Genomic DNA, 72089 nt, shown 5'->3' on the forward strand with positions numbered 1-72089 from the left:
ACACCCTGACACACACAACCCCACACACACACCCACAACCATATACCCACACACACACTCGCAAATACCCTACACTCCCACACAACCATCCTCACCCACACATCAACACACACACCCACACGCTCATACGCACACACCCTACACTCCCATCCACCCACACCCACACAACCAAACACACACACTCAAAGCACACCCAAACGTACCTATATTCATCCACACATACCCACACACAATCCCACACACACACCCACACACCCATACAAATACCCAAACCCACCCACGTCCACACACTCACACATAATCAAACACACCCACATACAAACACCCTACAAACCCACACAACCACACACCCTCACACCGACCCACACCCATACACCCACACGCACACCTATATACACACACATACATCCACACATATACCCACACTCCCATACACACACCCACACACACACCCACACACCCATACACACACACCCACACAAACACTCCAACTCACCCACACACACACACACATACATCTACACAGATACACACACTCCCACACACCCACACACACACACACACACACACACACCCCACACATACACCCACATACCCTCGCACAGGTACCCACACACACCAACACACCCATTCAAACCCACACACCCACCCACGCCCACACACCCTGACACACACAACCCAACACACACCCACACACCCTCCTACAAATACCCACACACATCCACACACACACACCCACACCCACATCCACACACCCACACACACATATCCACACACACCCACAAATACCCACACAAAACCACACACACACACTCACACCCTCACACGCACACCCACACACAACCACCCAGACACACACACACCTACCCACAAATACCCACACAAATCCACACACACACACACCCACACACCCACACACAACCACCCACACACACCCACACCCATACACCCACACCCATACACCCACACACACAAACCCACACACACACAAACACCCTACACTCCCACACACCCACTCACGCCCACACACACACCACACACCCACACGTACCCATATTCATCCACACATACCCACACAGAACCACACAGAGCTACACACACCCCCACACCCACACCCCCACCCACCCACACACACGCCCACACCCAACCCACACACCCACACACACCCCCACACACCTACATCCACACACCCATACACAGACCCACACACTCACACCAACACACACATAAACCCTCACACCCACACACACACCCCACACACAGACTACGCTCCCTCACACATACATACACCCACACAAATAACCACACCCTACACTCCCACACACCCATCCACACCCACACACCCACAAATACACCACACACCCACACGTACCCATATTCACCCACACACACCCACACACATACACCCACACACAAACGCACCCACCCATACCCACACACCCTGACACACACACCCCTACACACACTCCCACAAATACCCACACACCCACACACAACCACCCACACACACACCCACACACACACCCACACCCATACACCCACACACAAACCCACATGCACACACACACCCACACGTACACACACACAGACCCTACACACCCACACAACCATCCACACCCACACACTCACCACACACCCTCACGTACCCATGTTCACTCACACATACCCACACAGAACCACATACACCTATACACACCCCCACAAACCCACCCACCCACACACATGCCCACATCCACACCCACACACCTACACGCACACCCACACACACATCTACACCAATACACCCATACACTCACATCAACACCCACACAACCACACCCACACCTACACAAACACAACCTACTCTACCACACACCCAACCACACCTGCACACCCACACACCCACCCACCCACCCACACACCCACCCACCCACACACACACACACAAACCCACAGACCCAAACACACCCACACACCCACCCAGACACGCACACTCCCCAAACACACTCCAACACACCCTCCCACTCACAACCACACACACGCCCACACAACCACCCACACCCACACACCCACCCACACCCACACACCCACACACACCCACACACCTACACCCACACACCCATACACACACCCACATAATCACACCCACACATGCACCCACACTGACAAGCACACTCCCAAAACACACTCCAACACACCTTCCCACAAATACCCACTCACAACCACACCCACACACACATCCACCCAGACTCACACAGCCCCCACACACACACCCACATATACCCACACACAACTAAACACCCACCCACATGCCGAAACACGTACACACACACCCACACCCACACACCCATACCCACACACCCACACATACACATACACCCACACAAATACTCACACACCCACTTACCCACAAACCCATAGACACTGCACACACACCCACCCACACCTAAACACCCACACACACATCCACAAATACCCACATAAAACCACACACAAAAACACACAGGCACACATGCTCGCCCAAACCCCCACACACAATGCATAGGCACAAACCCACACCCACACACCCACACACACCCACACGTATACCCAAGCAACCACACACACTCACACCCACACATACACACACCAACACACAGACCCACCCTACACTTCCACACACCCACCTACACCCACACATGCCCACACAACCACACACACCCACACACCAAAACACCCAGACCCACACACCAAAACACCCAGACACACACACCCCACACACACACCGACACCCCCCCACAAATACCCACACACAGCCATACACACACCCACACCCTCACACCCACACCCACATACCCACCCACCCACACCCACACACCCACACACACCCACACACACCTACACACAAATACCCACAAACAACCACACACACCCACCCATTCACACCCACACACAACACCCACACCCATACACCCACACACACAAACCCACACACACACCGCACAGACACACACCCACACCCACACACACACCACACAGACACATACACCCACACACACACCCATACCAACATACCAACATACCCACACATAACAATCTTCATCCACACATACCCACAAAAAACTACACACACATACACACACAACCATATACCCACCCACACCAACAAACCCACACACACACTGCAGAGACACACACACCCACACCCACAGACTCAAACAGACACCCACACTCACCGCCACACAGATGAACACACACCCACACACACACAGCCTACACACCCACACACCCACCCACACACACATCCACCCACACCAACACACCCAAACACCCATATACACAAACCCACACACACTCACACCCCCAAACCCACCCCCATCAACACACACCCATACACCACACACAACTACCAACACCCACACACATCCCCACACATCCACCCACCTACACCCACACATACCCACACACCCATCCACTCATACCCACACACCCACACCCACTCACCCACACACACACCCACTCACCCACACACACCCTACACTCCCATACACCCACCCACACCCACACACCTTACACTCCCACATACCCACACACTACATACACACCCACACACAACCATGCACACCCACACACCCATCCACACACACTACACTCCCACACACTCACCCCAAGCCCACACACCCTACACTCCCACATACCCACACACAACTACACACTGACCCACACACAACCACACACACCCACACACATACCCACACATCCACCCATCCTCACCCACACATACCCACACACCCATACCCACTCACCCACACACACCCACTCACCCACATACACACCCTACACTCCCACACACCCACCCACGCCAACACACCCTACACTCCCACATACCCACACACTACATACACACCCACACACACCCATACACATTCCCACACATCCACCCACTCACACCCACACACTCGTCCAAAATACCCACCCACACATAACCACACACCCGCACACTCACACACAATCATACACCAACACCCATCCACACCCATGCACCCACACACCCATACCCACACACGTACACATACAACCACACAACCACATAACCTCACCCACATCCACACACCACCACACATGCACACCCACACACAACCACACACACCCACACACACACCCTACACTCCCACACACCAACCTACACCCACACACACACCCTCAAAAACCCACACATAACCACATAGTCATCCATAAATACGCACACCCCCACACACACCCTACATCCCCACATACCCATCCACACCCACACACAACCATACACCCACCTACACACACCCACCCATATACACACACACACACACACAGACACACACACACACAGACCCACACACACAGACACACACACACAGACACACACACACCCTACACTCACACACAACCACACGCATACATACGCACACACCCCACACACACCCTACCCTCCCACACAGCCACCCACACCCAAACACCCACACACAACCACCCACACACACACCCACACCCACACACACTCATATCCACATATATACACACACTCCCACACACACACCCACACCAATACACCCAAACACACACCCAAACACACACACAACCACACACCCACACAACTATCCACACACATACCACACACAAGCACCCCCACACACCCACACACACAAGCCCACACACACACACACTCACCAACAAATACCCACACACCCACTCACAAATACCCACACCCACACACACTCTACACTGCCACATAACCACCCACTCACACACAACCATACACCCACACCCATCCACATCCACACACACAGCCACTCCCACACCCACAGACCCATACCCACACACGCACACACAGAATCACACAACAACACACCCACACAACCACACACACACCCACACACGCACCCACACACCAAACACACACACTCACATACACACCGACACACATACCCTACACTCCCACACACCAACCTACACCCACACACAACCCACCCACACACGCACACACCCAAACACACACACACCCAAACACACACACACCCACACACAAACCCAAACCCATCACCACCACACACACCACCACACACCCATACACCCATCCACAAATACCCACACACAACCACACACCCACCCACAAATACCCACACCCACACAAACACCCTACACTCCCACATACCCACACACACCCACACACTCACACACAATCATACATCCACACCCATCAACATCCACACACAGACCCATCCATACACCCACACACCCATGCACACACATGCATACATACAACCACACAACCACATACCCTCACCCACATCCACACACCACCACACATGCACACCCACACACAACCACACACACCCAACACTCCCACACACCAACCAACACCCACACACCCTCAAAAACCCACACACAACCACACACGCACACACAAATACGCACACCCACACACACAGCCTCCATCCCCACATACCCATCCACACCCACACACAACTACACACCGACCCACCCACACCCACACACCCACATCCACACACACACACACACACACACACACACACACACACACACTCACACACACACACCAGGACATTCTAACCCACACACCCACACACACACTCCTACACACTCACACACACACCACACACATATGCACACACCCACCCACAAATACACACACACCCCCACACACCCACACACACACCCACACACACACACACACACACTCCCACACACACACACACCCAAAAATACCCATGCACAACTGCACACACACACCCTACGTTCCCACACACCCACCCACGCCCACACACCCTACTCTCCCACATACCCACAGACAACTACACACACACACCTACCCACACTCACACACACATCCTACACTCTCATACACGCTCACCCGACACTCCCACACACCGACCCACACCCACACACCCACACACACACCCAACAAACCCACATGTACCCATATTCACCCACACATACCACACACAACCACTCACCCACACACACACCCACACCCACAAAACCACATGCACCATACCCACACCCACACACACATCCTACACTCTCACTTAACCACCCACTCCCACACATACACTCACAACCATACACCCACACCCATCCACACACACACGCACACGCACTCGCACCCACACACACCCACACACCCTACACTCCCACATACCCACACACAACTACACACTCACCCACACACCCACACCACACACCCACCCACATCCACACACACCCACACACAGGCACACAAACCCACACACCAACACCCACACTCCCACACACCCACCCATACCCGCACACCCACATACCCACACACACACCCTACACTCCCACCCACCCACCCCACGCACACACGCCCTACACTCCCACACACCCACCCCACGCCCACACACCCTACACTCCCACATACCCACACACAACTACACACTCACCCACACACACCCACACACATCCCCACACCCACACTCACACACCCACCCACACATACCCACGTACCCACACCCACTCACCCACACACACACCCTACACTCCCACACACCCACCCATACCCGCACACCAACACACCCACTCACACACACATACTCACACACCCTCCTCTCCCACACACCCACCCACGCCTACACACCCTACACTCCCACATACCCACACACAACTACACACACACTCACCCGCACACACCCACCCACACCCACACACCACCCCACACCTACACACACCCACACACACCCCCACACACCCACCCACACACACCTACAACCACACACCCACCCACAAACTACCACACACCCACACAAACAGACCCATACCCTACACTCCCACGCACCCATCCACACCCACACAGCCACACACCCACACACACACAGCCTACACTCCCACACACACACCCACAAACTACCACACACCCACACAAACAGACCCATACCCTACACTCCCACGCACCCATCCACACCCACACAGCCACACACCCACACACACACAGTCTACACTCCCACACACACACCCACATATACCCACACACAACCACTCTCACACACACCCACCCACCCACCCACACACACACACCCACATACCCACCTACACACACACTCTCACGCACCCACACACCCACACCAACCCACACACACCCTACACTCCCACACACCCACCCACACATACCCACATACAACCACACACCCTCACCCACCCACACACCCACCCACATCCACACACAAAGAGAACAGGAGAAAGTTCAGAGTAAGATAAGCTAACCCATTATCTGACCAGAATTACATTCAGGTAGATTTTTTTTTGAATGATTTGTGGCTGGTGATAAGGAAACTGTGATGCAAAGGCAGGGAAGTTAACCCTATCTGCCTGAACGGTGGAGCCATTAAGAATTCCCCACCTCTCTCCCCGAACCACTTACATATCCACTTAGTGCTGGGACTTGCCAACATTTCAGCTGCTGCATTGAGCAGCTGACAAGGTCTTTTATTTGAAGTAATCCCTGTGCCATCGGGGCTCTGTGATCAGTAAGGGATTACTTAAGGTGGGATGTGAATGGGAAGAAAAAGTTTGAAAACCACTATTTTAATCGTCCCTAGTTGACTCATTATGTGCACGGTTTCAGAACTCCAAAGGAAATGGGACAATGACAATTTTTCTCAAGTAAAATATTTCAGTAACAATTGGATCTAGAGCAGTGATTTTCAACCTTCCCTTCTCACTCACACACCACTTTAAGTAATCCCTATGCCATAGGTGCTCTGTGGATCACTTTATGTGGTCTGAGAATGGGGGAAAAAAGATTTGAAAACCACTGCTTTAAAGGTTAACACACAGACACAGTACATGAAGAAAGGCCGGAGTCCAAAGGGTGAACAGAGCCATCTCAAAGGGCCAAATGCCCGACACATGCATGATTCTATGCCGGATGACCACTCATACGCACTTAGCAAGTTGGCTAATGTGAATCACCTGGTGCCAGCTAAATGTGGTGTAGGGCTTTAAAAGATTCCCATCCTCATTTTCTTATTCTTGCCATCAGCCAAAGGTAATCCACCCAAACCTGGCCTGCAGCTAAAACTGGGAGCCAAGTGCCTCCAGTTACTACATTCCAACACAAGAGGAAGCGTTTACTCCAATGCACTGAAAATTATGTTGCGAAAAAAGCCAGCAAGCAAAAGCCATTATTATTTTAAGATGTACTGATGGAGTTAAAGGGTTGTTCCTTTATGTTAAGCTGATTTTTGTCTATTGAGTTGTGGAATGCATGGCCTGTACAAAAACAAACAACACATTCCTACCCTAGAAGCAGTTACGAAAAAGAATTGGCTATCAGTTTAACATAGGTATAATTTTACTTATCAAAGCATCTTGGAACCTTTTAAAGTAATGATTGTTTGGACAGGAAATACAACAAGAGTTCAGTTTTATTGTCAGACGACATACACATCACATACAACACTGAGATTCCTTTTTCCCGTGGTCCAGGGAGAATTACCACTAATCGGTAGTGCAAATTAAACTGTACACAACGTACACATGTAAACAAGTAAAGAAATGTAAACAAACTGTGCAATGCAGAGAGAGAAAATTCAATAACGTGAGTCCTTAAACGAGCCCCTGATTGAATTTGTCGGTGAGGAGTCTGATGGCGGAGGGGGGAGCAGCTGTTCCTGAACCTGGTGTGGGCGAGTCTTGTGGCCCCTAGACCTCTTTCTTCATGGGAGTAGTGAGAACAGAGCGTGTGCTGGGTGGTGTGGGTCCTTGATGATTGCCGGTGCTCTCCGACGGCAGCATTCCCTGTTGATGCTCTCGATGGTGGGGAGAACAGGGCCTAGAAACAGGAGAAAGAGTGATGGCTATCCAGAAATTCTAGTGCACATCAAAGGGAGATATTGGCGAGCACAGCATAGGGCACAATAGGTGTTGTTAATGATAGGGAACTGACACCAGACCTGGGGAAGGTGAGGTGAAAGATAGTGAACTTACCTGGGCAGGTGACCTTGTGCCAGCCATGCATTTGTAAAACCTCATTGTGCCACGAGTGTCCACTGGTGGCCCCTCCCAGAGGAACAGGGACTGCGTTCCCTTCGATGGCAATTTTGCATGAGGAGCAATGCCAACCTGGTCATCCCCGACTTGGAAATCATATGGGCAGCACGGTTGGCGTAGTGATTAGAGCAATGCCATTACAGTGCCAGGGAACGAAACCGGGGTTCCAATCCCACGCCCTCTGTAAGGAGTTTGTATGTTCTCCCCGTGTCTGCGTGGGGTTTCCCTCCCACCCTTCAAAAACATACCAGGGGTTGTAGGTCAATTAGGTAGCACGGACTCATGGACCGAAAAGGCCTGCTACCATGCTGTGTGTCTAGATTAAAAAAATTAAATTTAAATTGAATTTAAATGAAAGAATGCAAGAAGAGCTGGTCAAATTCTGTAAATTAAGCAACTCTGTAACAGGGACTACGAGACTCCTAGATATCTGTTTTAAAAAAAAAATCTCTCTGATCACATAAAGACTTTTTAAGACATGCTCCTCTTAGCCAGGCTTACGTCCAACTCCAGAACCTAACTGTCAATTGAAAAAGCCTCAAAGACTACCTAGCCCAAAAAGTATTTGGAGATGAGTAACAAATCTTGGCCTTGTCAAGAGTATGCTGATCTTGCGAATAAATTAAAGAGAACCCGATCAAACCAGTTTTTCATTGACGTGCCCTGACGCTCGGTAATTGATGGGATACCTTCGAGCTGAATGCAAGATCAGGAGAAGCTCAACACTGGCCAAAATACAGCAGGCTCCCCCTCAATGTACACTCCCTCCAGCAGGTTGCTCATGGGTTCAGAAGCAGAATTTATAATCATGAGCATGTCATAAAATTAATTGTTTTGCAGCAGTATCATACTTCTATAAACCATATTTCAAAATAAATAAATAGTGCAAGAAAAAGACAAAGTGAGGCCATGTCTGTGGTTCATTGATCATTCAGGAATCTGATAGCGGAGGGGAAGGAGCTGTCCTTGTGCCGCCGAGTGCTCGTCTTCAGGCTCTTGGATCTTTTCCACGATGGCAGCAGAGTGAAAAGGGCCTGGCCTGGGTGGTGGGGGGGGTCCTTGAGGGTAAAGGCTGCTTTTTTAAGTCACCGCCTCATGTCGATGTCCTTGATGGAGTGAAGTCTGCTGTCCGTGATGTTGCAGGGTGAGTTCACAACTCTCTGGGGTTTATTCTTGTCCTGAGTGTTTCCACCTCTGTACCAGGCAGCAGCAGCCTGGGTTTTACCACCGAGAAGGTCGAGGGCACCTGCATGATCCCCTTCAAGTTGCAGCCGGTGCTGGCTCAGAAATAAATCACTGGTCCTTCATTGGCATCACCTCCCCGTCCTGATGCATTGTGGGAACACTTTCATCAACAAGCCTGCAGCAGTTCAAGGTGGCCACCGCCTTCAAAGACAATGGGAGATGGGCAATAAACACTGGCATGGAAGTAATGCTCAGATCTCAAAATAATAACACTGCCTAATGACGATTTTGCTTCCTGAACACTTTTGGGTGTATTTTAAGGATTTGCAGCTGATGGTCACAAAAATCACTTTCACATTTCCCTATCACATACTGTTTTTTAGATATTACCTATTTTTGTGATTTTCTGTCATATTTTGTTTACTTCAAGTGCACAAAACCATAAAGTGCAACATATCGTTGAAAATTCATTTTCTGCATTCACACTTGGACACCTTCCCGGCTGATCTTGGTACCGTCAGTGACGAACACGGTGATGGGTTTCACCAGGACATTGCGTCCATGGAAAAGTGATATCAGGGCAACTGGAATCCATCAATGTCAGCTGACTATTGTTGGACACTGACATGAGAGGCATCAGATGCCGAGTACAAACGAAAGTCAGCAGCAAAACATTTTTCGGTCAGTTGAACGAACTCAGTGTGTCAGCGTCATTATGCGATTAAACAGGGTAAATTCAATCAAAGATAATTTAACACTTCTCCAACTTCCTACGTGATGCAGCAAATCTGAAATGATCTTTGTGTTCAGCTTGACGTTGTCTATCAGAATCCTCTTTTTTTTCAGGAAGCAAACCTTTTCAAAAGTATATGTTGGCCAATGTTATTTGCGTACAACGATTCTTTTTGCGATTGCTGTCACGGTGGAAGTGTGGCCAGATGCAAATATTGGAGAGCAGTATCAGGTGGTTTTCCAACATCTTACCCACCATGGTGTGTAGGACAGAAAAAGGAGAAGTGAAAGAAACATGGAGCCGGATTCATTGTCAAAGAAAGAAAAGTCTACTGATTTGGAAAAGGAACGAAAACACTTTGGAAATGAACCGGAAAGTGGCTCCCAAATCCCAATGGAATGTTTAGATTGCAACAGCCACGAAGTCCTCGGAGCAAATCACCCATGATCTATGACAGTTATGTTTATCCACATGCAACATTTTAAAGACGGTTTATATTTAAGACTTAGTCCATGAGAATCGAGATCCCTGAAGACTGTGGCAAAAAAAAACCCAGCACAAAACAATAATAATTCTCAAGTTTGTGATGAGAATGACTTCAAACGATATTCTCGGGCTCTGCAAAGCTAAATCTGTGCTACACAACTCAGCCTTAGTGGTGGGGGGGGGGGGGGGGGCGGGGGGGTGGAGGTGGAGGGTGATGTATTCAAAATATACAGTGGAATACTGGCAATCAGCCCTGCATATTAACCATCTCATTCATATCATATTTAAGATGGAAGCGCACACAATAAGGGTTTCAACCAGTGGTTCTCAACCTTTTTCTTTCCACTCACATCCCACTTTAAGTAATCCCTTGGCCATCAGTGCTCTGTGATTAGTAAGGGATTGCTTAAGGTGGGATGTGAGTGAGAAGGGAAGGTTGAGAATCACTGCTGCTTAAGGTAGGATGTGAGTGGGAAGGGAACGTTGAGAATCACTGCTCCAGACCCAACTGTTACTGAAATATTTTGCTTGAGAAAAATAGTCATTGGCCCGTTTCCTTTGGAGTTCTGAAACCGTGCACATAATGAGTCAATGAGGGACGATTAAAACAGTGGTTTTCAACCTTTTTCTTTCCACCCACCTTAAGCAATCCTTTACTAATCACAGAGCACTGATGGCAGAGGGATTACTTAAGGTGCATGGGAAGAAGAAAGTTGAGAACCACTGGTTGAAACAAACTGTATAATCATACTCGATTGGAGAGAGTGAAGGGGATGAAGTGTGGGAGAGGTCCATGGCAGGTCGTGGTGAGTGAGATCTGGAACTGCGGTAGTGAGAGAGCAAGGGTCTGCTGGTAATGATTGCAGAGAAGTGCAAATGGGGGAAAATCAGAAATGTTGGTGATTCAGAATCTTGCAGTGAAATGCCAAAATCTGCAAATTCTATATATGATTGTATTTATTTCAGAAAATTGCTGGAAAAACTCATCAGCGTCCTCAAGAGGCAAAGATATATAACCAACGGTTTGGGCCCGAGCCCATTGTCAAGGTCGCTGCAGGACCTGCTGAATTTCTTCAGCAATTTTGAGAATCTTGCAGCACGGGCCTTCCAACACATCAAATCCACACGGGATATAAAGTGCGTGAATGTCGATTTACACAAATTCCATTTTATGCTCCTTACACTTCTGTCAACTTTCAACAGAAAGTAGAAGATTGTTTTGAAGCTGGTAAATTTATTACTTTTCAATGAATGAAGGAAAAATTTAATGTCGAAATAGTACCTTTTTTTGCTATTATCAGGTTAGGGCTTTCTTGGTTGATGTTAGGTCATAATTTGATATTACCTAGACCAATGGTTCTCAACCATTTTCTTTCCACTCACATCCCACTTTAAGTAATCCCTTGGCCATCGGTGCTCTGTCATTAGTAAGGGATTGCTTAAGGTGATGTGAGTGGGAAGAAAAAGTTTGAAAACCACTGTTTAAATCGTCCCTCATTGACTTGTTATGTGCACAGTCTAAACCATCAGCAACTGGGGTTCAAGTCTGAACCTCCAACGTGGTCAGGAACCCTTCAGCGCCCTCGGCACCCTCTCGCATCCCAGTTCCGATACCTGGTACCTCTGCAGCCAGTCTCGAGCCAGTCTCCAGCAGTCCGCAGCCCGGTGTGGATCCCTCGACCTCGGTCACCAGCAGCCCACAGCCTGCACGGGTTCCTCACCTCGAGTTGCTTACAGCCCGTTGCCTGCACGGATTCTTCAGCCTCAGAGCCCCGTCACCGGTCTGCCGCTGTGGTCACCTTCCCGTGGGTCGTCTCCTCTGCTTCTGCTTCTCAAATGGGGGGGGGGGGTCTCCCCCATTCTGGTGCCCTGCGCCAGTCCTCTGCTTCCCCGGAGTCTGCAACCCCTCGTGGCTGCTAACGATCATAATACCCGCCATCTTGGGTTCAGACCCCACAGTCACGGGACTTTTAAACTTGGCGGGTGGACCCTATGGGAGTTCAGAGACAAAATGAAAAAAACAGTGTGGGAACTAGGCTGCACCTTCCCTGATATAATTCCAACCTTTGAGCAAACTAACATGCTGATGGCACTTCCAAAGTCAGAAGCATGTCACATGATAAGAGATGATGAATTGTCCCACAATTGTCCCACAAATCAATGGGCCACCTGGAGACTAGCAATTTGACCCTCCAATATCAGAGGCTGGGCTTTGCAAGGGCAGGTGAGGAGCTGCAATGTACTAAATGGACAGAAATCTGCATTTCCCGAAACAGAACAATAGTGAACCATCGCTGATTTAAAATGGCCTTTATCCTTCCTAAATGACACCTTGTTTTCTGCAGAGGCCATTGTGTAGAAACTTTGAGAGCAAGTCAAATGTTTGTCAAAACCCCAACTTCAAAACAATATGATCTGGAGTCATTTTATACAACATTGTTCCAATCAAGAAGCAAGAAGGAACTCTCATAAATCTGTTCTTTCCAGAAGACCATCGACTCAGTGAAAGACTCCTTTCTGTCGGCAAGGAACCTGTTGGTCGTCCAGCCCGCGGGGGCGTCGGGGAGGGAGCGCTGTTGACTGGCACATTCCAGGCTGCGGAGTACGTGCTGAGGGTCACACAGAGGCTCAGTGCGGCCAATGCCAGGGCACCGTGGGGAAGGACCGCCGTCCAGAGCAGCCATTCTCGACCTTTTTTGGGGGGGCTATGCCCCCTCCCCACCTAGGAGTCTGCTCAAAGTTTATGGTGAAGGCGGCAAGTTTAGTTGGTGTCTTCCGTAATTATCTCCTCCCGACAACATAAAAACAAAATTCACATTACGCAAGGTGAAAAGAAAACAAGGCTTGTACTTAAATATTCTGTGGCCGCCGTCGAGAATGGCTAGTCTAGAGTTCTTCGGTTGCCAGGCATTGAGGGGCTGAGACAAAGGGGAAGCCCCTCAGACAACAGAGGGGGGAGTAACAATGAGGTGCCACAGGGTAAATGAAGAGACTATTGTAACAATGAACAGTGATGGGAATGTATGGATATGACACTAAAGACGTAAAAAGACTTTGAATGGTTCTCCATTTTATAGATAGTTTATTGTGAATAAAGTTTTTTTGTGGGGAAAAAAAACTGGATTAAAAAAAAATTCAATTTCAAAACAATTACATCAAAATATGGACATGGTTAATGTACCAGTTAGTTAACGCAGTTGTTACAGCGCCAGTGACCCAGGTTCGAATCCGGTGCTGTCTGTCAGGTGTTTGAATGTTCTCCCTGTGTCTTTGTGGCTTCCCTTACGTGCACTGGTTTCCTCCCAACCTTCTAAAAAAGTACAGTGATTGTGGGTTAATTGGTGTACTTGGGAGGCACGGGCTCATGGGACTGAAGGTCCCGTTACCTCGCTGTACACTGATAAAAAAGCACTAGTTGGTTTTCTTTCCCAGTTATTCTTTTTGCAAAGAAAAAATCAAAAAGGAAATTCTGTCTCTGACACTTCCAAACAATCTGGATTAAGATCTGAAGAACACTCTGTTCTGCTTATTTTACTGGTTTTGATTCCACCTCCAAAATTCATTCCTGAGAGAGTTGTTTATTCAACTGTTCACTTCGAGCTTTCCAGATCTGTTCAGGCTTCAATAGCTCTTGGATGAACTGCTTGCGTAACAGAGAGGGCTGCAGCATGAAAGTGCCATCGCTGCGCCTGCAACTAGCTGAGGGAGACAGGAACACAGAGAGGACGTTTCTTGGAGACAGGACGCTCCTTTTGCCTTGATGAGTTTATGCATTTTACTTCCATCGGCATTCACAAGCAAATCAAAGGGAAATTGGAAACAATGTTAAAGGATAAAGGGGGAAACGTGTGCCTGGAGGCGGAGGAGGTTAGGAAGGTCCTAAATGAATACTTTGGTTCAGTATTCACAAGCGAAAAGGACCTTGATCAGGGTGAGGTTGGAATAGAACAGGCATGTGGGCTGGACAATGTGGAGATTAAGGAAGAGGAAGTGTTGGATCTTCTTAAAAACATCAAGATTGACAAGTCCCCGGGGCCGGATGCGATAGACCCCAGGTTCCTGTGGGAAGTGAGAGAAGAGATAGCTGGGGCAATAGCTATGATCTTTGAATCCTCTTTGGCTGCAGGGGAGGTGCCGGAGGACTTGAAAATGGCAAATGTAGTCCGTTTGTTTAAAAAATGTAATAGGGAGATTCCTGGGAATCATAGACCAGTGAGTCTTACATCAGTGTGTAAACTAATGGAGAGGATTCTTAGCATTTGGAGAAGTACAGTCTACTCAGGGATAGTCAGCATGGCCTTGTGAAGGGAAGGCCGTGTCTCACGAGTCTAATTGAGTTTTTTGAGGCGGTACCAAAAGAAATTGATGAGTGTTGGGTAGTAGATGTGGTCGACATGGATGTTAGTAAGGCATTTGACAAGGTCCCCCATGAAAGACTCATCTAGAAAGTCATGAGTCATGGGATCAGTGGAAAAGTAGCTGTAAGGATAAAAAATTGGCTTGCAGGAAGAAAACACAGAGTAGTAGTGGAAGGGAAGTATTCTGCCCAGAGGTCGTTAACTAGTGGAGTGTCACAGGGATCTGTTTTGGGACCCCTGCTCTTTGTGATCTAAATGACCTGGATAAAGAGGCGGAAGGACGGATCAGTATGTTAGCAGATGATGCGAAAGTTGAATGTGTTGTGGATGGAGCTGAAGGTTGATGAAGGTTACAAGATGCTATAGACAGGATGCAGAGTTGGGCAGAAAAGTGGCAGATGGAGTTCAATCCAGATAATTGTGAGGTGATGCATTTTGGAAGTACAAACCAGAAGGCTGAGTACAGGGTTAATGGTCAGTTACTTAACAGTGTGGAAGAACAGAGGGACCTTGGACTCCAAATCCATACATCCCTCAAGGTCACCACACAGGTTGATAGGATAGTTAAGAAAGCCTATGAGACTCTGGGCTTCATTAATAGGGGGATTGAATTCTGGAGTCGAGAAGTCATGTTGCAACTCTATAAATCTCAGGTAAGATCATACTTAGAATATTGTGTTCATTTCTGGTCACCTCATTGTAGGAAGCATGTGGAAGCTATGGAGAGGGTGCAGAGGAGATTCACCAGGATGTTACCTAGATTGGAAAACAAGTCTTATGAGGCAAGGTTAGCAGAGCTGGGGTTTTCTCTTTGGAGTGTAGAAGGATGAGAGGAGACTTGATAGAGGTCTAAAAGATTGTGAGAGGCATAGATAGGGTGGACAGCCGGTGTCTTACCAGGCAGGATCAGCAAACACCAGATGACATCTGTAAAAAGTGAAGGGAGGGATGTTTAGGGGAAACGTAAAGTGTATGTTTTTTTACACAGAGTGGTGGGTGCCTAGAATGCCTTGTCGGGGATGGTGGTGGAGGCTGGAACAGTGGGGGCATTTAAGAGACTCTTAGACAGGGACATGGATTGAAGGAATATATGGGTTGGCACAACATCGAGAGATGAAGGGCCTGGACTGTGCTGTAGTGTTCTATATTTTATGTTATTTTGCACAGGACATCTAAAATTAACCCAACCCTTTAACTCACAACTCTCAATTTGAAAATATATCCATAGAACCATGGAACAATTACAGCACAGAAACAAGACATCTCACCCCTTCTAGTCTGTGCCGAACTATTTTTTGCCTAGTCCCACTGACCTGCACCCAGTTCATAGCCCTCCCTACCCCTCCCATCCACGTACCTCTCCAAATTCTTCTTAAAAGTTAAAATTGAGCCCGCATTCTCCACTTTAGCTGGCAGCTCATTCCACACCCCCACCACTCTCTGTGTGAAGAAGATCCCCCTCATGTCCCCCCTAAACTTTTCCCCTTTCACCCTTAACCTATGTCCTCTGGTTTGTATCTCACCTCCCCTCAGTGGAAAAAGCTGATCTACATTTACTCTGTCTATCCCCCTCATAATTTTAAATACCTCTATCTAATCTCCCCTCATTCTTCTACCCTCCGGGGATAAAGTCCCGAACCTGCTAAACCTTTCCCCATAACTTCATTCCTGAAGTCCGGGTAACATCCTAATAAATCTTCTCTACACTCTTTCAATTTTTCCTGGTGCATTAAACATTTCTGGATCTTTGATTAAACATATGACTGATTGGGATCACTTGCAGAGGCCAGTGAATCTCACAAATTCTCTACCTTGAAAGGAATGTGGAGGTATGATTATTGGGGAAAATTTAAAAGACGGACACATTTTTGAAAGATTGGAGAGGCTAGGGTTTTAGGACGAAGACATTGAAGATGCAGATCAGCTATAATATGTTGAATCATGAGGCAGGATGAGTATTCTTTACACTGAGAGTTGTGGGTGCCCGAAATGACTTTTTACTTTAGACGTACAGCATGGTAACAGGCCCTTCCATCCCACAAACCTGTGCCACCCAATTGACCTCCAACCCCCATACATTTTTGAGGGTGAGAGGAAACCGGAGCCCCCTCCTGGGGAAAACCAACGCAGACACGGGGAGAACATCCAAACTCCTTACAGACAGCTCCGGATTCGAACCCTGTCCGCTGGCGCTGGAACAGTGTTGCACTAACCGCTATGCTAACTGTGGTGCCCTTCTGTGGGGAGCAAATTGATTTTGTCACATGAAAATGAATGAACTAATTGCCAGTGATATCCTTTGGATTAGGAAGTAATTTGTTTCTAGAATTAGACATATTTAGTCCACTGAAATTCTTGCTTGAACATGCTTTATCAATTGAAACCTTGTAGAATTAGAGTGGACTTGATTCTGGCAATTTGAATAGCAATTGGCTTGATCTATGGAACCTTATCATTGGTGAATTAATTTGATCTACTGAAAAGGATATGGTTCATTGAAATCCTACAAATTAGGAAGTAATTTAACTGTTACAATTCCATAGAATGGTCTTAAGTTTATTAAAATTTTACAGAATGAGATCAGAATCAAGTTTATTGCCATGAACACGTCATGAAATTTGTTGCTTTGAGGCAGCAGTAACGTGCATTACAGGCACAAAAATTGCTACAAATTACATTCTGCATATATTTTACTATGAATTAAATTCTGTAAATACACTGTTTTGAAAAAGAAATTAATTTGGGCAAAAGTTGAGAAAAAAGTATGGCCGTGTCTTTGGTTCATTGATCAGGAATCTGATGGCAGAGGGGAAGAAGCTGTCCTGTGCCGCTGAGTGCTCGTCTTCAGGCTCCTGTACCTTTTCCCAATGGTAGCAGAGTGAAGAGGGCCTGGCCTGGGTGGTGAGGGCCCTTGAGGATAGAGGTTGCTTTTTTGAGACACCGTCTCTTGTAGATGCCCTTAATGGAATGACGTCTAATGCCCATGATGTTGGCCTGTCAAGTTCACAACTCTCTGTAGTCTTTTCCTGTCCTGAGCATTAGCCCTTCTGTACCAGACAGTGATGCAACCAGTCAGAATGTTCTCCACAGTACACCTGGAGAAATTTGCTAGAGTCTTTGGTGACAGACCGAATCTCCTCAAACTCCAAACGAAATATAGCCGCTGGAGAGCCTTCTTCATGATTGCAACGTCATGAAGGTTCCAGGATAGATCTTCAGACATGGTGACATCCAGGAATTCACTCTGCACTGCTGACTCCTTGATGAAGACTGGTTTGTGTTCTCCTGGTTTCCCCTTGTTGAAGTCTACAATCAGTTCTTTAGCTTTGCTGATGTTAAGTGCAAGGTTGTTATCTTTACACCATTCAACAAGCTGATCTATCTCCCTCCTGTACACACGTTCATTGCCGTCTGTGATTCTGCCGACAACTGTGGTGTCATTGCCAAATTTGTAGATAGCATTTGAATTGTGCCTGACCACACAGTCATGGGTATAGAGTGAGTAGAGCAGTGGGCTAAGCATGCATCTTTGAGGTGTGCCTGTGTTGATCGTCAGTGAGGAGGAGTCTTTTCCATTCCATACTGATGAGGATGTCAAGGATCCCGTTGCAGAGACCCAGGGTTTGGGGCTTGCTGACCAGCATTGGAGGGAGGATGGTGTTGAAAGCTGAGCTGTAGTCTATGAAAAGCAGCCTGATGCAAATATTGCTGTTGTCCAGGTGATCCAGGGCTGAGTGGAGATCCAGTGAGATTGCATCAGCTGTGGAGTGTTGGTGATGGTAGGTGAATTGCAGTGGGTCCAGGTCTTTACTTGGTTATGAGTTAATCCTGGCCATTTTTGATTTGGTCCATTCAGCAGAATGGGGAGAATGGGTCTTGGCACTTTTATGTTTTGTAAAGGATCGGGTTCATTAAAACTTCATACATTTGGAAGTGACGTAATTTATTCATCGTCTGCATAATGAGGAGTGATTTGGTCCAGTGACATTTTTACAGATTAGAAATTTACAATGAATTGAAAGTCTGTGGAGAGGGATGTATTTTGACAATTGGAATTTTCATTTAGTAGCAATGAAAGCATCAGTTCCAGAGTAAATGTATGAAGAAATGTACTTTCATTCTCTCTATTGAAAACCAAAATTGATTTGTATTTTGAATTCAAGCTTATTGAATTATTTCATTGTTATGTTATCCTTGGGCCAGTTGTTGCCTTAATTGATAATGCTTGATTCAACAAAACTTCTTTTAAGATTCATTTTGCTTATTTTATATGCCAATACATAAAACCTTGTCGTGGTGGAGAAGCTTGTGTGGTCCTGGGATCCCAAGAGTGATGCCGTCTGGAGCTGTGCTCCTGGTAGGGTCACCCATGGCGGTGAAGTCGAGGGTGAGTCAATGACGAACACAGTGAGAGGTTTCACCAGGACACTACAAACATAGAAAAGGGGTATCAGGGTAACTGGAATTCGTCAATGCCGGCCGACTATTGTTGGACACTGACATGAGAGGTATCAGATGCCGAGTACAAACAGAAATCTGCGGCAAAATATTTTTAGGTCAGTTGAACTAACGCAATGTGTCAGCATCATGAAGCGATTAAACAGGCTAAATTCAATCAAAGTTAATTTAATGTTTCTCCAAGTTCCTACATGATCCAGCAAATCTGAAATTATCTTTGTGTTCAGCTTGAAGTTATTTATCATAATCCCCAATTTGTTTTCAGGAAGCAAACCTTCCGAAAAAAATTTGTTGTCCAGTGTAACAGGTCCTTCCGGCTCACGAGTCTGTACAGGAAAGACGTCCAAGTGTGGATGCAGAAAATGAATTTTCAACGACATGTTGCACTTTATGGTTTTGTATGTTTGAAGTCGACTTAAAATATGACAGAAAATCACAAAAATAGGTTATATCTAAAAAACAGTACATGATAGGAAAATGTGAAAGTGATTTTCGTGATCAGCAGGGCAAAATCCATAAAATGCACCACAAAGTGTTCAGGAGGCAAAATCTTCATTGTCCAGTGTCATTAATAGCACTACCATTGCTGAATATTCTCCACCATCATCACCCACTGGGGAAGGGATGGAGAAGTCACCATGGATCTGTGACCACAAGAGCCTGAGCATTTCAACAAGGTATGAGCCTGAAACATTGGTTCTATCCCTTTGCTTCCTAAAGACGATGCGTGACCTGCTGAGGTTCTCCAGCATGGTTGTGTACGGGAAATACATGACCTTGTCTTCATCTATGCTGGGTCTAAATTGTAGCATTCCCTCCTTTAAAGGCCTGTGATCATCATCAGGAATTTCTGCATTATATTCATTGAGGTTCTTAAGAACATGTGTGTGTGAGTGTGTGTGTCTGTGTGTGTGTCTGTATGTGTGTGCAGGTTTGTGAATGTGTGAGTGTGTGTGTCTGTGTGCGCATGTGTGAGTGTGTCTGTGTGCGTGCATGTGTGTCTGTGCGCGTATGTTTGTGAATGTGTGCATGTTTGTGTGTATATATAAGTGTGCATAGGTGTGTGTGTGCACGTGTGTGTGTGTCTGTGTGCGTGCATGTGTGTGTGTCTGTATGTCTGTGTTTGCGTGTGTATATATGTGTGTGCATAGGTGTGTGTATGCATGTATCGTGCGTACATGTGTGTGTGCACGTGTGTGTGTCTGTGTGCACGTGTGTGTGTCTGTGTGCACGCATGTGTGTGTCTGTGTGGGCGCGCGCGCGTGTGTCTGCGTATTTGCGTGCGTGCGTGCGTGCACTAACCCATTTACTTAAATGCAGCCTGTCATAAGGTAGGAGATAGCTCATTACAATGCTGTAATTACACTTAAAATCAACGAAGGGTTGTGTCTCACTTTTGACAGGAGGACTGACCCTTGAGACCTGATCCCTTGCTGACAATGAGCAGTTTTGTCTTGAACACAACAGGACCGGTGGTGTACTTTGACAGAAGTCTTGACCTGGAGACAGGGCTTTGCATTTTAACGCCCGTCCCTCTGTTCTTAAATCAAAAATGGCTGTGGAATCAAAGACGATTATTGTCAGCTTAAGGGGTCTCTGACCTCACACTAAAATGAGTCTTCTTCAGATGTTGGATTCACTAACGTACCTTCTTTTTGCACATTAAGAGCTCATATTTGTCCGACTCGACTACATTATTGACTTTATAGACCACTATTCAGTTAATGATCATTAGCTAGGCTTTGCGATGAATGGTTTTTCATGCCAATAGGTACACACGAATGGGATAAAGCACACAGGAAGTGTGAACCAATCGTCACAATGCATTTCCTTGGTGAGCCTTCTTCCTGATTATATCGACACAAAGGCCCAGGATAGATCTTCAGAACCAGGATCAGAATTTATTGTCATGAACACGTCATGAAAGTTATTGTTTTGTGACAGCGTCACAGGGCAAACATTCATATAAACCACCTGACAAAAATAAATAAAAATAGTGCACGAAAAGTCAAAGTGAGTTAGTGTCGGAAAACACCGAATTTTGTGGCGTGTTCATGAGAATAAATTTTGATTCTGATTCTGTCTGTGGTTCATTGATCATTCAGGAATCTGATGGCGGAGGGGGAAGAAGCTGTCCTTGTGCCGCTGAGTGCTCGTCTTCAGGCTCCTGTATCTTTCCCCCGATAGTAGCAGAGTGAAGAGGGCATGGCCTAGGTGTGGGGGGGTGGGGGGATGGGATCTTTGAGGATAGGGGCTGCTTTTTTAAGACACCACCTCGTGTCGATGTCCTGGATGGAGTGAAGTCTGGTGCCCGTGAGGTCGCAGGCCGAGTTAACAACCCTCTGGAGTTTTTTCCTGATAGAACACCTTTCAAAAGATCACACAACCTTGTGAATTTGACTTTGACCAGGAAAAGCAGAACTAGTCAGGGTGTTTAAAGTACTATTTTAGGTCTGTAGGTGGGAAGGGAAGGTTGAGAATCACTGCTCTAGACTCAATTGTTACTGAAATATTTTGAGAAAAATTGTCGTTGGCCCATTTCCTTTGGAGTTCTGAAACCATGCACGCCACAAGTCAATGAGGGACGATTAAAACAGTGGGGGGGGGGGGGGTTTCAAACTTTTTCTTTCCACTCACATCCCAATCCCTTACTAATCACAGAGCACTGATGGCATCGGGATTACTTAAGGTGGGATGTGGGTAGGAAAGAAAAAGGTTGAGAACCACCCAGTTAGTGGTAGCTGCACAAAATAAGGATCTCAGTGCATCTGGACTTGCGCATGTGACAGGAAACTCTCAGCATCGTTAACTTGCCTTGCTGATTCCGACCTCAATCATCTGGTCCACCCTCCAGAGGAATCTGACTGTTCCTCACCCTGGGAACACATTGCTTCAAACTGAAAATTCCTGTTGCTCCCAGGGCAGATGGGAACTGTTCCAGCAAAAATTCTTATGGTAACAGCAGACTGATGTCACCGCGCACTCCAACTTATAGTATATCAGGGACAAAGGATTTTCATTATGAGAAGAGATTTAGGCTGGGTTTGTTTTCTTTGAAACAGAGGGGACTAAGGGGAGATTGAATTGAAGTACTTACATTTTTGAGGGATCCAGAAAGAGTACTTCCCTGCCTGAGAGGAAGGAGAAGAAAAGTGAGAGGCAATTAATGTGACCATTGGGAAGAGAGATGAAAAATATTTTCCCACAACGTTTGGTGAAAATCTGCTTAAAAGGAGAGTGAATCGCTCAATTAATTTAAGAAGCAAGTTGCTCTTTTTAAATGGTTGTAGGCACCGTGGGTTGGAGGATTTTATGTAAAAAAAACCACAGTAGATGCTGGAGGAACTCAGCCGGTCTCACAGCGTCTGTCGGAGGTAAAGATATATCATTGACATATCGGGCCTGAGCCCTTCATCAAGGAATAAACAAAAAACAGGAAGGGGTCAGACTGTAGTCTGGCAGGGGGGAGGAGTCCAGTCCAACTAAAGATGTTGGCAATGGTAAGAGGAGAGGTGAGAATTGATTCTGGTTCTGTGAAAAGAGAGAGAGGAGTAGAGAGGGAGGGGGGAGAGAGGGAGGTAGAGAGAGTGGAGGGGGAGAGAGAGGGAAAGAGGGAAGAGAGAGGGAAGAGAGAGAGGGGAGAGAGGGAAGAGAGAGGGGGAGAGAGAGAAGAGAGGGGGAGAGAGGGGAGAGAGAGAGGGGGAAGAGAGGGAAGAGAGGGGGAGAGAGAGGAGAGCAAGGGAGAGAGGGAAGAGAGAGAGAGGGGAGAGGGGAGAAAGGGAAGAGAGAGGTAGAGAGAGGGAAGAGGGGAGAGAGGGAAGAAAGAGAGGTAGAGAGGGGGAGAGGGGGAAGGGGATAGGGGAGAGGAGAGGGGGGAGAGAGGGAAGAGAAAGAGAGGGAGCGAGGGAGAGAGGAGGAGGGAGAGAGGAGGAGGGAGAGAGGGAGGAGAGAGGGAAGAGAAAGAGGGAGAGGGGGAGCGTGAGAAGCAAGAGAGGAGACAGAGAGAGAGCTGGGGGAAAGACTCCCCGTGACTGCGTGGGTTCTCCCCGGGGGCTCTGGTTTCCTCCCACCGTTCAAAATGTACCGGGGCTGTTGGTTAATGGGGTGTAATTGGGCAGCACTGACTCGTGGTCCGAAATGGCCTATTTCCAAGCTATTTGTCTCAATTACAAAATCCAGGCACTGTAACTGAGCACTTAGATCAAAAGGAAGAGTTTTTTCTAACAAAATGAATTTCAGTTTACTTGATGCTCTAGTGATCTGCCCCGGTCCCACCCATTTCATTCCATTGGCCAAGAAAGTGCATCATCCCCTTGACTTCCTCAGAAGCCTGAAGAAATCTGGCATCTCATCTGCATCTCTCAACAACAGGCAGCATGGTTAGTGTAGCAGTTAGCATGATGCTGTTACAGCGCCAGTGACCTGGATTCGAATCCCACGCTGTCTGTAAGGAGTTTGTACCTTTTCCCCATGTCTGCGTCGGTTTTCCTCCGGGGGCTCTGGTTTCCTCCCAAAACTGTTATAGGTTAATTGGGTGGCACGGGCTTACATGGCCAGAATTGGCTGAGAATAAAACACAGTTTCGATGGGTGAACCATTGAGAGCATCCTGTCTGAGTGCATTACTGCGAGGAATGGGATCTGTACTACCCAAGACAGCAAGAGGCTGTAGAAAATTGTGAACAGAGCTCAGACCATCACACACACCCCCATTACCCTCCATCGATTGTCCTCCATAGATAAATGGAAATGGTGGGGGAAGGGTGAAACAGAGGCTGGTAGTGATGTGGATCCAGGTAAGGGAGGGGTGAGGGGCAGGTGGAACTAGACAGGGAGGGGTGGGGAATGGAATGGGTGAGAAAAGGCAGAGAGAAACTGGGAGGAACAGTGGGAGTGGGAACAGGACACAAGGGCCAAGCTGAAACTGGCAAATTCAACAGCCATACCATTAGGTTAAAGGATTCCCGAGCAGAATATGAGGAGTTGCTCTACTCATTTTCCTTTAGAGAAGGCCAGGGATGGACAGGTCATTGCCAGAGGGTAAGGAGAGTTAACATGCCATTCAAGCCATCGCAGACAGCATGTGGGTTCTCGGCAAAATGGCCGCCATGTCTGCACTTGGTCTCGCTGGTGTAGAAGAGACCTCATCAGGAATACTGAATGCAGTCAGCCAGGTTGGAGGAGGTCCACATGAATCTCTGCCTTGCCTGAAAAGGCTGGTTAGGTCCTTGGATGGAGGAAGTTCCATAGAACATAGACCACTACAGCATAGTACAGGCCCTTTGGCCCTCGATGTTGTGCCGACCCATAATATATCTCGACCAAAAAAAAGTACTAAATCCTCCCTACCCTGTAACCCTCTATTTTTCTTCCATCCATGTCTATGAGTCTCTTAAATGCCCCCTATTGTTCCAGCCCCTCCCCCACCATCCCCAGCAAGGCAACTCTGTGTAAAAAAAACTTACCCCTGACATCTCCCCTAAACTTCCCTCCCTTCACTTTGTACACACGTCTCTGGTGTTTACTGATCCTGCCCTGGGAAACAGACGCTGGCCGTCCACCCTATCTGTGCCTCTCAGAACCTTGTCGACCCCTATTTAGTCTCCTCTCCTCCTTCTACACTCCAAAGAGAAAAGTCCCAGGTCTGCTAACCTTGCCTCATAAGAAATTTTCCAATCCAGGCAACGTCCTGGTCAATCTCCTCTGCACCTTCTCCACATACTTCCTGTAATGAGGTGACCAGAACTGAATACAAAACTCCAGAGATTTGTAGAGATGCAGCATGACCTCACGATCATTTGTCTGTTCTAGTTTGCCATCACCAGATGTTTGGGTGTGTGCAACATCTTTCATCATACCCCCTTCCCCTCCCACCCTCGATAAGAAACCGTAACATGGCTATTATCATCTTACGTTCTCGTTAATGGCCTGTGGCATGAAAAGACGACCGCTAGCAAAAACAAAATTTTTGAACACACAGCCTAGCAAAGGCAGCAGTATTTCATCCAAATGGAATTAGATGACAATTTCCAACACATTTGTACAAAATGATAAACTACATCAATTTAAAGGGGCTTTATGGTTTGGGCACTGCATCTTGGATCATTCTGTTTGAATTAAAAGGCATAAATCCATGGTTTGAAGACAAAAACTTGGCCCTCAATAACACCTTTGTTCGTCTTTATCATCCCCATCTATTTTTCAAAGGAACATTCAGGCTCGATTTTGACCGTTAGTATACGTTCTCAGGCAGTAGGCTTCAATGGCTTTACTGCTTTTCAGCAGGTCATTTTTCCCTGAATTGTAGGAGGCTGACAGGTGGCGGTTCCAACAATCACGAGGGGCATGGGTGGGGTGGATGGTTACAATCTTTTCCCCAGGGCTGGGGAGCCTAAAGCTCGAGGGCACAGCTTTAAGGGGAGAGTTGAGAGATTTAAAGGGGACCTGAGGGGCTCCTTCTTCACACAGAGGGTGGTGGGCGGGTGGAACGAGATGCCAGAAGAAGTGGTGGAGGCGGGGACAATTGAGATGGTTTAAAAGCATTCAGACAGGCCTGTGTACAAGAAAGATTTGGAGGAATCTGGGGCAAACACTCTCTGGAACGTTAAATCTCGCATGTTGCGGAGTTTCACCTGAACTCTTCACTCTGCTGGCCCACAGACAAAGCTGACCTGGAAGTCCAGAAAGTGACCTCTTTCAGTACCTTCTGTCTGACCCAGATACAGCACAGTAACAGGCCCTTCCAGACATGACTCCACACCGCCCATATGACCAATTAAGCTATTAGTCCTGTACATTTTGAAGGTTGGGAGGCAACCAGAGCACTCAGAGATAACCTACGCAGACATGGGGAGAATGTACAAACTCCTTACAGACAGCGCTGAATTTGAACCTGGTTGCTGGTACTGGAACAGTGTGACGCTATCTGCTACGCTAGCCGTGGCGCAACTTGTGGCAGTTGAGAATGACTGACTGTCAGGTTAAAAATCTCCCCTTAAGGTTTTCACTGTTTCCTGCACTTCTTGGCAGGAGGGTCACCTATATCTTCAAGTCAAGTCAAGTCACGTTTATTTGTCATTTATACCATAAACATTGCAGTGTACAGCAAAAACGAAATAGCATTTCCCCAGACCGTGGAGCTGGTTATTTACATGGGCAAATTACCTCAGAAACATTTTATAAATAACATATCCCTTATAAATATCATGTTGCATTTGCAAGCCCTGTGTCCCCAGAGTTCAGAAGCCTGACAGGTGGGGAAAAAGCGGTCTCATAATCTGGTCATGAGGTACCTCTTCCCGGATGGCAGAGCAGATTATGGGAGTGGTGTGTGGAGTCCTTCACGATGTTTATGGCTTTCCGCAAACAGCGGCCATTAAAAATGTGTGGTGCGCTGTTAGCCAGAATCAGACACTAACAAGGTAAAGACTGTACAACAGGTTTTAATCCACAAAGACTTCCACAAAGCCAGGCTAGCTGTAGCTGCAGTAACTCTGAGTGAGGCTTTGGGAGGCCGGCGCAGGCTTATATCCCGGAGGGTGATTGACACCCGACCGGGTGGGGCTTGATCCATTCAGGCCAACTGATTGACAGCCGGCCAGGTGTTGTCCTGTCCCCTTACACTACTGCAGGTACAGAGGTTTCCCCCTGCAGTAGGCCGATGGTGTACCACCACATTCACCCCCTTCTTTAAAATTGTCCCGGGGGGGGGGGGGGGGGGCAGTAACAAGTAATCGTACCCACTATACAAAATACAATATTTACAGATTGAGATGATCCAGCAGCCACCGGGGTCTCTGTCACTGTCGAAGGACTGGCTCCTGGTCACTGGTCGGAGGGGAAATAGGGGGCCTGGCGGCAGGGGTCTGTGTGACTGGTGCGGTGCCGTTTGGAGGGGTGGCCGAAGGGGCCAGGGTCGACGTGTGAGAGTCTTATTGGATGGGTGGGGGGGGCAGGTTCGTCCCTCAGGGCTGAAGCGAGCCCCTGGTGATCAAGGAGGTCCTGCGCGCCTCATAGCTGCCTGGGGACGGGGATATATGCCCGGTCGACGTCGTCCTGGGCTGAATGATGTCATGGAGTGGTGGGTGCTCCTGCTGGTGCCAGGTCCCTGGTTGAGACGGTGTCCTCCCTGACACTGCCAAACCTAACATAGGTGTAGTTGCGGTTCACGTGTAGGAGGAAGACCTGCTCGACCAGGGGTTCGGCCTTGTGTGTCCATACGTGCTTACGCAGGAGCACCGGTCCCGGGGACATGAACCATGCTGGGAGGGACATTCCAGTTGCCGACTTCCTTGGGAATGAGAACAACCATTCATGAGGGGTCTCATTGGTAGCCGTACACAGCAGCAATCGAATGGCATAGAGCGCCTCAGGCAGGGCATCCTGCCAGTACTCAACAGCCCATCCTTTTGACCTGAGAGCCAGGAGGACTGCCTTTCAGACCACCCCATTTTCGCATTCCACTTGTCCATTACCTCACGGGTTATAACTCGTCGTGCGGCTAGTCGCAATGCCCCTCGCTGTCAGGTACTGGCACAGCTCGTCACTCATGAATCTGGACCCCCGGTCGCTGTGGATGAAAGCGGGGTAGTCAAACATGGTGAAGATCTGCTCCAGGGCCCTGATGACGGTGGCCATAGAGGTGTCCAGGCAAGGGATAGCAAAAGGGAAGCATGAGTATGTCCACTACCATGAAGAAGTAGATGTTTCGGTTCATGAAAAGCAGGGGCCCTTTGAAATCCATGCCGAGACGCTCGAAGGGCAGAGTGGCCTTTATGACATGGGCCTGGGGCAGGCGGAAGAAATAGGGTTTATACTCCGCGCAGACCCGGCAGGCCTCGGTCATGACCCTGATGTCCCTACTGGTATAAGGCAGGTTCCGGGACTTAATGAAGGGGTGACACCCGGATGGTAGAGGGACTCTTGCAGTGCCTGCAGCCTGTCGTCATGCATTTATGTGCAGGTCCGAGAGAGGGCATCAGGGGAGTCGTTAAATTTTCTGGGGTGGTACTGTATGTTGTAGCTGTAGGTTGCCAGCTTGACTCTCCAGCGCAAGATCTTGTCGTTCTTGATCTTGCTCTTGTGGGTAGTGTTAAACGTGAACGCCATGGCCCGCTGGTCCATGAGGGGGGTAAATTTCCTGCTGGCCACATTCGCCTGGACCTCCTTTTGGAGGCATTGCTCTCCACCTGGAAGGGGGAGACCTTATCCATGGCCTGCATCGTGGCGTCCGCGATGTCCTGCCTGATGCGGATGAAGGCTGCCTGCGCCTTGGGTGGGGGGGGGGGGGGGAGTTGTAGCTTGGGCCAGTGGGTGGACCTTGTCCAAGAAGCGAGGGACCCACTGCGAGTAATAGGAGAATAGGCCAAGGTACCTGCAGAGGGCCTTTAGCATGGGGGGGAAGAGGTAACTCCATTAATGGGTGCATCCTTTCTGGATCAAGGCTGACGACCCCATGGGCCATGATGTACCCCAGGATGGCGAGGTGGGTGGTGCTAAACACACACTTCTCCTTGTTGTAAGTGAGGTTCAGCTCCCCGGCTGTAGAGCTCGTCGAAAGAACCAAAGACTTGTTGATCCAAACCAAGGCTTTTATTAGCAAAAGACAGGAGCTCTTCATAGGTGGCCGACCAGTCCGGAATGATCCAACCTGGCTAGGGACACAACCCTTTAAGGCCCAGACAGTAGGCGTGGCTAAGCTCTCAGCCAATCGCTGTAAGCACAGTCATTACACTCTAGATACTGTAACTATATACATTGGTGATAGGTCTGTACTATTACACCGGCTGTCTGGAGGAATTTCTCCAGGTTAGCATCGTGGTCCTGCTGGTCACGGCTGCAGATAGTGATGTTATCCAGATACGGGAACGTCGCCTTTAGCTTGTGCCGGTCTACCATGTGATCCATCTCCCGCTGGAAGGCGGAGACCCGGTTTGTGACCCCAAAGGGATCTCAGCGGAACTGGTACAGGTGTCCATCCGCCTCGAAGGCGGTGTAGGGCTTGTCCTTCTGTTGGATGGGAATTTGGTGATATGGCGACTTCAGGTCAATCGTGGAGAAAACCCAGTAGCGGGCCATCTCGTTGACCATGTCGGGCTATCCTCGGCAGGAGGTTGGCATCCAGTTGGGTGTACCGGTTAATGATCTGGCTGTAATCCATGACCATCCTCGGCTTACTTCCTCCTTTGACCACCAGGACTTGGGCTCTCCAAGGGCTGTTACTGGGCTCTATGACACCTTCCACCAGAAGTCGCCACACCTCCTCCTTGATGAAGTCTCTGTCTGTGGCACAATAGTGCCTACTTCTGGCGGCAATCAGCTTGCAACCTAGCGTAAGATGTGGGAAGAGCGCCGGTGGGGTGATGCGTAGTGTGGAGAGGCCGCAGGTTGGCCAGGGCTGGTAGGTTAGTGTGCTGTGTAACATGAGTGGAGGTTGGGGCCCCCTGAAGGCAAGGGTGACACTCTGCAGGTGGCACTGGAAATCCAGGCCCAGGAGGACTGGGGCGTAGAGTTTGGGCATGACCAGGAGCCTGAACCCTATGTATGTCTCCCCTCCCACAGTTATATCGGCCGAGCAGCGCCGGAGGGTATCAACAGTCTTATCCTTGGCGGTGAGGGTGATCGAACAGGTGGTGGGGAGAAATTTTAATCTCAGGGAGTGGGCCACGCTCAGGTGAATGAAGCTCTCAGTGTTGCCACTGTCGAACAGGCATTTTGTTACCTGCCCGTTGACTTGCACGTCCATCATAGAGCACCTGAGGTCGTGAGGGATGTCCCTGGTCAGAGTGGTGGCAGCGAGGACCATCTCGGGGTCAAAGTCATCGCTCTCCGGCTGTGTGCGGTGATTTATGGCATCCAGAGGCGTGGGGAGCATCGATAGGGTGGCCTGATTATCACCCATGTTGACCACGTCAATGTCGGTCGTGGGGCGTGGCGTGCGGCAACCGATGATGTCCGGAGGCATGGAGTGCGTCGGTGGGGTGGCCTGGTCATCGCCCGTGTTGACCACGTCGTCTCCGTCATCATCGGGGGCCCTCCGTATCGGCCACTGCCTGCTCCAAGATGGCGGATGTACATGGGGGCCCACCTCATGGCTGGTCTCCTGCCCCAACTGTGTTCGTTGCACCGGGGGAAGTGATGTCATCACAGCCAGTGGAAGTGACGTTAGTCGGAAGTGACGTCACACTATGAGCCAGAAGTGACGTCACTGTAGTTCTCAGCAAGCGGTGCTGGCGAGTGTAGGGGCTGGTCCAGGTGCTTGGGGCACATGCTGCGATCATCACTGGCTGGTACGGATGCTGCACTGTCGAAATCGGGGAAGGCGGAAGTCGTAGCAGGGACAATGGCGCCACCCAGCATGCACATGTGGAGGTGTCCGCGGGGGAGGTGGAGAGTTCATAGAGGGCCGCTGAGATGCCGGCTGGTTTTGAGAGGCACACTTTTGCAAAGTAGCCTTTCTTGCCACATCAGAAACAGTACTGGTTTGTAGCCAGGCAGATTTGGCGCGATCGTCGGTCTGACCAACACCAGGACCCACAGTACTTACAGGGGCGCTGGGCACCCACCGCAGCGATGTTCTCCTCCCCAGATCAGTCTGGGGCTGCAGCTGCAGTGTGAGAGGGCCATGAGGGAGCCTGGGGAAACCTGGAATTGAAGGCTTCAATGTGCCTGCAGCTTCCAGGGTTTGGACCACTTCCATTGTCTTGGTCAGGGCATAGATACTATCTTCCAGCAGCTTCTGCCGGATGGCCCTCGAGCATAGCCCTCAGATGAAGGCATCCCAGATTAGCCTCTCGACCTCCTCTACGCCTACCCTAGGTTCAGCCAGATACAGTCAGGCCAACTCTCGCAGGTGTCCCAGGTAAGACTCAGCCATCTCCCCGGGTTGCTGGGCTCGGGTATTGAGGAGGTACCTCACACAGACCGCATTTATGGGGGGCTCGTACAAGTTCTCGAGAGTGTCCATTGCGCTCTTGTACGTGGAGCAGCCTTTGGTTGCCTGGAAGGCGTAGGGACCCAGCTTTGACCGGAATAGGACCAGCCTCTTCCGATCTGAGTCCAGGATGCCGTGTGCGTGTACCTCGATGATTGCCTCGACCGCGTGCCGCCAGATCTCAAAGCGTGTCTGGGCTTCTGGGTGGCGTGGGTCAACTTCGAGGCTCACTGTGCTCGGGAGTTTTTCCATGGCAGCCGTGGGAAAAATTGTGGATTAAATTATGGTACGCTGTTAGCCAGAATCAGTCACACACAAGGTAAAGACTGTACAACAGGCTTCAATCTACAAAGACTTCCACAGAGCCAGGCTGGCTGTAGCTGCAGTAACTCTGAGTGAGACTTCGGGAGGCTGGCGCAGGCTTATATCCTGGAGGATGATTGACACCCGACCGGGTGGGGATTGATCCATTCAGGCCGACTGATTGACAGCTGGCCAGGTGTTGTCCTGTCCCCTTACACTCTTGCAGGTACAGAGGTTTCCCCCTGCAGTAGGCTGGTGGTGTACCACCACAAAATGTCCATCATGTCAGGGAGAGAGAGACTCCAATAATCCCCTCAGCAATCTTTATCCTCCACTGCAGGGACTTGTGTTCTGGGATGGTCCTGTTCCCCAACCAGGCAGTGATGCCATTACATAGGATGCTCTCAATTAATCTTCTGTAGAATGTAGTGAGGGTGGAGGGTGGAAGCTGGATTTTCCTCAACCTCTGCGGGAAGTAAAGGCGTCGTTGGGCCTTCTTCGCAATGGATCCGGTGTTGTGGGACCATGAGAGATTCTCCGCCAGGTGCACACCAAGGAATTTGGTGCTCTTAACTACCTTGACTGTGGAGACATCGATGGTCAGCAGAGAGTGGTCCCCCCGGGCTCCCCTGAAACTGACCACCATCTCTTTTGTTTTGTGGACATCCAGGTTGTCGCCTCGGCACCAGTCCGTTAGTGATTGCCCCTCTTCTCCGTATGCTGACTATGACTGGGTCAGTTTGAGTTCCCCAGTACATCAGGCACATCCACTGTCCACCACTTGTTCTGTTCTGGTCACCTCATTACAGGAACAATCTGACTGCTGTAGAGAGGGTACAGAGGCTGCCTGGATTGGAGGGCACTTCTTTTAAGTTCTTTTGAGTGAACTTGGTCTTTTTCTCCTTGGATCGATGGTGGATGAGGGGTGACCTGATAGAGGTGGACAAGACGACGAGAGGCATCAATCATGTGGATGGCCGGAGGATTTTTCCACAGAGCTGAAATGGCCAACACGAGGGGTTATAGTTTTAAGGCGCTTAGGAATAAATACGGTGGGGGGGGGGTGTAAGAGGGAAGTTCTACACACAGAGAGGGGAGGGTGCTGGTAACAGTGGTGGAGGCTGGGACAATGGGGTCTTTCCAGAAACTATTAGACAGGTATATGGAGCTGAGAAAAATGGAGGGTTATACAATAGAGAGGGTTATTGGGTCGGCACAACACTGTGGGTTGAAGGGCCTGTTCTGTGCTGTAGGTTCTATTATCATTGCTCCACTTGGAGAATTGAACTCTCTATTAGCTGCTCATGCAAACCCTCCGAGACTCTCCTATTTATTTTAGAATATTTATTTGTTTCTACATGTGTGTATAGGTACTGCATATGTATCATTTGTCTGGGTGTGCGTCTGCATGTTTTGCACCGAGGACCGGAGAAGGCTGTTGTGTCAGGTTGTACAATCAGATGATAATAAACTCAAACTTGAACTTCACCTGGATCACCATCCCAAATCTGACACCAATGTACGTTCTTCTGTGTTACTGCTTGCATTGACCAGAGGTAGTCATGTCACGAGAGGTGGGTGTATATCAAAAGGTCATCCTTTATTGAATTAGGGCAGCACTGCGAGGGTAGTGGTGAGGGCAATGCTGTTACAGCGATCGGGACTGGGGTTCAAATCCCGCATTGTCTGTAAGGAGTTTGTACGTTCTCCCCGTGCCTGTGTGGGATTTCCCCGGCGGGGGGGGGGGGGGGTGCTCTGGTTTCCTCCCACTGTTCGAAACCTATCGGGGGTGTAGGTTAATGGGGTGAACTGGGCTTGTGGCCAAAATGGCTGTTTGTCTAAATTTAAATTTAAAAGTCAGTAGCTCTCAACTGACAAGCAGTGCCTGGTGCAACAATGGATCAGTTACAGAAACCATTTTGCTTGCAACATCACTGATACAGCCATACTCTTTCATATGAACATATAATCGTGGAGTTACAATCGAAAACAAGATAGCTGCTTAGTTTTGTCCTGGTAAAGTAAGTGTCAGAGCCAAAGAAGGGGACAAACTGAACTTCAGAGCAAAATTTGGTTTGGGATCAGTTTTATGGACACATGAACTGGCAGCACTGGATATTGGCAGCACTACTCTTTGATCAGTTCCAGCATTTGTCATTAGCACTTGGCAAAGGTACGACATCACGTGATATTAAGCTGTAGGAATGTTTGGGCATACAAGTGCTACGTCTGGCAAGAATTGATTAAAACTCATTCCAAAGCCATTTACCAGGCCAAGTCAATATCCATTAAGGAAAATTTGATGTTACAGCAAATCATATTCAGATAGAAAGACATTCTGCTGAAGTATCAGTGAAAGCAGTCTCTCCAGGAGGTTCCAAATGTAGTAAAGACCACAGAAATACCTGAGGAACTCAGCATGCCTCGCAGCATCCATAGGAGGTAAAGATACCATATATTTCGGTTTCTTAAATCGACCTTTCAAATAAGTCAGGTCCCCATTTTCCTGGTTTTATCATATATTGGGCGTATAAGTTGACCCCCCAAAAAAAATCGCATTGACTGAACTATTGGGTGTCGTTATCAAAACGACGAAAGTATGAAGTGAGTTTTAAGTTAAAAGTCATAGAAAATGGCCAAGAAATCCAGCAAACTGTGATGATAGTGTCAACAGTGGAGATCCTGGATGTGCTCGCCGAGGTCTTCGCTTCAGACGTTGGTCATGATAGTGATCTTTCAGGATTTTAAATGTGGTTTTTTCCACCCCTCCCCAATAAAATTTTATTTCTAATATACCGGTAGCTTGAAAATTTGTTGTCGGTTGGGTTCTTATTTGGTGTTTCGGGTCACCTTGGACACTGAATCTACATCAAGTGGGTTTTTTAAAAATTGAGTTGAGTTTAAGGTCTCGCTTTTGTATCTGGTGTATAAGTCAGCCCGTGATTTTGGAGTGCTTTTCAAGGGTTTCAAGACTCGATTTATACGCCAAAATATACTGATGTTTTGGGCCTGAGCCCTTATTCAAGATCTGAGTAAAAATTTAGTTAGCTCCTAAATTGAAAGGCTGTGGAGTAGGAAAGAAAGGGCAAACAAAATTGGAGCTTTCCCCCAGCTCTGCATTCGCCACACCAATATCACCACCCCCCGCCCCCCCCCATCCCCAATCAATTCTCACCTTTCCTCTCTCCTGTGTCCCATCCAAATCCAATTTCAAGTAAAACAAATTAAAAAAAAACAAAGATTGGCTTCTCACCTGGTATACCTGGTACCTATTCAGCCAGTCTCGAGCCAGTCTTCAGCAGTCCGCAGCCCGGTGTGAGTCCTTTGACCAACAGCCCCCCACCCCCACCTATATGCTCTTCTGCCTCAGCACCCCTCGCTGGTCCACTGCCACGGATGCCATCCCGTGGGTTGTCTCCTCTGCTTCTCTATCTCAAACGATGTGGGGGGGGGGCATTTTCTGATGCCCCGTGCCAGTCCTCTGCTTCCCCGGAGTCTGCAACCCGTTGTGGCTGCTGTCGAGCACAAGAACCTCCACCTTGGCCACAGGCCCCATGATGGCGGGATTTTAAAATAAACCACCGGCAGTTCCTTTAACAGGGCCATTTAAAGCCTGTACGGAGCTGACGACAGCTCTCATTCACATCACAAATGTCTTTCAAATGCTGAAATTGTGCCATGTCTGCAGCTTCCTCTGACAGCTCGTTCCATGCACCAATCATCGACTGAGAGAAAAAGACTCCCCTCAGGTCTCTTTAAATCTTTTAACCACAAATGTCAGTGGAAGCCTTGGATCAATGACCCACTTATCAGAAAACAATCAGCAAAGTGAAAAAAAGCACAAAATTGAATGCTGTTCGATGCCTGAAGGTTAATGGTTCAAGAAGGCAACTCAACAATTAGTCTGCAATCTAGTTAAATTAGGGCATGAGTGAATCGCTGCCATGTTTCATATTCAGGTCCAGTGTGTGAGCTTTAATTTGAGGCTCAGATGAGTTATGGGGAGGGGTTGGGGGGGAGAGCAAGGAACGAGTCTTTCTGCATTGCTGAGGTTGAAAACCAAGGTTTCCCCCCCCATGAACCGGTGGTGTGTGCAATGTGCACGTTCTCCCCACAGCTGCCTGGGCTTTCCCTTGGCTGCACCAGCTTTTTTATTCCCCGTGCCTTGGTTTAGCCGTTAAGTTGCTCCTTGTGGGCAGGTGAGTGAGCGGTGGAATCTGGGAGAAGTTGACGGGTAGACCCATTTATTTCTCATCTGATTATACGAGTACAACCTGCCGAAACAGCGTTCTCTGATCCTTGGTGCAGAACAGTGCAAAGCACACATGCAGACATAACACACCGACAGACAAGCAGTATATATATTAAAATAAATATCTTTAATAAGTAGTAGAATCACAGAGTTGTTTTTAGCAGTCGTTCAGCTTTCTCACTGTCTGTGGGAGAAGCTGTTCCTCAGCCTGGTGGTGCTGGCTCTGATCCTCCTGGATCTCTTCCCCCGATGGGAGCAGCTGAAATATGCTGAGTGTGGGGTGGAAGGGGTCCTCTGTGATTTTGCGCACCCTCTTCAGACAGTGATCCCAGTAGATCACATTGATGGGCGGGAGGGAGACCCCAGTGATCCTCTCTGCTGCTCTTATTGACCTCCGATCCATTTCTCTGCAGCAACCGTACCCACACAGTGATGCAGCCAGCCAGAACGCTCTCGAAAGAGCTCCTGTGGAAGGTTATCATGACATTGGCTGGTAGCCTTGCCCACTTCAGCCATCTGAAGAAGTGCAGTCACTGTTGTGCCTTCCTTACAAGTGAGGAGATGTTGTGTGTCCACGATAGGTCACTGGTTTAGTGAACTCCAAGGAACTTGGTGTCTCCACTCTCTCCACTACAGAGCTGTTGATGTGTAGTGGAGTGTGGTCATTCTTGGTCCTCCTGAGGTCCACCATCATCTCCTTCGTCTTGTCCATGTTGAGACTCAGGTGGTTATTCTCACACAAGAACATGAGATTTCTGGAAATGACTCCAATCCCCAGAAATGGTTAATATTAAAAAATATTCAGAATGAACATTCAATGCAAAGCTCATTTCAAGGTATTTGAATTGAATTGAGTTGTTCAGTACTATGTGTACTGAGATTCAAATCTAATCTTGTTTTCTGTGCTAAACGGTCAAGTCATCCTATCCTTGAGAACAGCTGGTGCAAAGCAAAACAGCTGGTGCAGAGTGTAATGTTACAGAGTGTAATGTTACAAAGTGTAATGTTACAGAGAAAAAGATCAGTTAAACCCAATAAGGATAGCATCATTTTACTCATTATTTTAGCTTTCCCTGTAGATGTTCTCGCTAGTGGGAAGGGTTTTATCTCTGATGTCCTGGGCTGTGTCCAGTACCTTCTGCAAGGCTTTCTGCTCAGGGGTACTGCTGCTCCCATACTAGATTTTGATATGCTAACTGCTTTTCTGAGGCAGCAGGTGGTGTAGACGGGGTCGCAGGAGGAGTCGGAGAGTTTGTATGGTGGTCTGTATTAGGCGCACAACTATCTGCAGTTTCTTGCTGTTATGGGCTGGGCAGTTCCCATTCCAAGTAGTAATGTTTCCGGACAGGATATTTTCTCTCGTGCATCAATAAATATTGGTGGGGATGGGACAAATTTCTACCGGCTTCTCAGCACCGTTGATGTCGAGCTGGGTGTGTGCGCTCCACCCTATTTCCTGAAGTCAGTGACCAGCTCCTTCGTTTTGTTGAGAGAGAGAGAGAGAGATTTTGGTGACATAGTTAGCATAGGGGTTAGCGCAACGCCCTTACAGCGGCAGCGATCGGAACCGGGGTTCGAATCCCAAACTGTCTGTAAGGAGTTTGCACATTCTCCCTGTGTCTGCATGGGTTTTCCCCAGAGGCTCTGGTTTCCTCCCACCATTCAAAACCAACTGGGGATGTAGGTTAATGGGGTTTAAATTGGGCGGCACGGCCTCATGGGCCAAAAGGGCCTGTTACCATCCTGTGTGTCAACATTTTTTAAAAATTTGAAAATTGTCAACCTGACACCATGCCACAATACTCCTTGATTCCATCCACTACTTTGCATCATCTGTTTGAGGCAGCCGACTACAGTGGTGTCATCTGCAAACTTCTGGTTGGAGTTGCAGCAGCACTTGGCCACACAGCCATGAGCGTACAGGGGTATGGTGAGGGGCTAAGTCCGCAGCCTTGCCTGGGCGCTGGTGTTGAGGATTAGCAATGAGGTGTCAGCACCATTCTTCACTGATTGAAGTCTAGAAATCAGGAAGCTTAGGATCAAGGTTTGCCTGGGGAGGGGTGGGGAATAGGGGTTGGGAATAAGGGTTGTTGAGTCCAGGACTTTGGAGATGACTTTGTTTGGGGTGACAATGCATATTATTGAGGGTCAAACTTGCATGGGAGGCTGCAGTCAAGATGAACCACCACCAGCCTCTTGAAGCACTTCATGGGTAGTATTAAGGGACATTGCCTTGCTGTTCTTTGGCACTGGGATGATAGTGGTGGCCTTAAAGCAGGTGGGAGGTAGCAGATGCCTGTGTATGCTCCCAACAGGTGTCCATCCATACAGGTGTATGGTCCATTCAGGTGTCCATCCATACAAGTGTATGGTCCATCCCAACAGGTGTATGGTCCATCCCAACAGGTGTATGGTCCATCTCAACAGGTGTCCATCCATACAGGTGTATGGTCCCAACAGGTGTCCATCCATACAGGTGTATGGTCCATCCCAACAGGTGTCCATCCATACAGGTTCACAGTACACGATGCAGAGTGTAATGTTACAGAGAAAAAGACCAGTTAAACTCCACAAGGATAGCATCATTTTACAGAACTTTCTGCTTCCAAGTCCAGGTTGAAGGATGATTTTTTCTTCCCAACAGCTATCAAACTCTTAACCCTTCACACGACCCCATCGGACGCCACCTGACAGCTTCAATGGTATCCAGGGGACAGATTCACATGGGGCTGTTGCGGTGGGCAATATCGACTCACTCACCTTCCATTCAAACCAAGTGTCGGAGGGATGCATTTTTGCCTCTCATTCTGTTCATCTTCGCCGAGTGGCCTGGAGAGCATTAGCAGGGATATCATGGATTGTTACAGACCTCAGGCTACAGCATTCGCCTCCAGTTGGATAGTGAATGAATCGTAATGTTTCAATTTTTTATTCAACTTTAAATTTTGAATAATAATTCAGGCGAGGTATGTGAACTCAAAAGGAATGTGATCCTGCACGCATTTCATCTGGGAGCCTTTGTGCAACATGCATCGAGAGATCGATTTCTTTCCAGTAAACTGGTCCAGACAAGCAACATCGTAAAACTAAAAAAATTCCCAAAGGCAGGGAACAATCGGGCAAATCTGGCAGGCTGAGGGCAAATCCTGGCAGATGCCGCATTGATTCCATTTCAATAAAAGCTGGAGAGAGGAGTGAGGAGAGAGAAGAAGATGAAGAGAGAAGTGGAGGAGAGAGAAAGGGTCAGTGAGGGGTGGGGGGGGGGGAAGAAAGCAAGTGGCAGGGAGAGGAAAGAAAAATAGATGGAAAGAGAGAGAGAGAGAGAGAGAGAGAGAGAGAGAGAGAGAGAAGGAGATGACCGCGTTAGTGAAAAACTGGCAGAAGGTTATGCACATAGAGAGCTCAAGCCAATTTGGCAACCCACGTGGTCAGAGCAGTCAGTGACCACTCACGCTTAGTGATGGCATTTTCCACCAGCTCCATCTCACTCTGCACTCTATTTTTGGATCAGAGAGCATTCCATCTTGGGCCATTGGGTTGGAGGATCATACGAGAAGCAGAGAGGCTCACCGGAGTCTCCCTCTCCCTCATTGACGCGATCTACTAGGATTGTTATTTGAAGGGGGCTCTCAAAATCTTTAAGGGCCCCTTCCATCCTGCACTCAGCATCTTTCAGCCATTGGGAAAAAGGAGGATCAGAGCCAGCACCCCCCCAGTCTGAGGAACAGCTTCTTCCCACGGGCAATGAGAATGCTGAACGACCAAAGGAACTGCTCACACTAACCATCCCAGACTCTAGTATTTATTAATAATATTTATTTGACTATATGTACACATGCATATGTACGTGTGTGATGTCTGGGTGTGTGTTTGAAATGCTCTTCACCGAGGACTGGAGAATGCTGTTTTGTCAGGTTGTACTGGTACAATCAGATGACAATGAACTTGACCTGCTCTCTCCCTTCACCCTGGACACAACCTCTTCTCACCATTACCTTCTACTTCCACCTTCCAGCACTCCAGGTTCAAGAACACTTTTATTCCCCCCAACAGCTATCAAACTCTTAAACCTTCCCGTGCTCTAACTCTGTCCGTGAACTACTCCGGGGCCACCAAAAAATTTGTCTGCGTGACCAAAATGTTATTGTTTTCCTTGCACAAACGAGCCCACGACTCCCATGTGACCAATTAACCTCTCAAATCCGTACGTCTTTGTGCTAATTTAAAATTTACTGATCATTGTTGGTGCATTTTACATACCTGTATGACTACAGTAAGAATCTTAGTGCATCTGTTAAAAACACAATGCTGGAGAAACTCAGCAGGTCAAACAGTAAAGATAAAGATGTGTTTCGTGCTTGAGCCCTTCATCAAGGTCTGAGCAAAATGTTGGCAGATGCCTGAACAAAATGTTGGGGGGGCGGAGGGGCAGGGGAGGAGCACGGTCCCGAGGGCAGGAGATAATAGGTGGATAAGGGAAGGAGGGGTGTGTTATTGGAAAGGGAAGGGGGTGGAGAGCTGGAGGAAGGAGTTTTTAAAGATTACATTTAAATTTAAATTTAGATCGATAGCACGGTAACAGGCCTTTTCAGCCCACGAGTCTGTGCTGCCCAATTACACCCAAATGACCTCCAACCTCTGGTAGGTTTTGAACGGTAGGAGGAAACCAGAGCCCCTTGGGAAAACACACAGATTCCTTAGAGACAGCGCGGGATTCGAACCTCAGTCCCAATTGCTGGAGCTGTAATAGCGTTGCGCTAACCATGCTGCCCCAGAGACAGAGGGATGGTGAGGAGGAGAGGGAGAGCGGGGAGTTTTGAAGGGCTCAGGCTCGAAACGTTGGTGATGTATCTTTATCAAACGCTGTTTGACCTGCTGAGTTTTTCCAGGGATGTGTTTTTATTTCATCCACGGTGTCTGCAGACTTTCTCACTTTACTCAGTGCATCTGGGGCATTGATCACCGAACACCTTCCATCCCAGCCAGGAGGATGTCAGATCAATTCCAGGCAGTTAACAACCCAATTTCCAATTAATTACTGATAGCAACAAAATAAATTGATCTTGAAATCACTCACATTTCCTGGACTAGCAGCAATTAAGCAGTTAACATGGACAAAAGATAGCAAAAGTACATCATCAAATCTCAATTCTTATAACATGGTCAAGGGCATCTAAACCAAATGCAATTTAGATATAAATGTATTCTGTTGCACATTTTAACACGCATTGAAGTTTAATTTAAAAAAGAGCAACACCCTTGCATTTTAGATCAATGACCCCCAACTATCTTCTGAAAATAAAAGAGTTCCCACACATGCTAATTGGATACCTTGGCATTTAATCAACATGCAAAAGGACAGTTAATTGCCACCTACGCATGTTTGACATTTATTGCTAAATGAAACCCAAATTACAGTTCAACATTGGCTTGCAAGCTTCTGCGCTTGATTGCCGTGCCTCCTCATTACCACGGGTTTCGAGGCACACAATGTTTCCAGGGTATGGCAGCATTCCCAGATTTTGCTTTTATTGGACCAACATTCAGAATGTTCATAAGCTATAGGAGCAGGAGTTGGTCATTCAGTCCGTCAAGTCTATCCCGCCAGTCCACTCAGCCCCACTCCCCGAGCTCAACACAATCTGGGGGAGCAACTCAGTCAGTCGAGCAGCTTTGGTTTAAGAAGAATGGCCAATGTTTCAGGCCAAAACCCTTCATCCAGACTCTGGTAGCTTCAGGTTCCAGCATCTGCAGTCTCCTACGTGTCCCTATCCTCACCAATATAATTTTGTACAAAAATTGTCTACAAGATTTCAATTTGGATAGGATACTGACTAGCTCAAGGATTAAGGGAGGGAATTTTGGGGGTTGGGACCTTGACCTTCCGCCACAATGGAGAGATTGAGATGGAGTTCAATCAAGTCAAGTTTATTGCACAAGTACAACCCGACGAAACAGCGTTCTCCGGTCCTCAGTGCAAAATACGTAGACACACACCCAGGCGCAACACACACATACAGACAAACAATACAATGCAGGAAAAGTATTCATATATATAAATATTGTTTCAGGGATATGGGAGTCTCGGATGGTTAATGTGAGCAGTTTCTTTGGTCGCTTGCCATTCACACTGTGGATAAGTGTGAGGTGATGCACTTTGGAAGGTCAAACTTGAAGGCTGAGTACAGGACATTGACTGGATTGGAAAACAAGTCTTATAAGGCAAAGTGAGCAGAGCTGGGGTTTTTCTCTTTGGAGTGTAGAAGGATGAGAGGAGACTTGATAGAGGTCTACAAGATTATGAGAGGCATAGATAGGGTGGGCAGGCAGCACCTTTTCCCCAGGGCAGGAATAGCAAATACCAGAATTTAGGGGAGACATCAGGGGTAAGTTTATACACAGAGAGTGGAATGCCTTGTCAGGGATGATGGTGGAGGATGGAACATTAGGGACATTTAAGAGATTCTTAGACAGACACATGGATGGAAGAAAAAATAGAAGGTTACAAGGTAGGAAGGCTTGAGTCTTTTTTTTGGTAGCTATGGGTCAGCACAACATCAAGGGTTGAAGGGCCGCTACTGTGCTGTAGCATTCTATTAATTTTGGGGATAAGCAAAGTGCCGGAAGTAGAGACGGTTGTAGAGCAAGAACATGAAGAGGTTTGTGAAGCAGCAATAAACGAACCAAAGACCAGCAACGATAGTCTGCATTAATGAGGCTTCAGTTTGAAGGAGAGATGATGTAGGAAATCATCCCATTTTATTTAAACAAATGTGATTTGGTTTAACATGTTGACTTTAATCAGTAGCTGGAATCAGTACGCAGATACACCAATACCATGTCTTCAAAACATGCTTGTTTATGCATGGCACAGTTAACTGGAAATAATTAAGTCTATTTATGTTCAGCATTGATGGTGAAGTATTTAAGTTTGGTCGCTGCAGAGAAATGGATCAGAGGTCAATCCACAGGACCAGAGGAGTGGCAGAGAGGATCATTGGAGTCTCCCTCCCCCCTGCCCCATCAACGCGATCTACAGCTGCTCCCGTCGGGGAAGAGATCCAGGAGGATCAGAGCCAGCACCACCAGGTTGAGGAACAGCTTCTTCCTGCAGGCAGTGAGATTGCTGAACGACCAAAGGAACTGCTCACACTGACCCTCCGAGACTCTCATATTCATGAGATACTATTTATTTGTATAGATGAAATACTTGTTCAGCAAATGTATTGTGTGTCTGTACATGTGTTATGTCTGGTTGTGTGTCTGCATGTTTTGCACCGAGGACTGGAGAATGCTGTTTGGTCGGGTTGTACTTGGACAATCAGATGACAATAAACTTGACTTGAAATGAATTTATTGGAGATCATCTTTGTAAATACATGCCAATAGAATGCAAGGTGGTAAATGTCTGTCTCCAGACACCAAGAATGGCCACTGTGGATGTAATTATCTGAAATGTTGGCTTCACTGAAATGCATCTTAAAATTGTGCACCAAGAATGTTATCTATCGCACATATACTCTTGAATCTCAGAGAGCCATTTAATTGTCCTGTGAGAGCATAAAATTGAATTGTACTGGCCAGCAGAAAGGTCATCTTTCAAGTGAGACATTGAACAGGCTCTTGGCTTGGAAACAAAGAATCCATGGCATGATCTAGGAGGAGCGCAGTTCATCTTAGTCCTGATCAAAATTCACCTGTCAACCAACATCGGCAAAATCCAGATGTCATCGTGGTACAGACAGAAACGTGTTACAAGCAAATTGCCTGCTGGAATTTCCTGCAATCCAATCGAGACTTTGCGCTGCAAGCATTTTATTGGCTCGAAAGCATTTCTGGAGCGTGTGTACAGAAATGCATCCTCATTAGGGGAAAATAGGAAATACTGACACCAGGTCTAAAGTCCTGGGCAAAAATGTGGAATAGCAACCGCTTAAATATATTCAGAATGCCATGGGGAAATACCAGACTGAGCTGATATCCAGTGCAAAATCTTTAAATTGGAACGTGAACCCAAGATTATTTGCCCGACTGAACTTCTGTCATTTCAGCCAGAGTTTGTTTGCTGTTCAATCCATTCCCTTTCATTATCCATTCATTCTTTGCCCTATGGTATCCTCAGTAACTGTCAGGTCAGTTGGCACGCAATCAAGCAGGAGAACAGAATTGCTGCCAATTGCAAACAAGGTACACTCAAGGCAGAAGCCACTTCGTATTTTATTGACCAAATGCACCGCACTTGTCAGGCAGGTCAACAAAGAATCAGCAAAGCAATTACTTTTAGAGCTGGCTTGCAAGATTATATAACTTGTTTTTCTCAATGAGTGAGCATTGTTTTGGATGATTTGCTTTTATGCAGCTTTCTAGAATGACATTAGTATTGTTTTCTTTCAGACAGGTGCCCTGTAAATTGTAAAGTGGCCTTGTATTAAGATGCCAGCATGCACTTACAGGTAATCCAAAGCTGGCAGCTTCAATTCAACCAAATGTAAACAACTCCAGGAGGCAACATTTTCGTGATTAACTTGAACTCAGGATTTTAATCAGATAATCTCAGGCTCCCAAAGAACAAGTACGGACAGAACTGGCATTTGGTACACGCGGAGAGGCAATAAAGAGAGAGGGGCTCGGCCATAGGAGGAGCTCACACCATTCTGCAGGCTGCCTGCAGAGAAGGGCAGGCGGGAACCCAGGGCTCGTGAGGCTCCTCAAAGGCACTGATCGTGGCGGGGTGGGGGTGGGGGTCCAGAACTGGGGGCCAAGGGAAGGAGGGAGGGAGACTCGGACCCCTTTATCTCAGGCTCACCAATGGAATGGACAGGAGGCCGTGCAGCTACGGAGACTGCGAGAACGCAGGAGGTGGCAAGATCGGAGAAGGTGGCGGGATCCGCAGACCCTCGGTGCTACTAAAGGGACTCTCATTTGTTTCTCCTTGGTAGGGGTGCCGGACTAGTCCGTCCTCTTTATGTGCCTTTGAAGGCAAACAAAGATAAAAAGCATTGTGTAATTACGGTTATGACAGTAAACTAATCTTGAATCTTAGTTTAGGGGTAAAACACACAATTCTGTTGACACCGCGGTTAAGTGTAAAAACACAAATGATGGAGAATCCCAGCAGGTTAAACAGTGCTTTTATGTAGCAAAGGCAAAGATACAGAACTGATGTTTCAGGTTTGAGCCCTTCATCAAGGTGTGGGGGAATATGAGAGATGTCTGAACAAAGTGGGCTGAGGATGGGGTGCGGGGAGGGGGAGAGGAGTCTAGGCTAGGTGTAGAGGGAAAGGAAGAAGGAACTGGAATGACTAGTTAAAGGGGTGGGGTGGGGGGGGCGGTGGTGAAAGGCAGGCTGATTAGTGGAAAGCAGTGAACTCTATGTTCATGCCCTGGGGTTGGAGGGTGCACAGATGAAAAATGAGGTGTTGTTGCTCCAGTCTGCGGGTGGTCAGGGTGGGGTAGAGTGAAAGGCCATGGACAGACTTTTGAGCTTGAGGGTGTGACTCAGAATTGAAATGCTTGGCTATGGGGAGGTCGCTTTTGTTGTAGGAGGTGCTGGGCGAAGCGATCTCCTAATCTGCAGCCCAACTCACCGATGTAGAGAAGACCACAGAGGGTGCATTGGATGCAGTAAATGAGTTATTTGGAGGTACAGGCGAAGTGTTGCTTCACCTGAAAGGCCTGTTTGGGACCTTGGACCGTGGTAAGGGAGGAGGTGGTGTGGGCACGTGTTCCTGTGGATATCCTCTGGTTTGCATCTCAGCTACCCTCAATGGAAAAAGCCTATCTACAGCCCCTTTTCCCCTGGCCTTGATGAAGGGCTCGGGCCCGAACTGTCACTGCGAGACCTACTTAGTTTTCCCTTAGCATTTTTGTGTCCAACGCACAGCAGTATCTGGTACAACATTGCATCCTGCTGCGTGGTACAATCACCTGGTCTGAGGGAAGGTGCTGGTCAGTGGTTTGACAGGTGGGGATGAATAAAAAAAATTATTGGAAGGTTAAAAGCATGGAGGAAGGGGTGGGGAATTTGACAAAAAGCAAAAGGTGCTCACAGTCACCAGAAATTATGTGAAAATTTTGTCAAAGAAATTATTACAGTCACAAGTAACCTAATCTGTAATAAAACATGAACGTCTGCAGACCCCATGGTCGAAACAAGAACACGATGCTGGAGAAACTCAGCAGGTCAAACGGTGTCCTTTATTGAGCAAAGATAAAGATACAGAACTGACATTTCGGGCTTGAGCCTTTCATCAAAATGTTGGCAGGCGCCCGAACAAAATGGTGGAAGGGAGGGGGAGGAGCACAGTCCCACAGGCCGGAAGTAATAGGTAGATAAGGGAGGGAGGGCACAGCAGCAAACAAGGGGAGGGGGGACGACTCTGTGAACAGGAGAGGGAAGGGGGTGGAGAGCTGGAGGGAAGAAGATAGAGGGATGGGGAAGGGAGAGCAGATTAGCAGAAAGCTGAAAGGTTTGTGTCAATGCCATCCAGCCGGAACAGTTTCTACCTAATCTTAAGTTATTATTACTGAATTTGAATAGGCCACATCTCTGGAGTATTTTCTTTTCAACCGTCCATAGTCCAAACACGATCAAATTGAGACCACGTCCGGACTTGAATCATTAACCCATTTGTCCTTTCTTCCATCTCTCAACTTGGGTTTGGCTCTTTGGGCAAAACACATGGAAGCTGTTCTCCTCTTACATAAAGAACAGAAATAGCCAATCAACTTCACATCCAGGTGACTTCCAGGCTTCCGGTCACCAAAAATGGAGCAAAGTTCAGTGGCGGACATCCACACTAAGCAGTTGCCCTTAACTTTGATTTCTGACAGTTCTTTGAACCAAATACCATTGGGTTTCAATGTCAACAAACACATAATGGAAATTTTAACTGAAACCGTTACAATAAAAGTTTGTCTCACTCTTACAGCATTTCAAAATCCCCAAATGTTGTTCTTTCCAGGTCTGTACTTCAAAGAGAAATTTATTGTATGAACCACTTTATGATTTTTGGATGAAAATGGCAATTTGCAATTATGAAAGTAAATAGTCCTCCAGAAGCTAGTGGACACAGCCCAGGACATCACAGGCAAAACCCCTCCCCACCATGGAGAACATCTATGGGAAACGCTGCCATTGGAGAGCAGCAGCAATCATCAGGGATCCACACCGCCCAGCACACAGTCTGTTCTCGCTGCTGCCATCAGGAAAGAGGTGTAGGTGCCACAAGACTTGCCCCATCAGGTTCAGGAACAGCTGCTTCGCCTCCACCATCAGACTCCTCAACAACAAACTCAATCAGGGGCTCATTTAAGGATTCTTACTTGTGCACTTTATTGACTTATTTTCTCTCTGTATTTCAGTCAGTTTGTTTACATTAATTTATTTGTTTACATGTTTTTGTTGCACTAATTCTCCTTCATCTGCAGGAAAAATGGATCCCTGAAAAACAGAAATGAACCTGTCAGCCATGCTGACCTTGATGCAACATCCATTCCAGTTGCCCACATTGGTTTCCTATCCCTCCACTCCGTTCCTACCCAACCTGCTGGCGAAATGCGTTTTAAATGCTCCAATTGACCCTGCCTCCATTACCTCTGACAGGTCATTCAGATATTCCCCACTCTCTGACTTGCAAATTCATTCCACAGAACCCCTTTAACTATTTCCCGGATCACCTGTTCTTTGTAGTTCTTGACTCCCCTCCTCTGGAAGAAATAAATGCTCCTATTTATGCCCTTCATAATTTTATTAACCTCTGTCAGGTCACCTCTCATCCTCTTGTGTTCCAGTGAGAAGAAACTGTAATGGAGAGATCGTGGCCACCACATGGTGGCACTGCCAGGCTCCTATTCGGAGGACACATTGCATGCCAATCAAGGCTGAACTCGCCCCAAGTCATCAAGGTGACCCTCACGATTGGCCTGTTCAAATGATCAGGTACTGGACTTAGCCCTGACCTTCACTCAATTGTCCCAGGCGAATAACCTGGGCTGACTCCTGCCAAGCCCCTGCACTTGGCTTCAAGCCATTGCCTGCAGCAGCCATCACTCCACCCCCCCGCCACCCCCCAATACCTGCTGCAGGGTTATAAAGGACCATGCTTTCCTTTGCTCTCTCTCTCTTTTTGACTCCTCATGGCCCTGAGTATCACCTTTCGTATTCGGTTGGAGCCAGTTTGTTACAGCCGTGTCCGTACAGGTCAAGGGGTAGCGTTATCTTGATCTGATTGTTTATTGTATGTACATTTGTGTCTTCCCTATGTTTTCCTTCATTACCCACAGTATATATCGATCCCCTTGCAAACTGTATGTTTAAGTTAATTTAGTATTTAGATTTGGTTATTCCATCTGCATCCCTTGAGAATAAATTTGTGTTTTGTACTTCGATCACGGTCTCGTTCTTAACCTGTGGGACCCACACAAACCTTCACTCACAACAGAAACCCAACCTATCGACTTGCTTCTTATAATTACAACCCTCCAGTATAGGAAGACCTTGGCGAATTTCTACTGAGCTCTCTCCGTTACCAGCACGTCCTTCCTGTCTTGCGCTGACCAGAACAAGACAACACTCTTACATTACAGAGACAGGTTTATCACTTCTGCTTGTGGGAGTTTGCTGTACTAAACTTTGCTTCCCACACCACAGCAGTGACAACCGTGGCGAAATACTTCACTTTGGCTGATGCCGTACTCCAGACAAAAAAATTGATCCATTTTAAGAAGTTCAATGGTTAAAAAGAGCATGTGATGCACTTGAATTTCTGCCTAATGATGTGACCATTGTGTGACTAACCACAGGAAATGCTTTCACTGTAAGTGCAAAAATCAAAAGACTACACGATGATACATATGTTTTTGAATTAGTTGCCAAGAGACTGCACCGACCCCCTCTCCCTCAAAGCCCACCATTGCTCTGGTTAAAGCACAACCCACAAAATAGACAAGCATCCCAATCCTGGGTTACCTGTTATGAAGTGGCAAGAGCTGAGACAGAGTTTGCATTATATTAATCAATTTTCAACCTCAATGGTTGACTTACAAGTCCTCAAAGATACTATAAAACTCAACAGCAGTTCTGGCAAGCAAACTGCATTGAGATCTTCATTCTAAATTGCCTCCACTTCCCTTTTCACACACATTGGCTACAAACCTAAATCCTCCAGACCAAAGCATAAGAGTGGAGTTTGTTTTGTCCAGTCGAACAAGTTGTAAAGGACAAGATGTTTACCTCAGGCTATGTCTCTTTGTGGAGACATCTGGCTTCTGGTGGACTCCCAGTGTTGGCGTTATAAAGAATCAAGACTCAGTCAATGGCCAATTGTACAGGGCACCACTGTAAGCCAAGATAGCTGTCTCTTATAGTCAAGCAAACAAATACTTCTTCTAAAAATGTAAAAGTCTGAGAAAAATAATTTACTACAGCAACACTGAACATTTTCTAAAGCTCTGCTAACTTACCAGAATAGCAATTGAAAAATAAGTCTTCCTGCGTAAAGGTCACTCTCTCCAGGAGTGACATAATGATTTATAATCAGCATTATATATTTGCATAATAGTTTGCCAATGCATGCCAAACATCTTAATATTGGAAATAAAATTCAGGAGATGGTTTTGTTGAGTGTTAACCCATAATTTTCACACCAATGTTTCGGACCTGAGACCTTCTTCAAGGCCTGAATCATTGGTAACAGATCTTTACCTTCTATGGATGCTGAAAGACTGGCTGAGCTCCTCCAGCATTTACTGTGTTTTGACTTGGGGCCTTTTTAGGCTGGGTGGGGGGGTGGGGGAGGGTTGTAAATGTAATGCAGAGTACCCAGGACACAACTGTTTACTGTTCGCATTCACTACCCAGAGGAGGGAGCAAAATGTAAGATTTCTATGTTTGCCGAAGATTCAGAAATTCGTAGACGGACATGCTGAGGTAAGGATGTTATCATTCTGCCTGATGACACAACCACTGGACTGCCAGTGACTGCCTGTGCCTGTCTCCATTCCTGCCTGCTTACTGCAGGGGGCGACCAACTGTACCAGCAGGGAGGTAACCTGGGAGGCTGGCCCCACCTCTACTCCCTGCCAATCACCGGCCCCATTATAAAGGCTCACACCGGCCCTCGTGTAGGCAGTAGAGCACACGGAGCCAGAATCTTGTGTGCAAGTTTTAAGCTAATTAAAGCCTGTGGTACAGCCTGCGAAGTTTGAGCACTGCAGCGTATCACAGATAGATTGAGTGATTGAATGAACATTTGGGCAAATGGCGTTTAACGCGGGGAAGTGTGAGGTCCTGCACTTCAGTAAAACAAATCAAAAAGGGGATTCTTATCGAAACAGAGAGAGACTGCAAGTGGGGTAAGTTTTGAGGGACGTAGTTCAGCCATCTTCAATGAATAGCACAGCACTTTAGGGGGGCCGCGGCCTGAAATCATTAAAAAAAAAGTAATGTCGTCGTCGGGAAGAGACCAACTAGACAACTGTTTCACAGGGAAACTTTAAGCAAAGTCCTAAGGGGGCCATGGCCAAAAATAAGGTTGAGATTGGCTGATCTGGAGGGTTCTCTTACATGAATGATAAAAAGATCCCATCCAATTAGAGCAGGAAGTTCAGAAGGCAAATGGCATGCAGGCGTATATTGCAAAGAGAATTGAAGTTTCAGAACCAGGAGGTTTTGTACCAGTTTTACAGGGTGTTGACAACACCATAGCTAGAAATTGATAGACCTGGAAATCCACTTACCTAAATATAAGATCCTGTAGCATTGGAGACAGTCCAAAGGAGATTCACCAAGCTAATTCCCGGGATGAGAGGGCTGTCCTATTAAGATAGGTCAGAGAGTTTGGGCCTGTACTGCTTGGAGTTGAGAAGAATCAGGAAACATATTGAATCTGCAGGGGACTTGAAAAGGTCGACACTGAGATGTTTTAACCAGAGGGGGGAGTCATGAACATTGTCACAAAATAAAGGGCCTGTCATTTAAAATGGAGGCGTTTTGAAATTGCTTCATCGATGGGTTACAAATCTCTGGAATTCTCTGCCCCCGAGGACCAGATCATTGGATATCATTAAGGTGGAGATAGATAATGTCCTGGCTGGCTGCATCACAGGGTGGTACAGTTGCTGCAGAGCACTGGATTGGAGGTCAATCCACAGGGCCACAAGAGTGGCAGAGAGGTGATGTACCAGGATCTTTGTCTGAAGAGGGCACACAAAATCATTGAGGACCCTCTTCCACCCTGCACACAGCATCTTTCAGCTGCTCCTGTCAGGGACGAGATACAGGAGGATCAGAGCCAGGTTCTTCCCACGGGCAGGGAGAATGCTGAACAACCGGAGGAACTGCTCACACTGACCACCTGAGACTCTCATATATACAAAACAATATTTATTTATTTATATAGATATAATACTCATCCTGCATGTGTATTGTTTGTCTGTATGTATGTTATGTCTGGGTGTGTGTCTGCGTGATTTGCACAGAGGTCTGGAGAACGCTGTTTAATCAGGTTGTTCGTGTACAATCAGATGACAAACTCAACTTGATAAACTTTGAAAGATCGAGGATTTGAGTGTTTGGGGAACAGGCACAGGGCAGGAGTTCACAAGATACAAGAGCAGAAGTCGACCAATCACCCAAAAGGTCTCCTCTGCCATTTAATCATGGGCTAATCCATCCTCCCACTCAGCCCCACTCCCTGTAGCCCTTGATGCCTTGACTAATCAAATCCCTGATAATCTCTGCCTTAAATACACCTAATGACCTTGCTTCCATGGCCACCTGTGGCAACAAGCTCCACAGACTCATGACCCTCTGACTAAAGAAATTTCCCTGCATTTCTGTTGTCAGTTGTCTCCAGTGTACAATCTGCCTGTGTCCTCTGGCAGCAGCATCACAGGGCAAATATTTCTATAAACCACCTTACAAAAATAAATAAAAATAGTGCAAGAAAAAAAACGTTAAAGTGAGGCAGTGTCCATGGTTGATTGATCATTCAGGAATATGATGGCAGAGGGGAAGAAGCTGTCTGTGCGACTGGGTGCTCGTCTTCAGGCTCCTGCACCTTCCCCCCCCCCCCAAAAGGTAGCAGAGTGAAGACGGCATGGGATGGGTGGTGGGGGTCCTTGAGGGTAAAGGCTGCTTTCTTAAGACACCACCTCTTGTGGATGTCCTCATGTCACAGGCTGAGTTAAGAATCCTCTGGAGTTTTTCACTTGTCCTGAGAGCTGGCGCCTCGACACCAGATAGTGATGCAACCAGCCAGAAAGCTCCCCATGGTCCACCTGTAGAAGTTTACGAGAGGCTTCGGTGACGTCCCAAATCCCCTCAAACTCCTCACAAAGTGTCGCCGCTGGTGATCCTTCTTCGTGACTGGATCAACATGGAGGCTCCAGGACAGATCCTCGGAAATCTTGACACTCAGGATCTTGTTGACCATCTCCACTACTGACCCCTCGATGTTCCCCTGAAGTCCACAATCATCTCCTTGGTTTTGCTAACGTTGAGCGGTCTGCACATTCAGTTGTATTAACATCCACAAGGTGTAATGTGCAAAGGCAGCAGGCGATATTTTGCAATACACAAACGTGCTGGAGAAACTCAGCAGGTCCCACAGTCATTTATAAGAAGCAAAGGGTAATCCACATTTCAGGCCTGAGCCCTTCATCAAGGAATAAGCAAGGTGGGGAGAGGAGGAGTGAGGAAGGGGCAGAGGGAGGAGCACAGGCTAATGGGTAAAAGATGGATATGGGTGATCTCCCAGAGTGCGTCCTGCTCCAACGTAGAGGATAGTTGATACTCTTCAATGTATTAATGCAACCAGAGTCAAGTTTGCTCTCATTCTTCTCTGTTTGGTGATAAAATTATCAATGTGGCTTCAGGGTCATCAAGGACTGTTTCTGATTTTAAGCATTTACCCTCCTATTTTTGAAATATTGATTAATTCCACACATATATAAGGTGCATTTTCAATCCATGCGTGGCTTCATCAAACCCATTAACTCAACAGTGAATTAGGCAATTTTAGGTCACTCACTTTCTCTATTTATATTAGAACTGGTTAGATCTGCTCCAGGTTAAACATCAACAATATTAACCCAGTCTTTTGGTCTCCACATATAAAGCTCACAGCTTTTATATATCCTTTCAGGGTTATACAGGCACCTATCTATTTTGCTCACAATCTGACGAAGGGTCCACCCCCCGTGACCTTGCCACGCCATATGCCTCGCTGCCCCTGCTGCACCTCGCTCCCCGCTGCGGGCCCGGGCTACCCCCCCCCCACCATTGCACTTCGCTTCCTGCCACTGCCCAGGCCGCTCCCATCACATCAGACACCACTGGCTGTGCATCCCTCCCGTTGTTTACCTACAGCAGGTGACAGGCTGGAAGCCCCCCATCATTGCACACATCGCAAATCTTCATGCCACCGCCAGTCCCCAGAAACTGCTGCACATGTAACCCCGGCAATGGTGTGGCGCCAACTCTGGCTTCACCTGCGCAAATAGTAATTTCTTCCGCAGAACCCCTACAACTTTCCACAGAACCCCTGGGTTCCACGGAACTCCGCTTGGAAACGCTGCTCTACAGCGACCCCGTACCTCACTGTAATGCAGCCAGCCATGATGCTGTCGATAGAGCTCCTGTAGAAGGTTGACATGATGGTGGCCAGTAGCCTCGCCCGCTTCAGTCTTCTCAGGAAGTGCAGCCGCTGTTGTGCCTTCCTGACAAGTGAGGAGATGTTGAGTGTCCATGATAGGTCACTAATTAAGTGAACTCCAAGAAACTTGGTGCTCTCTCTCTCTCTCTCTCTCTCTCTCTCTCTAGCTTTGCTAACCTTGTCTCATAAGACTTATTTCCCAATCCAGGCAACATCCTGGTGTATCTCCTCTGCCCCTTCTCCGTAGCTTCCATATCCTTCCTGTGATGAGGTGACCAGAATTGAACACAATATTCTTAGTGTGCTCTTAACCAGAGATTTGTAGAGCTGTAATCACATTCTCAGGAGACATCAGGGAGAATATTCTCAGGAGACATCAGGGAGAATATCCTTAATCTGTGATTTATTTTGCTCAACCTAGTTTTCTCATCTTCTCCATTTTTTGTTATTAAGCATCATAGCTTAGTTACAGGAGAATTAATGGGATTCCATATGCATTCAAAATACAAATGAATAATTTGATGTTCCAGCTTTTGGAATGGCACCTATGGAGACATTCAATTTGTCATTATTTTGTCAGTCAAATTAGTTATGACAGAAGTAGCAATAATTTAGCTTTATGTGAAAATAAACTCAATTGGACAATCCAGGCAACATTTTAGTAAATCTTCTCTGCTCCCTCTCTACCTTATTGATATCCTTCCTATAATTTGTGGACCAGAACTGCACACGATATTCCAAATTTGGCCTCACCAATTCCTGATCAGTCTCAACATCACCTCCCAGCTCCTATATTCTATGCTTTGATTTAAAAAGGCCAGCCCACCAAAAGCCTTCTTCACCACCCTATCGACATGAGAATCCACTTTCAAAGAACGGAACCGTTATTCCAAGATCTCTCTGTTCTTCAATGCCCTCACTGCGTATGTCCTGTTTTGATTATTCTTCCCAAAATGAAGCACCTCACACTTATCTGCATTAAACTCCATCTGCCATCTTCTAGCCCAATCTTCTAAGCAGTCCAAATCCCTCTGCAGTCCCTGAAAACCATCTTCATTATCCACAACTCCCCCTATTTTTGTATCGTCCGCATATTTACCAACCCAATTTACCACTCATTATGTTTTTTTTAAACATGCTAAATTCAATAAACGTTAATTTAATTTTACTCCAATTTCCTACATGATACAGCAAATCTGAAATGATCTTTGTATTCAGCTTGAAGTTGTTTATCATAATCCCCAATTTTTTTTTCAGGAAGCAAATCTTTTGGATAAAAATTGTTGTCCAGTGTATTTCAAATACCTTTTTATGTTTCTCAGAACCATATCATTAGTCCATGAACCCCAGAATTTCACAGAGCACTGACACAACTCCTTTGCACCTGAGCTGGTTCTTTGTCAGATCTGTCCACTGAGTCCCAGTTGTTTGAAACACAATCACTCTTATGCAGGCACATTTGGCAGCCACCTTATGCCGAGCGAGAAGCAAATGACTTTTTAATTAGTTGGGTGAAGGGAACAAATGCTGGCGAGGCCACCTGTTCTTCTTTAAATAGCACAATGTGATCTTGAGAGATTCAAAGGGAGATTTCTCAGCAAACTGGCTCCAAAATCTGGGTGAGCATGGACAAACCACATGCCCCTTTTAAAGCTGGCAGGTTTGGAGGAGTGCTTGAGGCAGAATGACATCAAAGTTTAATTTCTGCAGGCTGTCATGCCAAATCAAGTCAGGTTCGTTGTCATCTGATTGTACAAGTACAACCCAACGAAACAGCGTTCTCTGGTCCTCGGGGCAAAACACACAACCAGACACAACACACACATACAGACAAACAATCCACATGCAGGATAGGTATTCATACGTACAAATAAATAAATAATCATCATTTTATGAATAGAAGAGTCGCTGGTGTTTAGTGTGAACAGTTCCTTTGGTGGTTCAGCCAGTGCTGTCACTAGGTGCCACCCATGTAATTCATGGTATTACCACCCCCCACCCCACGGACCTCCTCCCATACCAGACCATCCAGAATCCTTAGTGATGTTTTTGTAAATCTAATTCCCGTAGATCACTGAATCTAGTAATGAGATAAACAACTGGCAAAATTAAAATTACACCTTTAAATTACAATATCATACACACCAGCAACAACAAAAACAATAGCGCTTGCTGGTGCAGACAGAACCACGTGATTTGAAGGGTCGTTGTCATTGGGTAATAACGACAGAGCACGTTAGAAGGTTCAAACAGTAAATGAGCATCGAGTTTTAGCCTCGTAGGGATATTGATACATGTCAGTTGTTGTTAGAACTAACTACAGGGATAGTTTTATAAATAGTAAATTTTTGCACAAGAATGTTATAGACATTCAGTTTGGTGTCACCCCTTTTGATGGTGTCACCCGGTGTGGTCCGCAGCCCCCTACTGACTCCAGTGCGTTCAGAGTTCTCACTGCCTCAGCCTGGTGGTGCTGGCTCTGATCCTCCTGTATCCCGTCCCCGATGGGAGCAGTTGAAAGATGCTGTGTGCGGGGTGGAAAGGGTCCTCCGTGATTTTGCGCGCTCTCTTCAGCCAACAATCCCGGTAGATCACGTCGATTTGAGGGAGGCCTAAATCGACCTGGGCCTTATTTATGGCCTCTGCAATCTCTCTCTCCCCCGGAACAAGGGCAGACCTGAACTTTACTCCCCACATCTTGAAAGTGCCCCACTCTGCAACAGGAGGATCCTCGACTCCCTATCGATCATACCACAATCATTGATGATAGGGAACAACATCTCCTCCATGATCACACTTAACACTGGCATTCCTCAAGGATGTGTACGCAGTCCTCAACTGTACTCCCTCCACTGTGCAGCCAAATCCACGTGACTCTGAAGGGAGTCTCGTTTCTCTTACAGCAGAGAAAAGTTGAAGCGTATCATGTATATTATATTTTTTAATGTATTTTAATATAAATGACAAGCAAAGGAACCTTTGAACCGTGAACATTCATCGTCGACACCACAGTAGTTGACCAGGTATCAAATCACGATGAGGCAGTGTAAAGGAAGGGATTGGAAGTCCAGTGACGAAGTGCCAAGGTAACAACTTCTCTCTCAATGGCAATATGATGATCATTGTCTTCAGCAGAGGGGGGCAGAGACCACACCCATGTCCTCATTAATAGCACTGAAATGGAAAGAGCAAATAGCTTCAAGTTCTGAGGAATAATCATCTCCAATGACTTGATCTGAGCATGTTAATGTAGCAGTCAAGAAACCATCAACCGCTCTCCTTTCTCTGAAGGCAAAAGAACTTCGGCATATCCGCACCCCCACCACCCCCCCCCCCCCCCACCATCCATCAACAACTTCAGGTGGCCATCGAGAGCAGTCTTGCTGGTGCATCACTGGGCAGGGCGGGAGCTGCTCTCCTCAAGGTTGAAGGAAGCCACAGAAGGTGGTGAACGCAGCGCAGAACATCACGCCAACTTCCCTCCCCTCCTTGGACTGCATCTACATCTCCCACTGGCCAGGAAAGGCAGCTGACATCCCGCAGGACCCATCCCATTCTGGACACTCCCTTCTCCCTCCTCCCATTGGGGAGAAGCCTTTGGAATGTGAAAGCACCCACCATCAGGCTTAAAGGCAGTTTCTTCCTCACAGCCATCAGGCTCCTACCTGAGCCCCACCCAGTACTTGCTTGGTGCTCAGTGATTTCCCTTTTCATTGTAACTCTACACTCTATATTGTGCTCTTTACATGGCTGTATGAATGTTGGAGATAACCTATTCGAATGCTCACAGAAGAACCCATCCCATTCTACTAAGTAAAAGAAAAAAAGGCTGCAGACACTATCGTTGAAGTAAAATCACAATGCTGGCCCACATGTCCATCCATGGCTTCATGTACTAACCCACCAAGACCATCTGTAAACTGGAGGAGCAATAATTGATTTTCCGTCTGGGATCTCTCTATCCGGACGGCATTAACATCGACTTCTCTGGTTTGTTAACCACTTCCCGTTCTCCCTCCCTTCCCCAGCCCTCTGTCTCCTTTCCTCCAGCCCTCCACTCCCTTGCCTCTCCATTCACAGAGCCATTCCCCCTTCTCCCTGTTTGCTGCTGTGCCCTCCCTCCCTTCACCTATTACCTCCAGCCCTGTGGGACTGTGCTCCTCCCCCTGCCCCACCCCCTCACCATTTTGCTTGGGCACCTGCCCACATTTTGCTCATACCTTGATGAAGGGCTCAAGCCCGAAACGTCATTGATGTATCTTTATCTTTGCTACATAAAGGACACTGTTTGACCAGCGTCGTGTTTTCACTCTACTGTGTATTTTGTGAAAAATAAACTTGAACTTAAAACTTCAACATGATATGGCTGATCAAAAACAATGAAAATTCTTCGACAGCCTCATTACCAGGAGCTTAAATCAGAGATGTTGAGTCCATCATGAAGGCACGTTACAGACCTGGAGATACAAAAAAAAAGGACTATATTTCTAGATCTGATGCAGGTTGAAAAGCAGATAGAAAGAGCTAGAACTTTTGAAATTAATACATTCCAAATCCAATAAATAACATATCAGAAGTGTCATTGCTGGCAGGAAAGAGAAAAATCTAGCAATTAATTTCTGCACAACACAGTCCCCCTAAAACATCAATAGGTGTTTAAATGTGTGAATTAGTTCTGGTCACTTCACAAGAAGGATGTGGAAACGTTTAGAGAATAGGAGGCAGAGGAGATTCACCAGGATGTTCAGTTCTGGTCACCTCAATACAGGAAAGACGCGGAAGCTATGGAGAGGGGGCAGAGGAGATTCACCAGGATGTTGCCTGGATTGGGAAACAAGTCTTATGAGGCAAGGTGAGTAGACCTGGGACTTTTTGGAGCGAAGAAGGACCAGAGGTGACCATAGAGGCCTACAAGATTATGAAGGGCATAGATAGGGTGGACAGGCAGCACCTATTTCCCGGGGCAGGATCAGCAAACACCAGAGGATGTGTGTATAAAATGAAGGGAGGGAAGTTTAAGGGAGATGTCAGGGGTAAGTTTTTTTTAAAATACACATAGTTGTGGTGGGCCTGAGATGCCTTGCTGGGGATGGTGGTGGAGGCTGGAACAGTAGGGGAATGTAAAAGACTCTCAGACAGGCACACCAATGGAAGAAAAATAGAGGGTTACGGGGTAGGGAGGGTTTAGTATTTTTTGTTGGTAGAAATATATAGGTTGGCATAACATCAAGGGCCGAAGGGCCTGTACTGTGCTGTAATGTTTTATGTTCTATGTTATCTATTTTACTGATGTGGTTTGAAAAGCAAACTGCAGGAAAACACTCCACTGATTGTCCAGAAATCTACCCTGGAATCTTCTGCATCCAGAGAGCAGGAGGGGATCTCAATCCCCAACAGCAAAGAAGTCAATCCAACGTATGAAAGTGTGTTCAGTGCAGGGACAGTGCAAGGGATAAGCTTTGTATAGAGCACCATTCTTCTTCTTTGGCTTGGCTTCGCAGACGAAGATTTATGGAGGGGGTAAAAAGTCCACGTCAGCTGCAGGCTCGTTTGTGGCTGACAAGTCCGATGCGGGACAGGCAGACACGGTTGCAGCGGTTGCAAGGGAAAATTGGTGGGTTGGGGTTGGGTGTTGGGTTTTTCCTCCTTTGTCTTTTGTCAGTGAGGTGGGCTCTGCGGTCTTCTTCAAATGAGGTTGCTGCCCGCCGAACTGTGAGGCGCCAAGATTCACAGTTTGAGGTGATATCAGCCCACCGGCGGTGGTCAATGTGGCAGGCACCAAGAGATTTCTTTAGGCAGTCCTTGTACCTCTTCTTTGGTGCACCTCTGTCACGGTGGCCAGTGGAGAGCTCGCCATATAACACGATCTTGGGAAGGCAATGGTCCTCCATTCTGGAGACGTGACCTACCCAGCGCAGTTGGATCCTCAGCAGCGTGGATTCGATGCTGTCGGCCTCTGCCATCTCGAGTACTTCGATGTTGGTGATGAAGTCGCTCCAATGGATGTTGAAGATGGAGCGGAGACAACGCTGGTGGAAGCGTTCTAGGAGCCGTAGGTGGTGCCGGTAGAGGACCCATGATTCGGAGCCGAACAGGAGTGTGGGTATGACAACGGCTCTGTATACGCTTATCTTTGTGAGGTTTTTCAGTTGGTTTTTTTTCCAGACTCTTTTGTGTAGTCTTCCAAAGGCGCTATTTGCCTTGGCGAGTCTGTTGTCTATCTCATTGTCGATCCTTGCATCTGATGAAATGGTGCAGCCGAGATAGGTAAACTGGTTTTTTTTTTTTTTTTTTTTTTTTTTAAATTTTTTATTTTTCACACCATAAATCACAATAGCCATGATATACACTTTTTCTTTTCCACACATTTACAGTGACTTTTTCTCCCTCCCCCCTCCCTCCTCCCAAGCCACCCCCCCATCCCTCCCCCCTCTCATCCATTTTAGTTATACAATCTAGGTTGCATTAATTCAGTTAGACAATGTTGTCATTCAACAAAAATACACCAGAAATTCTACTGAGTCCATTTTTTTCTTCTCTTCTCCTTCCATCAACTTAGGTAATGTTTGTTCCCGGTAGGTTTTCGCTATTGTATTTAATGTAAGGCTCCCATACTTGTTCGAATATTTCAATATTATTTCTTAAACTATATGTTATTTTTTCTAATGGAATACATTTATTCATTTCTATATACCATTGTTGTATTTTCAAATTATCTTCCAATTTCCAGGTTGACATAATACATTTTTTTGCTACAGCTAGGGCTATCTTAACAAATCTTTTTTGTGCATCCTCCAAGTCAATTCCAAATTCTTTATTTTTTATGTTACTTAGGAGAAAGATCTCTGGATTCTTTGGTATATTGTTTTCTGTTATTTTATTTAATATCTGATTGAGATCATCCCAAAATTTTTCTACTCTCTCACATGTCCAGATTGCATGAATTGTTGTTCCCCTTTCTTTTTTACATCGAAAACATCTATCAGATACTGTTGGGTCCCATTTATTTAACTTTTGCGGTGTAATGTATAGTCTGTGTAACCAATTATATTGTATCATACGCAGCCTCGTATTTATTGTATTTCTCATCGTTCCAGAGCATAACTTCTCCCATGTTTCCTTTTTTATCTTTATATTTAAATCTTGTTCCCATTTTTGTTTAGTTTTACCATTTGTTTCCTCATTTTCCTTTTCTTGCAGTTTAATATACATATTTTTTATAAATCTTTTGATTAACATTGTATCTGTAATCACATATTCAAGGTTACTTCCCTCTGGTAAACTCAAGTTGCTTCCTAATTTATCTTTCAAGTAGGATCTCAGTTGGTAATATGCCAGCGCTGTATCTCCCGTTATATTGTACTTATCTCTCATTTGTTCAAAGGATAAGAATCTACTTCCTGAAAAACAATTTTCTATTCTTTTAATCCCTTTTTTTTCCCATTTTCTAAAGGCAAGGTTGTCTATTGTAAAAGGGAGTAGCTTATTTTGCGTCAATATTAGTTTTGGTATTTGGTAATTTATTTTATTTCTTTCTACATGTATCTTCTTCCATATATTGAGGAGATGGTGTAATACTGGAGAAGTTCTATGTTTTACCAATTTTTCGTCCCATTTATATAATATGTGTTCAGGTATCTTTTCCCCTATTTTATCTAATTCTAGTCTCGTCCAGTCTGGTTTTTCCCTTGTTTGATAAAAATCTGATAGGTACCTTAATTGTGCGGCTCTATAATAATTTTTGAAGTTTGGCAATTGTAAGCCTCCTTGTTTATACCATTCTGTTAATTTGTCTAGTGCTATCCTCGGTTTCCCCCCTCTCCATAAAAATCTCCTTATTATTTTCTTTAACTCTTTGAAGAATTTTTCTGTCAGTTGTATTGGCAATGCCTGAAATAAGTATAGTATCCTTGGAAAAATGTTCATTTTAATACAGTTTATCCTTCCTATCAGTGTTAGTGGTAGCTCTTTCCAATGCTCTAAATCGTCCTGTAGTTTTTTCATTAGTGGATTGTAATTGAGTTTATATAATTGGCCTAGATTTTTGTTTATTTGCACACCTAGGTATCTTATTGCCTGCGTTTGCCATCTGAATGGGGATTCCTCCTTAAATTTTGAGAAATCCGCGTTATTCATAGGCATTGCTTCACTTTTATTTACGTTTATCTTGTATCCCGACACTTCTCCATATTCCTTCAATTTCTTATATAGTTCTTTTATTGATAGTTCTGGTTCTGTTAAGTACACTATCACATCATCCGCAAACAGACTGATTTTATATTCCCTGTCTTTTATTTTTATTCCTTTTATATTATTATCTCTTCTTATCGATTCTGCTAGTGGTTCTATAGCTAGCGCAAACAATAATGGTGATAGTGGGCATCCCTGCCGCGTTGACCTGCTTAAGTTAAATTGCTTTGATACATGTCCATTTACTGTCACTTTCGCTAACGGTCCCTTATATAATGCTTTAATCCAATTAATATACTTCTCCGGTAAACTGAATTTTTGCAATACTTTGAACAAGTAATTCCATTCTACTCTGTCGAAGGCCTTCTCTGCGTCTAAAGCAACTGCTACTGCCGGTGCTTTATTTCCTTCTACTGCATGAATTAAGTTAATAAATTTACAAATATTGTCTGTTGTGCGTCTTTTTTTGATAAATCCAGTTTGGTCTAAATTTACCATTTTCGGTACCTGTTCTGCTAATCTGTTCGCTAATAGTTTAGCTATTATCTTATAATCTGTGTTTAGCAAAGATATTGGTCTATATGACGCTGGTGAGAGTGGATCTTTCCCTTGTTTTAGTATCACTGTAATTATTGCTGTTTTACATGAATCTGGTAAGTTTTGTGTCTCATCAATCTGGTTGATTACATCCAGGAGGGGCGGTATTATTAGGTCTTTAAATGTTTTGTAGAATTCTATTGGGAGTCCATCCTCTCCTGGTGTCTTATTATTTGGTAAATTTTTTATTATCTCTTGTATTTCTACTGTTCCAAATGGTTCTGTTAATTTATTTTGTTCCTCTATTTGTAGTTTTGGTAGTTCAATTTTAGTCAAAAATTCATCTATTTTCCCTTCTTTCCCTTCGTTTTCGGTTCGGTATAATTGTTCATAGAATTCTCTGAAGTTTTCCTTAATTTCTTTTGGATTATATGTAATTTGTTTGTCTTTTTTCCTTGTTGCCAATACCGTTTTCTTAGTTTGCTCTGTCTTAAGCTGCCATGCTAGGATTTTGTGTGTTTTTTCCCCTAGTTCATAATATTTCTGTTTTGTCTTCATTATATTCTTCTCCACCTTATATGTTTGTAATGTTTCATATTTTATTTTTTTATCCGCCAATTCTCTTCTTTTGGTTGTATCTTCCTTTATTGCTAATTTTTTTTCTATGTTTATTATTTCCCTTTCCAACTGCTCTGTTTCCTGATTATAGTCCTTCTTCATCTTGGTTGCATAACTTATTATTTGCCCTCTAATGAATGCTTTCATTGCGTCCCATAGTATAAACTTATCTTCCACTGATTCCGTATTTACTTCAAAGTACATTTTTAATTGTTTTTCAATAAATTCTCTAAAATCCTGTCTTTTAAGTAGCATGGGGTTTAATCTCCATCTATACATTCTTGGAGGGATGTCTTCTAGCTCTATTGCCAATAACAGGGGTGAGTGGTCCGATAATAGTCTAGCTTTATATTCCGTTTTCCTAACTCTCCCTTGTATGTGGGCTGATAATAGGAATAGGTCTATCCTTGAGTATGTTTTATGTCTAGTCGAGTAGTATGAGTATTCCTTTTCTTTTGGGTTTTGTTTCCTCCATATGTCCACAAGTTTCATTTCTTGCATTGATTTAATTATAAATTTGGTTACTTTGTTCTTCCTGTTAATTTTTTTCCCCGTTTTATCCATATTTGGATCCAAATTCAGATTGAAATCCCCTCCTATTAGTATGTTCCCTTGCGTATTAGCTACCTTCAAAAAGATATCTTGCATAAACTTTTGATCTTCTTCGTTAGGTGAATATATATTAAGTAGATTCCAAAGCTCTGAATATATCTGACATTTTATCATAACATATCTCCCTGCTGGATCTATTATTTCCTCTTCTATTTTAAATGGCACATTTTTGCTAATTAATATAGCCACTCCTCTTGCTTTTGAATTATACGATGCTGCTGTTACATGTCCTACCCAATCTCTCTTTAATTTCTTGTGCTCCAATTCAGTTAAATGTGTTTCTTGGACAAATGCTATATCTATTTTTTCCTTTTTCAGTAAATTTAGTAGTTTCTTCCTTTTAATTTGGTTATGTATTCCATTAATATTTAGAGTCATATAGTTCAGCGTAGCCATTTTATATTTTGTTTATCTTCTCTTTCCGTTTTTCCATCATTACCTTTCCTCCTTTTCCATTTCTGTTTTCTTATTTTCAACTCTTTACCAGACAACATTCCTACAACATCCAACATTTTCCTTATTCTCCTATTTCTATCTTCTTTATCCCCAATCTCCCCTTCCCCTCCTGAGTTGCCCTTTATCCCTTGTCGGACAACCACATCTCCCCTCTCCATTTGGATTTGCGAATCCACTCGCAAGCGTCAACTGATTTTGCAGTGACCGCTCTTTTCCCCCCACCCAGCCCCCCCCAGAAAAGATTTCGTTTTTTATATGTCACAAAGGTCACTCTTTTAGTTCCCTCCTTATTCTCTCTATTCCATTACCTTTCCTTATTAATTCTTGTCTATACTTTCTATGTTTTCCTCTAATTACAGATACTTTCACATATGCCCGTTGTCTCTATTCACTCTTATACCTCTTTACCCGCATACATATCAATCGTGGTCATTTTTACCCTCCTTACCCGTCTTCATCCCTCAGTCTATTTTTGTCTTTACCCACATACATATCAATCGTGATAATTTTTGCTCTCATTACCCGTCTTCATCCCTCAGTCTATTTTTGTAATTGTTCTGCAAATTTTCGTGCTTCTTCTGGATCCGAGAATAGTCTGTTTTGTTGTCCTGGAATAAATATTTTCAATACCGCAGGATGCTTCAGTGTAAATTTATATCCTTTCTTCCATAAAATCGCTTTTGCTGCATTGAACTCTTTTCTCTTCTTTAGGAGTTCAAAGCTTATATCTGGATAAATGAAGATTTTTTGCCCTTTATACTCCAGTGGTTTGTTGCCCTCTCTTACTTTTTCCATTGTCTTCTCCAGCACCTTTTCTCTTGTAGTATATCTTAGGAATTTTACTACAATAGATCTTGGTTTTTGTTGTGGTTGTGGTTTAGGGGCCAATGCTCTATGTGCCCTTTCTATTTCCATTTCTTGCTGTAGTTCTGGACATCCTAGGGCCTTAGGGATCCATTCTTTTATAAACTCCCTCATATTCTTGCCTTCTACATCTTCCTTAAGGCCCACTATCTTTATGTTATTTCTTCTGTTATAATTTTCCATTATATCTATTTTTTGGGCTAGTAATTCTTGTGTCTCTTTAGTTTTTTTATTAGATTCCTCCAATTTCTTTTTTAAGTCTTCTACCTCCATTTCTGCTGCTATTGCCCGTTCTTCCATCTTGTCCATTTTTTTCCCCATTTCTGTTAAGGTCATATCCATTTTATTTATTTTCTTTTCTGTGTTGTTTATTCTTCTTCTTAAATCATTGAATTCCTGTGTTTGCCATTCTTTAAATGACTCCATGTATCCTCTAACAAGAGCAAGTACCTCCTTTACCTTGCCTATCTTTTCTTCTTCTATTTCCCTGTACTCTTCCTCTTCCTCTTCTTCTTCCTCTAGGTTGACCATCTGTTGTTTCTTTGCTGCCCTTTCCTCCTCTTCTTTCTTGTTTCCATTGTCTTCTGTGGTGTCTTCTTGCTGCAGGTGTTCTGCAGCTGTCGTTGCCGGCTGTGGAGATCGACTCCCCAGCTGGTCCCCCCTCCCGTCGGTGTGTTTTTTTGTATGCGCATCGCGCATGCGCGAGGAGTCGCGCATGCGCGGTTGCGCACTTTTACTCGGCTCTGTGAGCCATTGTTGTAGTTCTCTTTCTACCGACCTGAGGTAGTGGGGTCTTCTCTCCACAGCGGGCCTCTTCGGACAGGTAAGGCCTTCACCTTTTTCCTCCGTTGTCTTCTTTTCCTCTCTTCTTTCCGTTGATTTTGATTTTTCTCCTTTTGTCTCCATCTTCTTTCCACCTTTATATTCACTTTTCTTTAACTTGTATTTCTGTGCCTTTGTATTTTCTCTCGTTTTTCCCGACTTTTCTGGAGAGGGCTGGAGTTCACCGTCCGGCCACTACTCCATCACGTGACTCCCCGATAGGTAAACTGGTTGACCGTTTTGAGTTTTGTGTGCCCGATGGAGATGTGGGGGGGCTGGTAGCACCATTCACACAATAACCATTCCCATCAAAGCAGCAACAAGGAAGGAACCATCTCTGCTGCACTGCCACCACCTAGTGGTCAGACCTGGAAATCCCTGCTCTTCATCAAAAGCTCAAATGACACATAACCCGGGCCCTCTGACAAACACCAACCCTTTCCACGCAACATCTGCAAACGTTGTTTGACCTGCTGAGTTTCTCCAGCCTCGTGTTTATTTCAACCACTGTGTCTGCAGACTTTTGTACTTTACTTCCACGCTAACCACCACATTAACTGTACTAACATTCTGTTAGCATTCCCGATGAAGTGCTGCACGTTGTGAGTCTCCTGTATATCTGTACATGGCCACCCACATCCCTTGTCATCTCCAAGATCTGCTGTTTCTCACCACTGAGACTCGAGGTCTTTCTTTTGAATGGACAATTTCTTACATTCCATTCATCACATCTTTGCCTGCTCACATAATCTGTCCGATGATAACGAGAAGGAGTTCATTGTCAGATGCAGGAAAGGTGCTGGAGAAACTCCGCAGGTCACACAGCATCGACAGCAAGTAAAACGGAACCAACATTTTGGGCCTGAGACCTTCGTCAGGGTGGGAGCAAAAGGCAGCCAGGAGCCTGAATAAAAAGGTGGATGGAGGGGAGGAAGGGGGAAAAGGGCAGGGGAGGAGGAGAGGAGGGAGGGAGGAAGGGGGAGGAGGAGAGGAAGGAGGAAGGGGGAGGAGGAGAGGAGGGAGGAAGGGGAGGAGGAGAGGAGGGAGGAAGGGGAGGAGGAGAGGAGGGAGGAAGGGGCAGGGGGAGGCTAACAGTAAGAGGTCACAGGTGGGAAGGTTGAAGAGGTAAAAGCCGAGAAGGGATTGGGGTGGATGGGGGAGGGGGGGGGGGGTGGGGGTGGGGTGGGTGGAGAGTAGGTCAGCCAAAAGAAATTTTGAAGAGTGGAGAGTAGAGGTAAGAATGGCATGATTGAAGGTTTCAACAAACAAGCTGTGACAGTTTGGGATGTGAAATGTTATATTGCGGTATTTAGCAGCTGTGGTGAAAGGGAAGACAAGACAAGAAGCTGCAAATGTTTCTTTGTGGAGTGGTCGAATCTGCATTGAGAAAATGGGACGTGGAGCTCCCATTCAGAGCTCAAGTCTCTCCCTTTCCTTGTCCCTCAGTCTCCTTTCGTCCAGCTCCCCACCCCTTCCCTCTCCATTCTGAGGGCTGCATCATTAAATATATTTAACACACAATTTGATAGATTTTTGCATCATAGAGGAATTAAGGGTTATTGGGGAAAAGATGGGTAGGCGGAGCTGATCAGCTGTGAACTTACTGAATGGTGGAGCAGGCTCAATGGGCGCATGGCCTCATCCTGCTTCCATTTCTTGCGTTTCAAAGTTCAGATTTATTTTCAGAGTGCATACATGATCTGGGAGTCCTCGTGCAGGACGGCCCGAAGGTCAACTTGCAGGTTGAGTCGGTGGTGAAGAGGGCAAATGTGATGCTGGCATTCACTTCAAGAGGAATCGAATACAGGACCAGGGATGTGATGCTGGGGGTTTATAAGGTCCTGGGGAGATCTCACTTGAAGTATTGGGAGCAGTTTTGGACTCCTCATTTAAGAAAGGATGTGATGACATTGGAGAAGGTTCAAAGGAGCTTTACAAGGATGATTCCAGGTATGAAAAGGTTATCATATGAGGAGCATTTGACAGCTCCTGGCCTGTATTCATTGGAAATGAGGAGAGTGTGGGGGCGAAATCTCGTTGTAACATTTAAGGACTCTTACTTTGCACGTCATTACTCTATGGGATTGAGTTCAGAGCTCTCCCATATTAATAACACTGGGCAACAATTTTTTTTTCCCCCAAAGATTTGCTTCCTGAAAAAGAAATTGGGGATTATGATAGACAACTTCAAGCTGAACATAGAGGTAATTTCAGGTTTGCTGCATCACATAGGAAGTTGGAGAAATATTAAATGAACTTTGATTGAATTTACCCTGTCTAATCGCATCACGAGGCTGACACATCGCGTCAGTTCAACTGACCTAAACATATTTTGCCGCTGATTTTCATTTGACCTCAGCATCTGATGCCTCTCGAGTCAGTGTCCAACAATCGTCGGCCAGCATTGACGGATTCCAGTTACCATGAAGCTCCTTTTCCACAGTCGCAATGTCCTGGTGAAACCTTTCACCGAGTACAGACGGCACCGAGATCATCAGGGAAGGAGTCCAAGTGTGGATGCAGACAATGAATTTTCGATGACACGTTGGACCTCATGGTTTTGTCTGTTTGAAATAGACTTAAAATATGACAGGAAACCACAAAAATAGGTTATATCTAAAAAATGGTACGTGATAGGAGTAAGTGATTTTTGTGATTAGCAGGCCAATATCTAGAAAATACACCCAAAAGTGTTGAGGAAGCAAAATCTTTGTTGTCCAGTGTAATTACTTCCAAATAGGTCCAGGAATATCTATCTCTTTGGAGACTTCAAATGCAGGATCAAGCCACGGAGTCTTGAATATTTGATCAGGCAATTGATACAACGCATGAAACAGCCAATTAGAGATGGCCAAAATGACTTTGCTTTAAATATATGCTTGCAATGATGTGTTAGGGAGGAGAGTGGATCTCAAAAATATCATGTTTCCTGCAGGAACATGTCAGGGCAGACAGGGTCACTTCTATCAGCTTGGAAAACAACCTTGCACTCAATGTTAGCAAAACCAAGGAGATGATTATGGACTTCAGGATGCAGTCAGGGGAACACGGCCCAGTCTTCATCAAGGGCTCAGCAGTGGAGAGGGTCAAGAACTTCAAATTCCTGGATGTCAACATCTCTGAGGATCTGTTCTGGAGCCTCCACGTTGATGCAATCACGAAGAAGGCTCTCCAGCAGCTATACTTTGTGAGGTGTCTGAGGAGATTCGGTACGTCCCCGAAGACTCTCATAAACCTCTACAGGTGAGAGAGAATTCTGACTGTCCACATCACTTTCTGGAATGGAGGCGCCAATGTACAAGTAAAAAAAACCCCAGAGAGTTGTCAACTCGGCCTGTGACATCACGGGCACCAGACTTCACTCCATCAAGGACATCTACAAGAGGCAATGTCTTTAAAAAAAAGCAGCCTCTATCCTCAAAGATCCCTCTTTCCCCCCCCCACCCCACCACCAACCTCTTCACTCCACTACCATCAGGAAGGAAGTACAGGAGCCTGAAGACGAGCACTCGGCGGCACAAGGACAGCTTCTTCCCCTCCGCCATCAGATTCCTGAATGATCAATGAACCACAGACACAAAAATTTTGTGACTTGTTCACGACAATAAATTCTGATTCTGAAACGTCTGGTTGGACAACCTCACTCCCTGCCACCGATTCCAGCTCTGGATTAACCAGGATTAAAATCCAATTCACGTTCTGAATCAAATCCCATTCACGTCAGCTGGATAAGAGAGATTGATTTGCATTCAGCAACACTCTCCAGATTTTGGTCAAAGATCAAAGCTGATCCATGTGCCACTCTAACACCTCATTATGTATTTCCCCCTCTCCTTACAGAGCTCAACTCCAGCAGATAAAGGGCTTCGGGCTGCCCTTGATCACTTTTTGACCCAACCGTCTGGCCTGTGTGTAGAGTGACATAATCAACTGCCCGTTCTCCTCAGCACCAGGACTCGGCCTGGGGGAGATGTCTGACGTGAAAGGTGGCACCCCACAGGGCAGCAACAGCTCACTGGCCAGGAAAGTGCTAAAGATCCTGGAGACCCGAGTGGACAATGGCATGTTGGAACCTCTTAAAGCCTTGTCTGTGCTCTTCGCTTGCGTGCAAGAACAGAACTGCGAGGTGATGTAGAAGGGCGCAGCTTGTCCATTAATGAAGATTTTGTACACGTGTTTAAAGCCGTCAAAGAGAAACTTGAGGACTCTAGACTGTGGCCCTTCCCCACAGCGCCCTTACGTTGGCTGCACCAAGCCTCATTGCGTCCCCCAGTACGTACTCCTGCAGCTTGGAATGTCAGACTCTGCATCCCCGGGAACAGCCCATAGCTCTCCACTAGGGATGAATGGTAACAAGGACCCTTGTATCCTTCTCCACACACTCGAAGTGAATCTGCAAGAAGACGTTCAACCAATGAGTGCCAGCTGTCTGGATATGACCAGATCTGATTACCAAAACTATGAACCTTCAATCTGAAAAATATAACAGATAGCAGATAAAGAGCCCTCATTGAGAAGACTGATTAGAAAGGCTCATGAGATTCTTGGTCTTGTCAAAAAAAACAGGACCTGGCCTGGCTGGCAGTGAGAGGAGCCCTCCCAGTACAACTGGAACACCACCCACAATGCACGTTATCCCCGAGATGACTGCGGTGGAGTGGAGACAGTCATCCATTCTTGGCTGATTGCAGATTCGCTAAGAGTGCTTGGAGAAAGATGCAAGGGTCCTTGTCACAGTTCATCCCCAGCAGCAATGTGGCAGGGGGGGTCTTTGATCTATGGGCTGTTCCCAGGGATGCACACAGAGTCCGACATCTAGAACTGCTGGAAAACCATCGACTTGGTGAAAGACACACTTTGGTCAGTCCAAAACCTGTTGGTCTTCCAGCGCACGGGGATGTTAGTGAGGGAGTGCTGCAGACCATGGCTGGGGCAGGAGGCGTCCAATGGGATAGGCAAGCGGTCTGTTCCATCTGTCACTTCCACATGCCCTCTTCTTGTGCTCCTGATGCATGGCCATGAGGTTCCCGATCCCAACCCAGGTCTCTTTCTCCACTCTGAGTGAGATTGGGCCAAGAATTCAGCGGGGAGGTTGTAACACGGAGGATTACTTGTGTCACGTGACCCTACCAGTGGGCACCTAGTCAGAAGTCACCTCACGTGCCCATCGAGGTCAAGCCCCGCCCACAGATCCGCAAACACCTGACCATTGGCCCCTTTATTCACCTGTTCACCTGGCCTATACCTGGGCAGGACTCTCCAGCCAATGGCACTATAAAGCCCACCACATGTGGACCACCTGCCTCTTTCCTTCCCTGGGACAAAGCCCAGCTCCACTCCGAGTTTGGAACCGTGGGCCACACTGGAGAGTCATTCGTGAGATGTGCACTGACAAAGGGTGGGGAGCTGTAGTGTGGTACATGTTGACATCATTGTTATTGTAAGTCTACTTTAGTGCAGCAAAGAGCAGTGTCTGCACTGCATCAAGTGGTGTTGGGCTTCATATTGGATTCCTTCACTGTTAAACTATCTCCCCGTAGGTGGATGCATGGATTTGTCTCCAGCGTTCCCACAGTGAGTATCGCACACATGTTAAGTTTTTAAAT

General features: G+C 46.5%; 1 long non-coding RNA gene across 1 annotated transcript; it reads right to left on the bottom strand.

The window, feature by feature from the left end:
• Positions 1 to 8348: 8348 nt before the first annotated feature.
• LOC138747004 (uncharacterized) lies at positions 8349 to 36159 on the bottom strand. The gene is made up of 4 exons (XR_011347230.1): positions 35729 to 36159; positions 23339 to 23372; positions 13147 to 13415; positions 8349 to 8803 (listed from the first exon to the last, which is right to left on the bottom strand). It is a non-coding gene; the product is annotated as an uncharacterized lncRNA (long non-coding RNA).
• Between the last annotated feature and the right edge of the window lie 35930 nt (positions 36160 to 72089).

Source organism: Narcine bancroftii, chromosome 12 (assembly GCF_036971445.1).
Source record: "Narcine bancroftii isolate sNarBan1 chromosome 12, sNarBan1.hap1, whole genome shotgun sequence".
Lineage (NCBI taxonomy): Eukaryota > Metazoa > Chordata > Chondrichthyes > Torpediniformes > Narcinidae > Narcine > Narcine bancroftii.